This window comes from Triturus cristatus, chromosome 3_2 (genome assembly GCF_964204655.1).
Source record: "Triturus cristatus chromosome 3_2, aTriCri1.1, whole genome shotgun sequence".
Lineage (NCBI taxonomy): Eukaryota > Metazoa > Chordata > Amphibia > Caudata > Salamandridae > Triturus > Triturus cristatus.
In genome coordinates this window covers 209,897,067-209,969,155 of record NC_140584.1, presented here as the reverse complement: position 1 = coordinate 209,969,155, position 72,089 = coordinate 209,897,067, and positions in this window count along the sequence as shown.

Below are 72,089 nucleotides of genomic sequence, written 5' to 3'. Positions count from 1 at the left end.
TATCTGTCATTACCATTGGTAAAAGTTGTTGCGTGTCCGTCTCTCTCCCGGTGGATTGTACCACCGCTGAGTTTTCTTCACTCTGCCTCGTTGGGGTTGATCTTGTTGGCCCCTGGCTAAAAAAGTATTTTGATTTAAGCCTCCACGTCTGGTGGTACTAGTTCCCTCGCCTGGGTCCGAGTTGTCGGATGAATCAGCTGACGTATCTGAAAAGCCTACTAGGTTGTGGCGTCTGTTGTACCGGCCCCACGGACGGTTGTTTTGATGTGTAGAGTAGGACCTATTAGTGTAGAAGTCTTTTTGCAAGTAAGGGTAAGTAGTCTCAATGTTATAGGTTTTTATGTCTTTCTTTATTTTGTTAGCTTTCTTGTTCTGTTCGATTCTATGGAAGTCTGCAACAGTTTTCTCAATCTGTTCCAACAGTTTTTTGGCATCAGAGGTTGCGTTAGAATCTTGCATTTGTTTGAGTATATCTGAGATCTCGGTCTCCAGCTCTTTCAAAGTTTCCGTGGCGATATCTATTCCGAGTACTAGCCAGTGGCGGGAACATGTGGTTCCGATGTAGCTAAAGTTGGAAATATATTTTGGGTTGTCGGTAAAGATCCCAGGGATATTACGTACTTGCAGACCTAGAGGGATGACTTCTGCTTTGAGGTAATCTGTGAGCATGAGGATCATTAATTGTAAACGAACCTGCTTCTTTCTGAGTTTCTCCAATTGATCTGGGACTGAGGAGTTGGAAGGGGTGGGTATTTCGGGGGCATCTGAAAGTAACGATGGGCCTGAGCAAAGTTGTTTAATGTAATCATCTGTATACAACGGTGCAAAAGCTGACATGCTGTGGTGTAAGGAAGGGGACTCAAAACAAAAATGAAAGGTTAAATTGAAAGACACTCATAAAAACTAGGATGGCCGAACCAAGAAATTGGTGGGGAGGGAATTAAACCCTTGCAATCCAGCGATTGCGCTAAGTGTAGAGAAAAGAACAAGGGGACCCGTTCTGGTAGCCTAGGGACCTTGGGTAATAACTTATTTTGAAGAACAAAGGTCCTTGGCATAGGGGGAAATAGTATAAATATTACAACATAGACTACAATGAGCACTATGGAAGGTCTTCCAATGTCCAGCCGGACAGAGGAATATTTATTCAATTAAGATAACAGGATGGACAAAATACAAGGAACAACAGAGATGGCAAACGGCACAGTCCTGTACCGAGCGTTGAAGAGAAGGTATAGGGAGTATAGACACAAGAAGGAAACAGCAGGCAAAAAATGGTTGAAGGAAGAGCAAAAGGCGGCTTACATTTACATAGTGATACTACGTAAGCTCAAACCAACAAACAACGCATCCATTTGATCTCCTGACTGAAACCCTGTGTACCATGGATGTCGAGTCACTGTACACCACTATCCCTCAGACTGCTGCCCTTCTAGTAATCCAAAGAATATTAGATTCACGTCCACGCCCACATGCTGTCCCCAGCAATTTCATACTACAGCTTCTTGAACTCTGCTTAACCCGCAATTTTTTCAGCTTCAACAACACCTTCTATCAGCAAATCAAAGGCACATCAATGGGGGCAATTTTTGCCCCAAATCTGGCAGTACTCTTCATGGACCAACTAGAGACTAATGTCATTCTGACTGCCTCCAATCCGTTCTTCCCAGGCATCGTGTTTTGGCGTAGATACATCGACGACATCTTCATCATTTGGAGACAACACGTCGATGTTCTACGCCAATTTCTACATTGGCTGAACAACAACTGCTCTGGTTTATGTTTTACCACCACCACTGACACCGCCTCCATAGCATTTTTAGACCTTACAATTTTTCATGACAATGGTGAACTACTCACACGCCTCTTCCGCAAACCCACAGAACGCAACACCCTTTTGAATTACACCAGCAATCACCCTAGGGCTCTAAGGGACTCATTGCCGTACTCTCAATTTTTGAGAATAAGGAGAAATTGCTCCTGTAGGGTTGACTATTTCAGAGAATCAGCTGTTTTGGCTTCCAAACTAAAAGACAGAGGCTACCCAAAAAGAATCGTAAAAAATGCTTCCAAAAGAGCCTGGTATTGTCCCCGGGGGGTGCTTTTGACCCCTAAACCTAAAAAAGAACTGCAGAGAATTGCCTGTGTGACTACTTTCTCTCTGGTATCCAACAAATTGAGAAAAGCGATTCTGCACCACTGGCCTATTCTAAATGCAGGGAATCTCACTATCGATAAACCACTATTCGCCTTCAAAAAAAGCAAAAATCTGAAGGACCACCTGGTCAGGGCTGCACTACCTGTCGCTCCCAATACTACTCTCCTTGCCAGTTGGGGTCTGTCCCCCATCATTGGTCATTCAAAATGCGGCTCTTGTAATGTCTGTGTGTTCACCATTGAGGGAAAAAGTTTCACATTTGATAACATTACAGTGCATTGTCAAGCTTTCACCAATTGTAATTCCTGCAATGTTATCTACCTTATCCAATGTCCCTGTTCGAAAATATACATTGGACAGACCACCCAAAGAATCAAGACCAGAATCTGTCAGCACAGAAGCCGTATCCGATGCAAGACACAGAACGCCCCCCTGGTCGAACATTTCACTGAGGCCAATCACAATGAAGATGACTTGCGCTGGACTGTACTCAAATCACTGAAGTTGCCTCCAAGAGGTGGCAATATGGCTCAACTTTTAAACAGAGAGGAACTAAAGACAATCATTCTGTTTGATTCCATCAACACCGGACTCAATAGGACAGAAGACTGGACATCCTTACTGTAATCAAGTGCAATTTTGAATTACCAGCCTTCCACACCCCAGTCACTCTAAGATAGCTTGACTATCGTTGTCGGAACTCCTTGCCTAAACCTAAAATGTAAATTTATGCAAACCATGTTCTGCTGTCTCCCCTTTTTCCCCCCCCCTCAACCCTACTGCATCCCACCGTTGACAATTGCAATATTTAACCGCAAGTTAAACTGTGACTATCATTTATGTGTTCCCTCGCTCCATGGCTTGTCTTCAAATATTTCAAGTGGTTAACTGTCAGTGACAATTCGCTATTTCAAAAAGCATGCTCACATAGCCCCTCACTACCTCTCCCTTTAATTACCGTTACTTGATATCATTTTCCTTCCCATTCCATCATGGCCCCCGGTTTTTGTCTCGATCCCTATCATAGTCCTCCTTCGATTTCGCCTACCCCTCTGGCCCGCCTCAAAACACCGACTGTCCCGCTTGTCCTTTGCCATCACGCCGTACGGAAAGGCAGATTCTTGCTTCCTCCGGCCGCCAGCTACTCAACGAGAGGTAAGCCCAGCTTCACACGCCATCAGCCGGAGCGCAAATTGTGTGCTCCTCCCTGAATTAAATCTAATTTCATTTTCTCACAGCTCCGGTCCCGCGCTTTCTTGCAGCCCCTTCCGCTGCACATACTCTCTAACTCAGGCCCATGAACATCCGTTCCGGCCTCTTGCGCCCCTTCTTGTATCCACAAGGTAAGCCCTTTCTTATGACGGCACCGGCAAATATTAGCCGAACAATTTTTGGGCTCTCGCCAACACTTTTCTTGCCTCCACCAGCTCCAGCCCTCCTCAATGCTTGTTCCATCCTAGCAAACGCCTTCGTCGTCCACTGTCTCTAAAACGACCACCTGTGGACCACGCTCGAGGTAAACACCTTCCAGGTGTCACTACCCTACGAACCACCCCCTTACCAGGCTCACCCCTTCTCCACTCCTTCATTCCAGCCTCCAGACCCCCCCGAGGGTTGTTCGCGCCTTGCCCACGAGCTCCTGGCAACTAATGAGCTGCTCCTGGCACCCACCGAGCTGTTCCAGGCACCCTCCGAGCTGCTTCCCAGGTTAGCACACGGATCCTTCTCCGTTAGCACCGACTTGCTCCCAACAGCACTGCACCACCCCCTTTCATTCCACCATCAGTGTTGTCACCCCTGGTTCTCTCGGTATGACACACATCATTTTCTGGCCGCACCTTCTTTCCTCATCAGCTCACGCATCGCTAACATCCCTTCTCACTGATTCCAAAGGGCACTCTTCACATCTCTTGTTGCCCCCTCACCGTCATTGACCTCTTCGGTCTTGTCTTCACTATGTGCGTCTCTGCACCCAGCAACGTTGCCATTCCCATCCGCATGTGTACCATCACATTCACGCGTTTTCACATAGCGAATTGTTCCACACCATTCAAACGGTTTTTTGAATAGATATGCTTAAAGTTAGGTGGACTTGCTTTACTGTTTATTTATTATTTTTTGTTGTTTCTTTGTTTCCTGTCTTACTACCCTACAGGCTCCTTGACACTATTTATCAGGCAACAGTTCATTTTCTAGTCCTGATGATGATCCCATAGTATTGAGAGCTAGGGATCGAAACGTCGACCTTTGTAGCAAACACCACAATTTAACCATTGTGATAAAATGAGTGCGTTGTTTGTTGGTTTGAGCTTACGTAGTATCACTATGTAAATGTAAGCCGCCTTTTGCTCTTCCTTCAACCATTTTTTGCCTGCTGTTTCCTTCTTGTGTCTATACTCCCTATACCTTCTCTTCAACGCTCGGTACAGGACTGTGCCGTTTGCCATCTCTGTTGTTCCTTGTATTTTGTCCATCCTGTTATCTTAATTGAATAAATATTCCTCTGTCCGGCTGGACATTGGAAGACCTTCCATAGTGCTCATTGTAGTCTATGTTGTAATATTTATACTATTTCCCCCTATGCCAAGGACCTTTGTTCTTCAAAATAAGAAAATAAAACAAAGGCCTACACTTTACATACATGGTTAGGCCTCAAACTAAACATACTACAATTACTAATTCAATTATTCGTCTCATTCTTATAAGAGAACTACCTTCTTCATTCTTCTAACACGACTTAATGTCTCTTAATGCATGACATTACTACAAGCTAAACATTACACATACACAAATTCATTCCTTAATAACTGGTGGCCTTTTCTCTTCTCTCGAGGCCTGTTCACATTTCTACTTTTCTATTTCAACGAATATATTTCTATTACTCTTTAAACATTCTTATTTTATATGCGGGTGCTGACTAACATTGAATATGGTGCACCCCTACAAATTTCGCATCAGCAACGCTCTATCAGAACCTTGAGGGACCCTGCTTTTGTGAAGTACGGTTTGGATGAGAAAGGGGGGTATGGATGATATTTGTTCTGTTTCGAAGGTGGTATATGATTTAGTCGAGAGCAGTCCCCTCTAAGCCAGCTTGGTTGAGTCTTTGTATTAGAGTGCCACGGTCAACCAGGTCAAAGGCAGCTGAGAGGTCTAAAAGAAGTACTGCAGTTACCCTGTCCATGTCAACTGTGTTCTTAAGGTCATCCCAGATAGCAAAAAGGGTATATTCTGTACCTTTTCCTAGACGGAATCCTGTTTGGAAGTCTGAAAGTATGGAATTATCTTCAATGAATTGTGACATCTCGGTGAATGCTGCTCTTTCTATCAATTTTCCCAGGAAATTTCCATTTGTAATCGGTCTGTAGTTGTCGGGGTTAAGTGTGTCCAGGTTTGTTTTCTTCATGTAATGGGTAAATGTATGACTTTTTTTGATCTTCTGGAAATATTTCAGTGATTAAGGAGTTGTTAATGATACTTATTACTGGTGTGGTAGCAGAGGTAGTTAAAAGAATTTTCTTGAAGATTTGTGGTGGATATGGGTCAGAAGGGCTGCCGGCAGGTCTGCTTACCTTGACCAGGTCCATAAATTCATTGTGTGTTATTTGTTGGCAGGAATGCAGAGGCTGGGTTAGCCTACTCTTGGAGGTTTATTGGGAAAAGGGTTGGTGCTGGTGGTCTTTCTTTGTTTTAAATAGGAGTCCAAAATGTCTGCGTTGGTTGTGTAATGATTTGCTAGTTTGTCTGTGAATTCTTCTGTACTGGGATTAAGTCCTTCTAGGCAATTTGGTTCACGAAATTCAGTGAAAATGTTAATAGAATTCTTTATTTGCACATTTAGAATTTTAAATTCTGTCTGAATAGTATTTTGTCTTAGCTTTTTTGATTGTTGACTTGTATAATCTGTGAAGTTTCTGTAGGTGAAGTTTGTCTTAATTGGTGTTTGTTTTGAGCCAGGTGCATTGCAGCTTTCTAATTTGCTCTTTTGTCTCTTTTAGCTATCTATTTCTCCAATGTGCCTGTGTGTTTTGTTCTGTTGTGCTGTTCTTAGTGGTATTAGGATATCAAAAGCTTCCTGTAGCCACGCATATAGTTTTTGAACAGAATGTATTATGTCTGAAGCAATACTGGATGTACGTTTTGTTTCTAAGTGTTCAAAATTGAGTTTGTTCCACTGTCGATAGGTGTATGCATGTAAGGTGTTTTTAGGTGCATTGCTTTGTTTTGTTTTAAGTTGGAAAGCAAGCAAATGGTGGTCTGACCATGTGACTTGAGTAATTGTTTGTAAGGTAACCAGTTCTGGATTTGCAAAAATGACATCTAGGATGCGTCCAGTGATGTGTGTGGGTTTGTGCATGATCTGATGTAGGTTAATTGCGTCTAGGCCAGTGATGATTGTTTTTGGAAGGGGCTTATTGGGTTTGTCAAACCAAATGTTTAAGTCACCAAGAATGCATAGGTTGGAGTGTAGTGTTATAAGGATTAAAACTGTGTCTAGAAGTGTGTCTGGGAATTGTGCATTGCTAGGTGGAGGTCTGTAAAGAGTAGGAAGTTACAGGAGGAAGATGGTGTAGCGTTGCATCTGGTGTAGAGAGCCTCACAACCTTGTATGGAGACATCGTCAGCTTTAGTGATATTTAATGTATGCTTGAATACTACAGCTAGGCCACCTGCTCTTTTGCCTATATGATTTTGTGTGATAGTTGTTAGCCTAGAGGAATGGCTTCATGCAACACTGGAGCCATGTCATCTCCCAACCATGATTCAGTTATGAAGAGTAAGTCGGGTTGTGTGTCAGTGAGAAGGTCAAAAATGTGATGCTTGTATTTAGAGAGGTATCTGGCATTTATTACTAGGCAGTTTAGAGATTGTGTTTTGGTGATGGAGTGATTTTGTGAAGTAGAAGAGGGAACAGTGTTTTGTGAACTTGTAGCAGGCGTGTCCTTAGTGCTGGTATTAGCTGTATGAGGATAGCAATAGTGTAGCTTTTCTGTATAGTATTCCTCGTCCAGCAAGCTAAGAAGGCATTTTGATAGGTCCGCTTGTGTAGGTGGTGGAGATGGTGGTTGAGAGTGAGGTTTTTTTAGCTGTGTTCTTTTTGTAGATTAGCCTTATGCAGTAAATTTGGAGATGCTAAGTTGTGAAGAGTGGCATATTGCTTAATTTGTTTGTGTTCGTTTAGTGTGGAAAATGTATGAGTTAGGGGTGGTGGTGCAGCATGTGGGTTATGTTGTAAGGTTCTAAATTGTCCAATGGGTAAGAGGCAGTTAAAAGAGACTTGCTGTGTTGCTGTATATGTGTTATGTGTGGGGGAAGAGTAGAGAGGATGCTTGGCAGTACCGTTTTTTAGGTTGTGTATTATTTGTGTAGGGAGGAGGGTGGGATGGGGGTATATGTTTCTAGCTTGTGACAGAAAGTATTATGAGGTACTGTATGCAAGAGATTTGGTTATGCTGGTGTGTGTGCTATTTTTTGTTTTTTGTGGAGTACTGAGAGGTGATGATGTATTTGTTTTCTGAGAATGATGTGTATGCCAAGTATTCTTGGTGAGTGGAAGCTGCAAGGTAAAGCGTGCGGTGATGTGTTTTAGAAAATAGTGCATGTGGTGTGTGAAAGGGGATGAACAAAAGATGTGGATTGGTTAGTGGTATAGGATAGAGTAGTGTTTTGTGTGTGAGTGAAGATGCAAATGTGTGTTAGTTGGGGTAGAAGGGTGTATAGGTGTGGTTTGTAGAATTTGTAGTGGGTGCTGAGACATTGAAATGTGCATATGGTTTGTTTTTTTAGTAAATGAGTAGAGTACATTTGCTGTCAGTGTGTTAATGTGGTTGTGGAAGTGGATGGGTTAAGGTGGGTGCTGGCAAATGCGAAAGTGGGCAGCATTTTGCCCCTAGGCCTCACCTGTCCTAAACAGGCCCAAACAGGTAACTACCCTAGTCCTCTCCGCCCTTAGCCTCGATGCCCGGGCTAAGACGCCCTGAACCCTGACCTTAAATAGCCCTAGTGATCAGATGACCCCTTCAGCCAATGAGAACCCTAGCCCTAACCCTAACCAATCACACCACTAGCCCAAAGCCTTAGGACCAATAGGAGACCAGGCCCCTACAGCCAATCACATCCCTAGTCCTAACAGCCAATCAAAAACAAAACCCTAAGCCCTAGTTCCGATAGAAACCCTAGCCCTAGGAACCAATCAAAAACACTAGACATATCCGCCGATCATGATACTAACCCTATGCCCCACGTCCAAAAGAATCACTAATGCAGGGACCAATCAGAACCCTAGACCTATCAGACAATCAGAACACTAACCCTAAGCCCAATAGAAACACCAAATACAGCAGCCAATCAGAGCACAGGTGTAAAGTCCAATAGGAAACTTATATAAGGAGCGTGTGACCTCAACCACAGGCTGATGGCCAGGGGGCAGGGAGTGGTGCTCCTGAAGTCAGAATCTCCTTGGATGCGGACAGGCTCAATCCACACTTTTTATGTACTGTTTTAGCCAGCAGGTAAGGCCCAAATCTAAATCTAAAACCAATGAAAATACTGCATTTCGTGCACTCAAACAAATCACTTTTTGTAGCCAAGCATGAGTACTGCATATACTCTCCAAACACAGTTTAAACCATAAAGCAGATTAACAAGTCTCCTAAACAGACTCTGCTTAGCCTCTGAGGCTGTAGTTTGCCTTTTTTCACTTTTAAAGATAGAAAGGGGGGGGGGGGGGGAGGCGGCACTGGGGGTTGCCCCTGCTGGCCGAAGCATAGTGCATGGAAATCTAGGAGAGAAATTCAACAGTCACAGGTAGAAAAACAGCAGTTTTAGAAGTACAAATTGCACAGAAACAAAGAGTTTAATTTAAGCAGTCACGGTTAGAAAAAACGCAGCAGGTATAACGTATCAAGAATACACAGTACAAGTCTAGGTTCTTGCCACCATTTCTTTTGTTTGCTCACTGGGCTGTTTAGAGTACAGAGAGGCTAGGGCTACAAGATGGAGGTGACTGTCTTGGGGTTCCCTATAAAGACCTATAAGGGCTGCAGGTGTGGGAGGAGGAGACCTCAGAGTTGCTTGGGAGCTTGATGGCCAATCAGGTAAGCACAGGTTGATGACCAGTGGGCAGGGAGAGCTACTCCTAAAGTCAGAATCTCCTTGGATACAGACAGACTTGATCCACATTGTTCAGGTCCTGTTTTAGCCAGCAGGTGAGGCCCAAATCTAAATCTATAACCACTAAAAATACTGCTTTTCATGCACATTAACAAATCACTTTTTCTATCCAAAAGTGAGTGCTACATACACTTTCCAAACACAGTTTAAACAATAAAGCAAATCAAGCAGTCTCTTAAACATACTCTCCTTAGCCTCTGGGGGTGTAGTTTGCCTTTTTACAACTTCTAAAGACACAATGAGAGTGGGGCTGGGGGGTTGCTCCTGCTGGCTTAAGCATTGTGCAGGGAAAACTAGAAGAAAAATTCAACAGTCTAAGGTAGAAAAACCAGAAGTTTAAAATGTACAGATTGCACAGAAATAAAGAGTTCAATGTAAGCAGTAAGGGAATGAAAAAACAGCAGTTTTAAAGTATCAAGAATGCACAGTAAAAGTCTTTGTTCTTACCACCTTTCTGTTGTTTGCTCACTGGGCTGGTTATGGTGTAGAGAATGGAATTCCACAGCAGAATCTGCCCAGAGCCAGCATTTCCTCACGAACTTGCAGGCTTTCCCAATACCAAATAACTCTAACTCAGAGATGTTAACTAGTCTAGAAAAAAGGGCCACTGAGACTTGTAGGACCCAACCTAAAACACAGACCGCCGTGAATCTAAAGGAGAGGAAAGACCCACTGAGGTAGAGGAGGAGAGAATACACTGGACTAGATAAACTAACATAGTCGCAAAGTTTCCATCAGAAGACTTTTGTTGATTGTTCAAAAAACGATAAACATTTGAATGTATTTTATCTTTATTTTGTTCATTGGATGGCTATTTAATGCTCAATTAATGCCATCAGTTGCTATAAAGATTTACGGATTTGTAGCTGTCATCTTAACATATATTGCCCGCTTTTCTCATACTTCCTAATCTGAAGAAGAAAACATTCCAGGTGTGCTTTTTCTCAGAAAATGCTCCTAGAATTTGGAACTTACTCCCTTCCAGCTTCATACTGGACCTCAAATCTCTACTGCTCAACAACTACATCAACATGCACACAAGCTGATCTTCATTTCCTAAAGATCCACATCGACAAGATCTGTTGAGGTGGTCACCTGACTTGTTTAGTTTTTAATCTCTCTTCAATGGGAAACATCCATTACAACGCAGTCATTACATCGCACTGCTTTTACAACGCAGCTGTTACAACGTAATTGCCTTTACATCGCATGCCATTACAACGCATGCCATTACAACGCATGTCACTACAACGCATGCCATTACAACGCATACCATTACAATGCATGTCATTACAACGCATTATAAGGTAAGTAATAGAGATTTTTTAGTTTTAGGGTGGGTATGGGTCTTGGGGTGGATGCAAATAGTAATTTTTACCCCTATACTATCCAACACTTTCCCTACTGTTGCACTCACTGGAGTGGGAAGAGTAGTTGTTACCCCCACACTATCCAACACTTACCCTACTGTTGCCCTAAAAGTATTATGCGTTGTAATGGTATGCGTTGTAATAGTATGCATTGTAATGGAATGCATTGTAATGGTAGTTTTAAAAAATGCGTTGTAATGGCATGCGTTGTAAAATCATTGGAAGTAATGGTAGTTGCGATGTAAAAACCGCGTTGTAAATTCATGCGTTGTAACTGTTTGCGTTGTAACATTATATATTCCTCTCCAACACCATCACCTTAATGCTGTATTGTTAAATAGTTCTGTGACTATCTTAGACTACCTCATTGCTGTATCGTTCTATACTTTTTTTCTCTGACTGTCTTGACCCACACAAATACTTCAAGTAAACGTACTCACATAACATGTAAAGCGCTCTGATACCTTTGGGCCTAGTTAGCGCTATATAAAACTCAAAAACTTATAAATAAATAATTATATTCATAATGATATTTGTTGAGATTGTTAGTATGATTGCTGGTTGTGTTGTATAATTATACTATTTTAAAAATTACTCATCTTTTGAATATTAATATTATTATTGCTTTGTTGTTATTATTATTAACATTTCATTATTGTTAATATTTTGATTGATGTGCGATCAACTACTTATTGTTGCGGAATATGTTAAAATGCACTGTTATATTGGTATGCTTATATTTTATATTTTATATACTATGTCACTAGAATAGGCACAAGTACACAGGGACTCAGAATGGAGCAAGCTTCTGTTTTTTTAAAAGGAAAACTTTGGAAAAACAGTACAGCAGTGACCGGAGTTGGTGTAACTTCTCAAATAGCAGTGTATTATTTTAGTCCGAAAATCCTTTAAAGAATTCCATATGAGTATAGTACCTCTATGGATGCTGTACTTGTGCTTTAATCAAGAAATTATGCTTTTTTGCATGTTGCTTTCAGTAACAATGCTTTTTTCCTATTGTTAGCATCCTGGATGCTTCGCCATAGCCTGCAATATTTAAAATAAGAATTCGCAAAGCTATTAGGTTTGACTTTTATGTGATAATACAAGCAAATGCAGGAATGCTGTTTGTATGAATGTACAACACCAAAGCCAGACCTATTGGCTTTGCCAGGTCCTGTTTTCTAACAAATGGAAAACAAATCTCTTTCACACACCTGGCGGCATCACTTGTTCATTTATACACACACACACACATACACACACACACATACACACACATGTGCACCGCTAACTGGTTGAAACTGGGCTTCTTTGCAGATGTACCCCCACTTTTTGCCCCATCTTAGACTGCTCGATGCTGGTTTTTGGCTCTGATAGTGCAATGGGACCTGCTAATCATGCCCCAAATGTGATGTGAATTGGTGCACCCAATTGGCATGGTACTTTTCCATCTTATAAGCCCCTAATATAGAGTACCAGTGGTATCCAGGGCAAGGGTGGTAAAGGGGTCACCAGGGCTGCAACACAATATTGTGCCACCCGGGGATACCCAAGTAAATATGTGTCTGCAGGTCTTGCTGCCCTGTACGAGTAGCCTGTCTGCTCGAGAGTGACTCCGCACACACCATATACTGTAGAACCAAACCACTGCCTTAATGTAAATAAGTCACTCTTAAGGTAGTCCCCCGAAGCCTAGGAGCCACATTCATTTTAATGGGACCAGTTTGACAACTTAAAGTGCAACTATTTTTTAATGCTTTAAAAATCCACAACTCCAATTGTATATACGATATAAAGTTCATTTTGGTGTCTATATTTATGTAAAAATACACTCTATTTTTATAAATTAGTGTCAGATTTCTTTCGAGTCGTCTCAATTACTTATGCACCATAATGGTACTGCAAAATGCTTAACATATGTTCCACCAGTAATGCCTTACTGCTCTTTGCCACACTACCAGGACAGAGCTAAGGATTATTGTTGTTGAATCCAAGGATCAGCTCTGTGTATTGTGAGAATATTGCATGGTAAGGCCTCCCAGCCGTACCACATAATATTCCACCTTGCAAAACTCACTCACTCACACACACACACAAACATTCACACACAGAACACTGACTCTCAAGCACAAAATGCTCTTACACACACAAACACATGAATATGTTGTGGTGGTGGTACTAGTAGTAGTAGTGCTGATGTGGTGGTGGTAAATATAATATAAATGATGATAATGGTGCTTGTGCTGGTGGTAATTGTGGTGTGATAGTGCCAGTGGCGACTTGGTCATGGTGCTGGTGGAATTGGTAGTATTTTGGGTGATATTGATAGTAGTAACAGTGGTGGTAATTGTGTTGGTAACAGTGATGTTGACTTGGATAATGTTTGTGGTGGTGGCAATGGTGATGAACGGTAGTGATGGTAATGTTGATGGGAATGTTGATTGTAATGCTGGGGGTGGTGGCAATGGTGTTGGTGCTAATTGTGGTCATAATAGGGGTGTTTATGGTAATGTGGTTGATGGTGGTAGTGCTATTGGTGGCAATGATGTTGTTGAGGGTGGTAATGCTGATAAGGGTAGTGATGATGATGGCAGTAATTGTGGTACCATTAATGACAATAGTGGTGATGTACTGTTGGTGATGGGGCTAGTGGTAATAGTAATTGTGGTGGTGGTAATGATGGTGGTGGTAATGGTGTAGGTAGTAGTTTTGAGATACTGCATTGTCAAGATCTCTAAAAACACTGTATCATCAGTTCATAAATACTTTCGTGCAAGAAGGTTGTGGGGTATTCTGCACACCAAATTAGTGACCTGTAAGCATATGAATAGGAATTGGTGTGTGCAGATGTGAACAACCAGAAGTCAAGACCACCATGGGTACCGGGAACAAGAAGGGAGTTTTAGAGCTGGATCTTGGATTACTGAGCCCGAGAGTAGTGGTGACAAGGAGGATGGGGCAAAGCAGCCATGAGCAATGGTCAGATTGAGGATGGGACTGGGCAAGAGCCCTGATCCCATGTGACTTCAGGATGGGCGTTTTGATGTCAGGCTGTCCTGATACCTAAAAACGAATAAACACATTGGACAGCCATAATAAAGTCATGTCCCACACTCAAATCTAATTAAAAGCATTTAGCCCGCAACACTGTAAAAAAATATATATATATATTCTTTCCACCTGCATTGAACATATGGGGTAAAGAATTGAGCATGTAATGAATAGATATACTTTTCTTATGTAAAATAGTACCTCAAGAATTCAGATGGGACTGCTTCCCAAGATGCAGAATAATACATCCATTGGCCAATACCATTATGGCAAGATACTCTTCTGTACATAGCTAAAGTGTGATTGACAATGTCTCAAACCAATGGACAAAAGGGGTCACACATTGAAGCCAATGGCTAAAGGAAGTTGACCCAAAGTCTGCTCTCTGAAAATTAGAAACAGTGACTCTTGCAGAAAGCTGTGCTCTCAAATCAGACCTAAAAATGCTATTGTAGTGCATGTATCTGCGCAGGCCCCACCCCACCCCACAGTGTGCCTCGTTGCGCTACCAAGGAGTAGACCGTGGGGAAGGAATGGGTTTACGGCATGACAACAGGTGTACTATCATGTTATTCTCCCCATTGTTCTTACATGTCTGTGTTGTGCTTCAAGGGATGGAACGGTGCCATCAAAATATGCCTTCCAAAACTTCTTTCTTGTGGTTGAGGTGATATTGTTGCCCCTGCACCCCTCTCCAAAAAGCAAGCTGCTCCATGAATCGAGGCTAGCTCTGTCAGTTAGTGAATGTGCTCCAGATAGCACAGCTCAGAAAGACAAAGCGGCAACCACAGGGGCATATTTTCAAGGACGGCGTTAACATTATCGCCGGTTTAGCGCCAGAAAACTGCCGCTAAACCGGCGATAATGGGCTTGATAATATACCCTGGAGAATTCCCATAGAACCCATGTTCACACCAGAACATGGGCTTCTATGGGAATTCCATAGAGCATATTATCAAGCCCATTATCACCGGTTTAGCATCAGTTTTTAACGCCGTCCTTAATAATATGCCCCACAGTTTTTTTTAAACCGTGCCCTCAGTAGGGAGTGTAGGCTCATAATAGTGTCTCATCTTATCATTTTTGTTGTCTGCAGCAAAATACTTTTGACACAATATTTTGACATCGCTAAGTTCCAAAATAAGAAACAAAAAATTGTGCTGAGTCACAGGCACAACATTGTGGTATGACCTAACATTTACATCAAAACTATATTAATGTACTTCGGAGTAGATTTACAAGCCCCTTGCGCCACTTTTGTGTCACTTTTAACATGGGAAAAGTGATGCAAAAGTGGCGCAAGGGGCTTGTAAATAAGCCCCTCCGAATCACAGCTTCTAATGCGCTGCATTAGCAATTACTTCTTTAAGTCAATTCAGTGGATAACAGTAGAACAGAACCAAAAACAAAACTTTTACAAACACAAACTGCACAGTGATCAGCACGGGGACTTAGAGGATACCACACATATTATCAAGCCAGGCGATAAAATTATCGCCGCTTTAGCGGCAGAAAACTGCGGCTAAAACAGCGATAATGGGCTTGATAATATGCTCTATGGAATCCCAATTGAAGCCCATGTTAGATGTGAAGGACATCTAACCTGAGCTTCAATTGGAATTCCATAGAGCATATTATCAAGCCCATTATCACCGTTTTAGAGGCAATTTTCTGCTGCTAAAGCGGCGATAATTTTATCGCCTGGCTTTGTAATATGCCCCAGAGCACCTAGAGACGAATGCGGTAAATACATTCCCAATGTGTTCTTATTAATTTCACTTTCTATTAAATCCTTTAATGGGAGTTCAGATTAACTGTAATGCATTTTTTTCAGAAGGGAGTATACCTCTAATAGCCGCTAGATGTCAGAGCTAACATTGATGGCAAAGTAATGGAGCATGCCCTCCAAGACAGGCCAGTGGGGGTTTGTGTGGGTGATGTTTGAGGGGCGCACTCTGTGTGTGCACGTTTACAAGTACTGAAACCCGTTTAGAATCCTACATTGAATGAATTCCCCAGTCAGATGCGTTGAAGCAATAGGGACAGGTTAGGTTAATTAGTAAAACCATTTTCTTTCAGTCTATTACATCTATGTTGATGCATAAGCAAGGTGACTTTTGTTTTTTTCCAAAGGTATCCATTTAATGATAAGCAACCACTTACAGCAAACATTTAACAACTGAAAACAAATGAAAAAAACACCGATATATGCTCTTTCATTCTGCATATTAATTGTTTCCATTTGTCAGCCATGAATCTTACAGGGAATTATGTTGACCTCTGTCTGCTGGTGGAGTTTGAAAAAGGGTGACACAAATATATTCCTGGAAGAAAAAACAAGAACAGTGTGGTAGAACTGAAAACTGCAAGCTTTCTTCACAAAGATCTGAAATATCAACAGTAGCTAAGGTCAAATACCTTCTGCTAACAACAGTGGAGATGATTCTCTTTGGAATTATTCTTAGAAATGAGATTATAATACAAACATTAGCATAACATTCTTCGGTATTTAATTCCAACATGGAGTCACTCATACCCACGAGTTGCAGGTTAAGCCTAGCATTGCATTTCTAAATCATCTCATCAAAGATTACACTCTGAAAGTCTAATGCATGTATACATGGTAAATTAATGCAAATGATACTGTTTTTTTGTCAGACTAAAATAACAACAGATCACTGTTTCACCACAATTGGTGTAGTTCAGATCCTCATTTAAATCAGTGCACTAACTCAGGTGCAAGAAGTCTCCAGTGCACATACCATTTGTTCCATGGTCAGGCCAGATTGTTTACCAGGCTTATTTATGAGATGTAGGAAACTGGAATTTTGTTGTAGTTGTCACGCCACTTTTTGCCCCATGTACCACTACTAGATGCTGGTTTTCGACTCTGACAGTGCACTAAGGCCTGATAACTAGACCTCAGTGCCAGTGCTCTTTCCCCTAGTGGTCATATAGGGGGTGTAGTTACCCCAATGGATCAGTGCCTCATTGGCTACAAACCTTCACTCCCCTTAAGACCCTTAAATTCAGTATTTAGGTGTCCCCCTGACACCAGGCACTCAGATTTGTCTGACTGAAGAAAGTAGAGTACAAAGAAGAGCAGTAGAGGTGTAAACTGCAGACTGCTGGTGAACTTTTGGTGTCAAATCCTGCCTGCCTACCTGCTCCTGTCCTGACAATCATGACAGCCTAACTCGTCCTGCAGCTGTACATCCTATCAGAAGCCTCAGAGGGCTTTTCAGAAAAAGGGGGGAAAGGTCGGGAGCACCTGTGGAGTCAGATTAGGGGATCTGATCCATCAGGAGCAAGAGTCCTCACACACCCGAGAGGCCCCAGGAGGACGATCCCCAAGCAGGGATCCACCCACTAGACACCAGGGAGGGGGGAGTGGCCCCTTGAGCAAGGGCCTTTGCTCCCCCCAAATAAATTTGCCCTAAATTAGTCTTTTTGCCCCCCCGGCGCATATATTATTAGGGTGGAGGCTGCCCATAAAGGGCATGTCCATACTCCAACCCCGCAAAATGTACAGCCTTTCTGCCTCCATGGGGGGGCCGATGGGGCAGTAGCCCCCAAACTGCCCCCGGGGGGTAAAAATCCCACTATATGCCAGGAATTTTTTATTGCCAATATATATTAGGGTGGGGGCTGCCCAAAACAGGCATGCCCATGCCCCCACCCCCGGCCGCAAAAATAACAGTCTTTCTCCCAATCCACCCCTCCCCCCGGGGGGCAAAAAACCCACTAGATGCCAGGGATTTTTTGGGGCATATCTGAATTAGGGTGGGTGCTGCCCAAAATGGGACCAAAAAATCCCTGGCCTCTACTGGTATTTTTGCACCCTCGGGGGGTAGATTGGGGCTAATGCCCCCATCTGCCCCCCAGAGGGGGCAGGAAGGCTGTCATTTTTGTGGGGGAGGGGGTGGGGGCATGGGCATGCTCGTTTTGGGCAGCCCAACCCTAATTAAAATTTGCCCAAAAAAATCCCTGGCATCTAGTAGGCTTTCTGCCCCTCCTGTGGGGCAGATGGGGGCATTAGCCCCCAATCTGCACTCCCGTGGGAGGCAAAAAGCCCACTAGTCGCCATGGATTTTTTTGGGGCAAATTTGAATCAGGGTTGGGCTGCCCAAAACGAGCATGCCCATGCCCCCACCCCCTCCCCCACAAAAATGACAGCCTTCCTGCCCCCTCTGGGGGGCAGATGGGGGCATTAGCCCCAATCTACCCCCCGAGGGTGCAAAAATACCAGTAGAGGCCAGGGATTTTTTGGTCAAATTTTAATTAGGGTGGGGGCATTGGCATGCCAGTTTGGGTAGCCCCCACCCTCATTAAAATTTTATCAAAAAACGCCCTGTTGTCTAGTGGACTTTCTGCCCCCCTGGGGGGCAGATGGGGGCATTAGCACCCAATCTGCACCAACAGGGGGGGCAAAAAGCCCACTAGACACCAGAGATTTTTTTGGGGCAAATTTTAATTAGGGTGGGGATGCCCAAAACGGGCATGCCCATGCCCCACCCCATTCCCCACAATAATTACACCCTTCCTGACCCCCGGGGGGCAGATGAGTCAGTAGCCCCAATCTGCCCCCCAGGAGGGCAAAAAGGCCACTAGACGCCAACGATTACGCAGGCTTTTTTTATGCGTTGGGGTGGGGGCTGCCCAGAATGGGCATACAAATGCCCCCACCCCCAAAAAATATAGCCACAGTGTTTATGCCCCCTTGGGGGCATATCGGGACAACCCCACCACCCGATATCCCCCCCCAGGGCAGCAGATAGCCAACTAGGCACGGATTTGTTTTTAGCAATATGCCTACCTGTGGATTTTGGGCCCCAGCGCAGCAGGCACATAGGAAAACCTAGCAAACCTGTACATTTCTGAAAACTAGACACCCAGGGGAATCCAGGATGGGGTGACTTGACCACAAAATTCCACCCACCCCGCATTCTCCAAAGTCTTCCTAGAAAAATGGTACCTCACTTGCGTGGGTAGACCTATTGGCCATGACAGGAAATGTCCCAAAACCTATTGAGGCGACATCAAAATATCATATCACAAAACAACCTGGTTTTGCAAGGGGGGTCCCATGAGTTTTTGACCCCGGGCTCGGCGGCCATCTAGGGAATCCTACCAAACCCACACATTTATGAAAACTAGACACCCGGGGGAGTCCAGCAAGGTATGGCTTGCATGGGTCCCCTATCGTTTTCCTACACAGAGTCCCCTGCAAACCTCAAATTTAGCTGAAAAAATCACTTTTTTCTCAAATTTCTGTGTGGGAAAGTTCTGGAATCTGCGTGGATCCACACATTTCCTCCCACCCAGAATTCCCCCAGGTCTCCTGATAAAAATGGTACCTCACTCATGTGGGTAGGCAAAGTGGCTGAAACAGGAAATGGCCCAAATCGTATTATGGATACTTCAAAATTACCTATAACAAAACTACTTGGTTTTGAGGGGGGGACCTGATGTTTTGGCCCCAGGATTGCCGTGATCTAGGGAAACCTACCAAACCCACATGTTTCTGAAAACTAGACACCCTGGGGAGTCCAATGAAGTATGGCTTACGTGGATCCCCCAACATTTCCCTACCCAGCATCCCCTGCAAACCTCAAATTTTGCTGAAAAAACATATTTTCCACATATTTTTGCGTGGAATCACCGTGCTGGCACAAATGTCCTACCACCCAGCATTCTCCTTGTTCTCCCAAGTAAAATTATACCTCACTTGTGTGGGTGTCCAAAGCAGAACTGGTTGAAAACTTATTTTTAAAACAATGTAGCGCTTAGAATTATCTGTGCTATACTCTAAATCCCTATGTTTTGGGCTCTTCCTAGTCACAGGCCTTTGGCCCACCAACACAAGTGAGATATAATTTTACTCAGGAGAACAAGGGGAACGCTGGGTGGTAGGACATTCGTGCCGGCACAGTGATCCCACGCAAAAATGTATGGAAAGAGTGATTTTTTTCAGCTAAATTTGTGGTTTGCAGGGGATTCTGGGTATGAAAACGTTGGGGGACCCACGCAAGCCATACATCGCTGGACCCCCCCCCGGTGTCTAGTTTTCAGAAATGTTTGGGTTTTGTAGTTTCCCAAGATGGCCACCGATCCCGGGGACAAAAACCCAGGTGACCCTCCTTGCAAAACCAGGTTGTTTTGTGGATCCACGTAGATTCCAGAACTTTCCCACACAGAATTTTGAGAAAAAAGGGATTTTTTCAGCTAAATTTGAGGTTTGCAGGGCATTCTGGTTCGGAAAACATTAGGGAACCCACGCGAGCCATACCTCGCTGGACTCCCCCGGGTGTCTAGTTTTCAGAAATATGTGGGTTTGGTAGGTTTCCCTTGATGGCCGCCGAGCCCAGGGCCAAAAACTCATGGGACACCCCTTGCAAAACCAGGTTGTTTTGTGATAGGTAATTTTGATGTCGCCTCAATAGGTTTTGGGCCCTTGCCTGTCGAGGGTACTTGACCCACCCATGCGAGTGAGGTACCATTTGTATTGGGAGACCTGGGGGAATGCTGGGTGAGAGGAAATTTGTGGATCCACGTAGATTCCAGAACTTTCCCACACAGAAATTTGAGAAAAAAAGTGATTTTTTCAGCTAAATTTGAGGTTTGCAGGGGTTTCTGGGTAGGACAACGTTAGGGGACCCATGCAAGCCATACCTTGCTGGACTCCACTGGGTGTCTTGTTTTCAGAAATGTGTGGGTTTGGGAGATGTCCCCAGATTGCCGCTGAGCCCGGGGACAAAAACTCATGGGACCCTCCCCTGCACAACCAGGTTGGTTTACGATGTCGCCTCAAATAGGTTTTGGGCTCTTGCCTGTCACGGGTCCTTGACCCACCCACGCAAGTGAGGTACCATTTTTCTTTTAAGACTTTGGGGAACGCGGGGTGAGTGGAAATTTGTGGATCCACGCAGATTCCACAACTTTTCACCACAGAAATGTGAGGAAAATGTGTTTTTTTAGTTTTGAGGTTTGCAAGGGATTCTGGGTAACAGAACATGGTGAGAGGCAGTTAAGTCATCCCATCCTGGATTCCCCTGGGTGTCTAGTTTTCAAAAATATATAGGTTTGCTAGGTTTCCGTAGGTGCCGGCAGAGCTAGGGTTAAAAAACTACAGCTAGGCACTTTGCCAAAAAAGGGTCCTTTTTCACTGTGAAATTGTATTGTGTCCATGTTGCATTTTGCACCATTTCCTGTCAAGGGCACTAGGCCTACCCACACAAGTGAGGCACCGTTTTTCTCGGAAGACTTTGGGGAACACGGGGTGGGTGGAAATGTGTGGATCCACGCAGATTCCAGAACTTTCCACCACAGAAATGTGAGGAAAATGTGGGTTTTTTGACAATTGTTTAGGTTTGCAAGGGATTCTGGGTAACAGAACCTGGTGAAAGGCAGTTAAGTCACCCCATCCAGTATTCCCCTGAGTGTCTAGTTTTTAAAAATGTATGGGTTTTCTAGGTTTTCTTAGGTGCCGGCAGAGCTAGGGTTAAAAAACTACAGCTAGGCACTTTGCCAAAAAGGGTCATTTTTCACTGTGAAATTGTGGTGTGTCCACGTTGCGTTTTGCGCCGTTTCCTATTGTGGGCACTAGGCCTACCCACACATGTGAGGTACCATTTTCTTGGAAGGCTTTGGGGAATGTGGCGTGGGTGGAAATTTGTGGATCCACGCAGATTCCAGAACTTTCCACCACAGAAATGTGAGGAAAATGTGTTTTTTTGGGACAATTATTTAGGTTTGCAAGGGATTCAGGGTAGCAGAACCTGGTGAGAGGCAGTCAAGTCACCCCATCCTGGATTCCCCTGGGTGTCTAGTTTTCAAAAATGTATAGGTTTGCTAAGTTTCCCTAGGTGCCGGCAGAGCTAGGGTTAAAAAACTACAGCTAGGTACTTTGCCATAAAAGGGTCATCTTTCACTGTGAAATTGTGGTGTGTTCACGTTGCGTTTTGCGCCATTTCCTGTTGCCGCCACTAGGCCTACCCACACAAGTGAGGTACAATTTTTCTTGGAAGACTTTGGGGAACGTGGGGTGTGTCGAAATTTGTGGATCCACGCTGATTCCAGAACTTTCCACTACAGAAATGTGAGGAAAATGTGTTTTTTTTACAATGTTTTAAGGTTTGCAAGGGAGTCTGGATAACAGAACCTGGTGTGAGCCAGTCAAGTCACCCCATACTGGATTCCCCTGGGTGTCTAGTTTTAAAAAATGTATAGGTTTGCAAGGTTTCCGTAGGTGCCCGCAGAGCTAGGGTTACGAAACTACAGCTAGGTACTTTGCCAAAAAAAGGGTCATTTTTCGCTGTGAAATTGTGGTGTGTCCATCATTTCACGGGCACTAGGCCTACCCACACAAGTGAGGTACCATTTTTCTTGGTAGACTTTGGGGAACGCGGGGTGTTTGGAAATTTGTGGATCCACGCAGATTCCAGAACTTTCCACCACAGAAATGTGAGGAAAATGTGTTTTTTGACAATGTTTTAGGTTTGCGAGGGATTCTGGGTAACAGAACCTGGTGAAAGGCAGTCAAGTCACCCCCATCCTGGATTCCCCTGGGTGTCTAGTTTTCAAAAATGTATATGTTTGCTAGGTTTTCCTAGGCAGAGCTAAGGTTAAAAAACTACAGCTAGGCACTTTGCAAAAAAATTGTAATTTTTCATTGTGATAATGTGGTGTGTTCACGTTGCGTTGTGAGCTGTTTCCTGTTGTGGGCGCTATGCCTACCCACACAAGCGAGGTAACACTTTCATCAGAAGATTAAGGGTAAATCAAATTTGTAAAGCAACTGTTATTACCTATTGACTTTTGATGCATTTCTGCATTCCAAATGAAAGACAATGTATAAAAAAGAAGTAATTTTGAAAAATGATTGATAATTCTCGTGCTAGTATGAGTATTCCCAATTATGAAAATGCGCAAAAATATACTGTTTCTAAACTCTATATTTTGTTCCCATTTCAGAAATACGTAGGTCTCTGTCATACCGATTTTTTCATTTGTATATGTTACAGTCAAAGTGTGAAATCCCGCATTCTATAGAATGCCTAGGTAATGTATAGACTGCCTGAAAATGCCTGAAAATCAAACGTCAAAGTATGAAATGATTGATATTTTACATTGCCTAGGATTGTATACTTTGCCGGATTGTCTGCCGGCAAAGTATATAATACGCCTAATCCCGCCATTGTATTCCCGCCTGGCAATGTGTGAAATCCCGCATTATATAGAATGGCTAGGTAATGTATAGAATACCTGAAAATCGAACGTCAAAGTATGAAATGATTGATATTTTATACATTGCCTAGGCATTGTATACAATAGACCTAATCCCAGAGCGAGCACAAGTTATCAGCAAGCGAGGGGCAGAGACAGCATAAGTTATCAGCAAGCGAGGGGCAGACACAGCACAAGTTGCCAGCAAGCGAGGGGCAGAGACAGCACAAGTAACCAGGCAAAGAGCAGGTGGCAGCCGTGCGGTGGTGTGGGGAGCGACCTGCCTGCAAGCAGGGTCAGAGGTCGTGTATAGCATCCGGCTAAGGTTACACAGACGCTCTGCCATCATCCTTTCCCATGGTTCTTGTATCACCATGTCGGAAGGGAGTGTAGTGCCAAGACAGGAATCACGTCATGCTTACATGGTTCTGCGATGAATTATCTCAAGTAAGAGCCAATGCTGCTAAAAACTGTGTTTTCCTAACCAAAACCGGTTACCAAAAGTTTGTGGACGATGTGAAAAAGGCTAAGACGACCATTAAGAAGGAACCACGGGACTATTGGCTGGGGAAACACTATGACGTAATGATGGTCGAGAATACGACTAAGTTGATCTATCCTGTTAAAGAAGGTACGAGTGCTATTCAGTTTTATGTCGCGGACTCCGAATTATTTGACGTACTCCATAAGGCCCATTTGACTATTGGTCATGGAGGACGGGACAGGATGTTGAAAGAACTTTCACCCAAGTATTAGGGGTGGGCGGAATTTGCGGAATTAACCTTCGCAAATTATCGCGAGAATGTTTAAAATTATCGCAAACAAGCAGAAATATCGCGAAGATGCGGAAGTTTTTTTCCGGCATGTTCGCGCGATTTTCTGCATGGTTGCGGGTCGCCAACTTACCCATGTGGCTGCTTGCGGGCGCGGCCATCTTGTTTTGAGTTGTTCTCGCGGTGCATGATCGCGAGAAGAAAGACGTGATCGCGCGACGCATGACGTCACTGCGGGCGCGAACTGTCGCGAGACAGCGCAAATGGCTAAAAACAATACAACATCTCATGGAGAACGCGACCGGATCAAGAAAACTTGTCGGCGAACGCAGGGATTCAGGTAAGGCGATCGCGCGCGCGCGAGAATGTATCATTTTACAGCGCGAGCAAGAAACAAATTATCGCCAAGCTGCGGAAACCGGAATTTTTGACATTTTCGCGCTCTCCGCGGAACGCAAAAATGTCAAAATATCGCAATTTCCGCGAACGGAACGAAATTTTTGCCCAGGCCTACCAAGTATAAGAACATTACCCGTCATGATATGGAGCTGTACATTCACCTTTGTGAGCCTTGCCAGAAGAAGCAAAAAGGTGTTAAAAAAGGTGTTGTGGTCAAGCCAATGGTTTTTTCTGAATTCAACTCCCGTTGTCAGGTCGATCTCATCGATTTTCAGTCCCATCCTGACAGAGAGTACAAGTTTATAATGGTGTACCAAGATCATCTCACTAAGTTTGTAGTTCTCAGGGCTCTGAAATCAAAGAGAGCGGAAGAAGTAGCCTACAAGCTCGTCGACATATTTACGTTGCTTGGTGCTCCAACGATTCTACAGTCCGATAACGGCAGGGAATTTGAAAACAATGTGTTAAGCAGCCTAAAGGAGTATTGGCCCACCTTGAAGATCATCCATGGTAAGCCGCGCCACTCACAAAGTCAGGGGAGCGTCGAAATAGCTAATCAGGACATTGAAAATATGCTGTGTGCTTGGATGCAAGATGAAAAAACTAGCTGCTGGAGTGAGGGATTGCGGTTCGTCCAACTTATGAAGAACAGCGCTTTTCATTCTGGGATTAAGAGGTCACCATACGAAGCTCTGTTGGGCTGCAAAGCTTGAGTAGGTCTCTCGACGTCGTCCCTGCCTGACGACGTTTTACATGACGTAGAGACTGAGAAAGAGCTCAAAAAAATAATAGAGAGCGTACAAACAACACAACAGCAGGAAGAAAGACGAGATGAATCAATGCAAGAGGCACAGCTCCCTGCAGAAGACATAGCTGAGAATGCAATCCATGATGGAGGAAACCAAAACAGTGATGAAGCCATGGTTATCAAAGAGCCTTCCATTTTTGTGGTTACCGAAAATCCTTCTTCTTCCGCTATCTGTTGCGTCTGCTTAAAAGAAACCAGCGGTGCTCATACATGTCGAAAGTGTGGCCGAAATGTTCATGCCATCTGTGGACATTCTCCTAAAGATGATGACGGCGACGAAGTAGAAGGTTATGGGGTTAGCATTTATGTTTGCTTCAATATTGAGAAAGCTATCCAAAGTAAAATGGAATCGAAATCGAACCTTGAGATTCAGGCCAAAAAAATGAAAAGGGATTCTGACAAAAATATTCCTCCTGTGCCTTTGGGTGCCATTGTACGAGTTCCGATTCCCGACGTCGACAAAGGGCGGGGTGACTCACGCAATCTCTTGGCAGTTGTTATGAATGTGACGGAAAATGGCTTTTACCGACTTGGTACTGCACAAGGAATCTTGAAGCAAATCTACGCCAGATCACAATTCACCATATGTCTAAAGAACTTAATGAGAATTGAAGACATTCCTGACCACGAAATACCTCTTCGATCTGCAGCTACTTCTCAGTCCACAGGAAGCGGCCAAGGATTCATCAGGTGTATGTGCAAGACGAAATGCCAAAATATGAGGTGACTGTGTGTGAAAAAGAAAATTAAGTGCAATTCAAAATGTCACTCTAGCCTTCCCTGCTGCAACAAGTAGGTCATGCTAGTTCTGCTTTGTGTTTCACCGGTAACAATATTCTGTTCGCATTCTTCTTTAAGTCGTGAAATGTATGTACAAAAACCTGCAGACTGCAAGGAAACTACCTCAGCCCTTCGCTTATCACCGCCGCAGACCTTCCGGTTCACTCCCGGTCCACCACGGGTCCCAATCCCGATTGAGTGGAGGGAGTCTACTTCCGGTTAAGGTTGGCGGTCTAGTTTCCTCTTCTCCCCACCACATAAAAGACAATGCAGAGCGGAGCGCGCAGCGGACGCGTTAAGGTAGTCGCATTGTGATACATGTACTAGTGTAACTCTGCCTGGCGCTAGCTGATGGCGCTCGCTTCTCCACGCTTGTTTTTATCTCACTGATTGTCACTTTGATATGTGTGCACCAATTTCGTTTTAGCAGCAAAAACTTAAAATACTTACAAAAACCTGCAGATTGCAAGGAAACTACCTCAGCCCTTCGCTTATCACCGCCGCAGCCCTTCCGGTTCGCTCCCCGGTCCACCACGGGTGCCAATCCCGATTGAGTGGAGGGAGTCTACTTCCGGTTAAGGTTGGCAGTCTAGTTTCCTCTTCTCCCCACCACATAAAAGACAATGCAGAGCGGAGCGCGCAGCGGGCGCTCTGGTGACGCGCCGAATGCGTGCCAAAGGCAAGCCCGTCTGCGCCCGTCTGTGCCAGACCGGGCGCAGGGCACAGGATCCCTGGCCCGCTCCCCCCAGCCCCCTCACTTTACTCCAGGGCAAAACTGCTTCACATCAGGGATACCTCTAACGTAACCTGTACCTATCCTATCTCCCTTGAAACACTCAAAGGAAACTGCCCTCACTGTTCATACAAACTTCCCCCCATGCTAAACAGCTCGCCACCCACAAGGAAGCAGCTTAGCATGGCTCTGTTGAACTGCAGATCTCTGCCAAAACATGCTGTAGAAATCTCCATTCTGTTACATGATACAGGAATAGATGTTCTGTTCCTTACAGAGACCTGGCTGTCACCTAACTCAGACCCTGATGTGGTTCAAGCGCTCCCCCCGGGCTACCTGATCCAACGCTTAGACAGAGCTGGCAGCAAGGGCGGAGGGATCGCTATTGTCTACAAAGACCAATTAGTCTGCCGCATTCTAGATAGCCCCCTGTCAGATTGCGAAAACGCCTGTTTCTCTATTCAATTCACCCCCTCAATTACTTTTTCTGGCATCCTTCTATATCGCCCACCAGGAGTACATGGACAATTCTGCTGCTCATTACGCACATCTGTTCTAAACCTTGCAAGCACATCACCCTACTTCAATCTTCTCGGGGACTTTAATCTACACTTTGACGAGCCCTCAGACAAAGTGTCGGCTGACCTTACCCAGGATCTTGCAGCCTACCAGATGCATCTTAAGAACCACCTCGCCACCCATTCGAAGGGCCACCTTCTCGACCCTATTTTCTCAAACATTGCAGAATTAGAAGGAATGGATCCCATCCCCCTCCCCTGGTCAGACCACTTCTTAATCCCTTTTTCATGGCACCTTTCCTCCACGCACACCCACCTACTGTCATCTCGCACCTTGGCTCGCCACTGGCCCAAGCTTAGCATTGAGGATTGGACCCGTGAACTGAAACGGACCTTACCTACCCACGACCCCGATCCCGCAACTGCCAATAGAAAGCTCTGCGCGTGGATCGAAAACTCACTAAATGCAGTACTTCCTCGTAAAAGCAGTCTACAAAAAGTCGGAACCAAAAAATTCCCCTGGTTCACCCCCGACCTCCGCAAACTGAAACAGCAATGTAAAAAATTGGAATGAGCTTGGAAGAAAGACTTCTCAAGTGAGAAAAAATTCAATCATCCTGTAACTCCCCCAAAGAAATATTTTGGATCGTAAAAAACATACTCCCGATCCCCCTCCTGCCGCCGACCCTACCGGCCGTCACTGTGAAGATCTGGCAGGCTTCTTTAACACTAAAATTAAAAACATCCTCAACCTTCTCCCACCTATTAAAACTGATCAAATCCCCGAACTCCCTGAATTGGAACCTCAGAACAATACCAGTCACCTCGAAGCATATGCCCCTCTCTCTGAGGAACTCCTTCCCCACATCTTAGATTCAATAAAAAGCGGCTCCCCAAGCGACACTGCCCCTTTTAATATTTTAAAACTAGCAATGCCCACAATTATCACTCCCATCACCAATCTAGTTAATGCCTCTCTAGCCTCAGGCATAGTCCCTCGGGACTGGAAAAACGCCATGGTGAGGGCACTTCTAAAGAAATCCCACCTGGATCCGACGGAATTGGGCAATTATCGCCCCATTTCCCTGCTCCCCGGCATCAGCAAGGTCGCAGAAAAAAACATCAACAAAGCACTCTCCGCACACCTTGAGACCTTCAATCTGCTCCACTCCTCCCAGACCAGCTTTCGCCCTGGCCAGGGCACTGAAACTGCACTAATAGCGGTGGTGTAGGAGTCACGAAAGATTCTTGATGCATGAGGATCCTCAGCTATCATCCTCCTAGACCTAAGTGCAGCCTTTGACACGGTGAACCACTGTATTTTGATACACTGGCTCAAAAATGTGGGAGTGACAGGCAAAGCCCTGTCTTGGTTGGAATCATTCCTGGAAGAAAGATTCTTCCAGGTATTTGAAGGTAACATCCGGTCCCAACCAGTACCTCTCCAATGCGGGGTACCTCAGGGCTCCTCCTTGAGCCCCACTCTTTTTAATGTGTACAAGTCCCCACTAGCACAGATAGTTGCCCCTTTTGAAATCCAACTGGTCACCTATGCAGATGATACCCAGCTCATTGTGGCCCTGAACCAGGAAGAGCAGTCCTCGACAAACCTCTGCTCATGTCTTAAAGAAGTCACCAGCTGGATGAGCTCCTCCCACCTCAAACTTAATGGTGATAAATCCGAGCTCATGCTGCTGGGCAATCAAACAAGCTTCAACCCCAATAATTTGTGGCCACCGTGTATGGGGCCCGCACCATTGCCCAAACAGGAAATAAAAAGCTTGGGCATATGGCTCGACCACGATCTCACCTTCAGAACTCAGGCAAGAAAAACGTCCGCCACCTGCTATGGTATGCTTCATACCATACGGAAAGTACTCCCGCTTCTGCCTGTCCACTCCAGGAAGCTTTTGGTTCAAGCGCTCGTCCTATCCAGGTTGGACTATGGCAATGCCCTTTATTTGGGCGCGCCTAGCTCAGTCATCTCCAAACTACAGGTTGTCCAAAACTCGGCAGCCAGGTTACTCACAGGCACTAATAACCGCTACTGAGCCAAGCCTGCCCTGAAGACACTCCACTGGCTCCCGATACAGGAGAGAATACACTTCAAGGCCCTCTGTATCGCACACAAAAACCTTCATAACAAAGGCCCGCCCATCATCAAAAACCTTCTCAAACCTTACAAAGCCACCCGAAGTCTCCGCTCAGACCAACTTCATCTAGCGGAAGTTCCCAGAGTCAGAAGGGCTCGATCAGGAGGTCGCCTTTTTTGCTACAACGCCTCGAAACTCTGGAACACCCTTCCTCTTCCCATTCGTAGGGAAGCTAATCTTCTGTCATTCCGCAAACAACTGAAGACCTGGCTGTTTCCATAACTCTGCCTCCTCCTCGACGCCTTTCCACAGTGCTGGGATGCCTCCGGGTAGCCATGCGCTATATAAGAATATTTTTCATTTCATTTCATTCAGATCAAAGTGCCAAAATAGAAGGTGTTTTTGTGCTGCAACAAGTAGGTCATGCCAGTTCTGCTTTGTGTTTTAAGGGTAAGATAATTCTGTTCGCATTCTGTAGGTCATGCCAGTTCTGCTTTGTGTTTCACCGGTAACAATATTCTGTTCGCATTCTTCTTTAAGTCGTGAAATGTATGTACAAGATAAAAGATCCAAAATATAAGGTGTTTTTGTGCTGCAACAAGTAGGTCATACCAGTTCTGCTTTGTGTTTTACCGGTAACAATATTCTGTTTGCATTCTTCTTTAAGTCGTGAAATGTATGTACAAGATCCAAGTGCCAAAATATAAGGTGTTTTTGTGTGAAGAATAAAAGTGAGTACAATTCCACGTGTTACTCTGGCCTTTCTTAGTGTAATAAGTACTTCAATCTCAGTTCTGCTTTCATTGTTTTCCGGTAAGAATATCCTGTGCTTTATTTCGTAGTTTTGTTCTTTCAGCTTCAAATGCGTATTAATTAATAAAGGCTTCTCATCTTGTGCCCTTTTAACACTTTGCGTAAATGGTACTGGTCAGTCTGTATAATGCCTAGGAATCTCATCTTGTGCCCTTTTAACACTTTGCGTAAATGGTACTGGTCGTTCTGTATAATCCCTAGGAATTATATAGAATGCCTAGGAAAAGTATGTAACATTTTCACCAAAAACTTATATTTCCTAGTTTGCCTCTAAACCATCAGGCATTCTATACATTACCTAGGCATTCTATACAATACCTGGATTTCACACTTTGCCGAATGCCTCGGAATCTCATCTTGTGGCCTTTTAACACTTTGCGTAAATGGTACTGGTCATTCTGTATAATGCCTAGGAATTGTATAGAATGCCTAGGAAAAGTATGTAACATTTTCACAACAAACTTATATTTCATAGTTTGCCGAAAACCATCAGGCATTCTATACATTACCCAGGCATTTTATACAATACCGGGATTTCACACTTTGACTGTAACATATACATTTCCCCAGAATAATTGCTTTATACCCTATACTTAATAAAAAACCATTGCAAGTCGCTGCTCAGTTTTTGGCCCTGGGTTCTTCTGGTTCTTGGTGAACCTACAAGTCCTATATATCCCCACAAACAGTATGGTCCAGCAGATGTAACGGTATATTGCTTTCAAAGAGCTGAAATAATTAGAAGAAGTTACAGGTGAAAACGTTGATACAAAAGGCTCTTTTTTCCAACTAATTTTCAATTTTTCCTATATTTAACTGTTATTTTCTATAAAGAAACCTTGAAGGACCTACACAAGTGACCCCTTGCTGAATTCAGAATTTTGTCTAAATTTCCAAAATGTATAGCTTTCCAGGATCCATTATTGTTTTCATACCCATTTCTACCATTAACTGGAAGGAGGTTGAAAGCACAAAAACTAGCAAAAATAGGCAATGTCCAAGAAAAATGCCTAAACTGTGTAAAAATGTTTGGTTTTCTGACAAAAGTCTGCTTGTCCCTTAAATCTGGGAAGATGGTGATTTCATCACCCAAACCCCTTTTTTGATACCATTTGCAGGGAAAAAAACAGAAGCTTTCATCTGTAGCCCTTTTTTGCATTTTTCCCCAAAAAACAAAATTTTGCTGTATATTGGCTAATTTCAGGGTCGCCTCCAGGGGAACCCACAAACCCTGGGTACCTTTAGAATTCCCATGATGTTGGGGAAAAAGGACACAAATTTGGCATGGATACCTTATGTGGTCACACAGTTACAGGGGCCAAAGCGCGAACTACCCCAAATAGCCAAAAAAAGGCTTAGCACAGGGGGGGTGAAGGCCTAGCAGCGAAGGGGTTAATGAAAGGCCTAGTTCAGTGAAAAAGCAAGTTGTACCTGCAGACTATTGCCCCAGAAGAGGTGAAATCTTGAGAAGCTGTCTAACCGCAGGACGAGTACCACCTGAAAGTTTTGAACAATAAGATCAAAGTGATACAGCTGTGAAGAGATCAAAAAGAGCAAAGGCGCCAAGTCCAAGGTATGCATCTCCTGAATGGACTTATTTGGCTGCCAATGAGAATTCTACAAGTATTGTGATAAAAACACCTGTCCACCTGAACCTCCTTCAAACAAATTCTGTTGTTGTAGATGTACCAATCGATGGACTGAGAGTTTTCTTGAATATACCCATCAACAAAGCTGATATGAGAGTTTTCCCGAAAAGATTTCGAGCTTTGCAATAATGTTTTGGTGCCACGACTTTGTTGAATTGCTCAAACCATTGCTGCTCTTTTAAAGATTTTTTAAGTTAAACTGTCTTAGTTTTGAGTAGCCATGTGATTTGACACTGGAATCTCTTCCAAATGCAAATATGAATTTACGGTGATTCTTTCTAATATTGCCTTGATGTTAATTACAATGCTGCTTTTATTAAACGTGCCACATTACGTTTCTTTGAAAGATACTAAACTTGCTATCCCTTCCGGAACTACATAAAGAAATTATTCTGATTCTATTGACTTGAATGACAACTCTTTACACAGCAATACTTTGGGAATACATTTTATCTCAAATGTTTATATTATTCTGGTTAGTAAATATGTAAATACTATGGATGTTGGTAATTGCTACACTTGTGGCTGGGGAGGTAACTTACCATATCTTTTCTTTAACATATGGAATTTCTTGCAATATGTTAGCCAGCTTATTTTATGGTACAGATCAATTGCAATATTATTACTCTAATCAAGCTCAGATCTTTTCTAAACTTCCAGCGCTTAAACATTTAATTTGCATCTCAAAGCTTCAGCAATTGAGACTATGGGTTACATATTTAGACCAACTCAATTTTAGGGCATGGCTTATGCACTTAGAAATAACCTAATATGTAAATTAGTGAGAGATGATTTTTTAAAATAAATTTAGTGCATAGTTGGCCACATAATGTAACAAATATTATTAATGCATTGCCTAAATTAATTCCTTGCAGCTTACCGCAAGAAGAAAATAAATTCATAGAGGGAATGGTTTCATTAGTTTTAGATTGGCAATAAAAAAGCAAACTTTGCACATACACAAAGAAATCAAATACTAATGCTGTTTTTATAAGACTTCACGAATGCGAACAAACATTTGAAATGTCTGAAAATTGGGGAAGATATTTGGAAGGTGTAGATCCTATTTTCCCTGGGGTGTATTATATTTGTGGGAAGAGTGCTTCTTACAAATTGCAGAACAGATTGTATGTAATTTGTAATTTGGGAATAGTTTTTCCAAAAATGTATCATGTTAAGCAAATTAAAGAAGAATTAGTGGATACAAATGAGAGAATGAAAAGAGGTGCAAGTGATATAGTAGGTGATACATTTGGAGTTCTAATACCTTACATAGGAATAGCACTAAACTTTGAGAAAACTAGAAAGCTGTCTACTAATATTGATAAACTTGCCACCAGTACATCTGGGTTTTTTTCTGTTATAGATGAAGAAATGATATTGTTAAGATCGATGGTGATTCAAAATCAACTTGCCCTTAATATCCTTCTCATAAAGGAGGGCGAAGTCTACTGATTGTTAAAAGTCAAACATTGTTGCACTTGCGTACCAGACAGGAGTAAGTACTTAGGAGGTTACATTAAAAGCAATACTGACTTAAACAAGGACTTGAAAGACTTAAAAGCAGATGGTGCCTGGGAAACCATAGGTAAGGGATTGTCAACTGTTAGAAACTGGTTAGGAAACTTAGGGACTGGATTAGTGATTTCCATTATGAGACCTTTAGTGTCAATATCTTTGTTCATAATGCTGCCGATATTGTCAATCAAATTTTGCTGATATAGGAGGAGTGAAAATCATGGTGTGAAAAGAACAAGAACCGATCTCGAAATGGAGGATGAAAAATGAACATTTTACAATGAAATAAAAGCTTTGGAAGAGAGTAGTAGGAAAAAGTTAACAAAACACCCATAATCTGTGATGAGATCTGAAGCGGTAGATAAGGTGATGGCTTAATTCGCCATCAGAGGGGAGTCTGATGACATAAGAGTCTAAAATTCATAACTCACGACACATTTACTGATTAAAGACACGAAAAGCTGAAAGTGCACTTTTGCACACTTTAGACTCGTTGACACATGTAACCAAGACAAGTGTAGTGGAAGCACTGTAAAAGTGTACTCTAAAATGTGAGATGAAGAAAACATACATAAACAGTAACACTAATACATATAAACGAGCTGCACTAATGAGAATTTCTTATGAACGTGTTGGTTATTAAAGTTTACTGTTAAAATGGTGCTGTTAATAAAGTGGCCTATTGTTTCTAATGCTGTCCGTTAGAATGCACCATTTAGAAAAGTTGGTGCAAAAACGTGAAGAAACTAGGGGGCATATTCGCAAGAACGGTGATAACTACCGCAAGAGTAGCATAACGCACTTTCAATATCACAGCCCATCGCGGAAAAATAACCCCGTGTCAACGTGGAATTCACATCAAGGCGGTAGCATGCGATAGACACCAGTTAACGCGTCAAATATCAGCTTAAAAATCGATGCCACGCTGCAAAAATGTGAAACATGAACGCGAAAAATCATGCGATGAGGACAATCGCGGTACACAAATCAATGAAGACCAACCATAAGCCTGCAAATTCCACATGTCTGGTGGGAAAATGCAACATAAAAGCAAGAAAAAAAAGCCCAAAAACAATTCAAACTGCGTAGCAACATGGACGCACCCGGACAGAGTGTAGAGGACAAGCCGGACACCACAAGCCCCACACCACAAGCCCCACGGAGGACCAGCCAGAAACCCCGCGCTCGTGGAAGGGCAAGGACAAGAGGAGGAGGAAGACGGGGTTCAGTCCGCAGGCAGCCCGGATTCTCGTAACAGAGGTGACCGAACACCATCAACAACTGTTCGTCACCTCCACTGCGGCACTGGCAAATCAAACCGAAATATGGCAGGCCATCCTAACCAACGTCAATGCATTTGGAGTGTCCAGTAGGTCCCTGGAGGAGGTCAAGAGGCGCTGGCATGATCTGAAAAGGCAGACCAAACATAAGCTCGCCAACAGAAGGGAGGCAGTAAAGGCGACTTGAGGTGGGCCTCCTGCGACACAGGAGGAGCTGGATGAGCTAGGGCAAATGGTGGCAACAGTCAGCAGTGAGGAGACAGTGGCAGGATTGGGGGGCCTGAACACAGCACGATACGACTAGACCCAACAGCATCAGGGTGAGCAACGACCAGGGACAGGGGGAGATGGGCACAATGGTACACATGCACAAGTATGCGTAGCACACTGCACACCCACAATGACCATGTAACATGTCCCTGATTGCCTTGGCACACTGCAGCACACATAGAAATGCCAAGTAGGCCCCCATCCACAATGTGCATAGAGGAGTCCCCCTATCACCAATATCACCACTGACCCATGCACATGTGCCGAATCCAGCAAAGCAGCTGCTCAGTGTCCCACACTGACTATGCAAGTACCACTGCATGTCCAATAGCATGGCAGCAGCCCCAAAAAATGACATGGCCCACGAATCGACATGGAGGTAGCCCAGTGCGGATCACATCCATAAAGGAGCAGGTCACACTCTGACATGTCCTCGTGCACCCACAACCCATGCCATTCAAAACACACAGCAGACGAACAATGCACCAGGCCACAAAATCTGTCCAAGAGCACATATGACCCAAGTCAAAAGCAAATCAGGCCCTGAAAAGCACACAACTCAAAGGCACTCCGCCTCAAAGTCAGAAGGCCACACAAAATCAGAGCTGCAGGGGCAACTCCCCCAAAATGCAGCACATACACATAGAAATCACAGGACATCAGCAACAACGGAAATGTGGTACAATGTGCAACACCAACACCACAGGACAGGGCTCACAACAGGTTCTGCTCGTGCATAATAACTGTCCACTCACATCTGGCATTGCCTGACATAATGTGATGATAATGAACGAGTACTACCACACATCCATCATGTATTCGGAAAACACACTGACTGCCATCAAATAGCCAGCTCCCCCAAAACAGTCACAATGTACATTGGCATGCAGTCTGAATGTAAACATCTGCAAATCTACAACATACATGTGTAACTCTGTTAACCTGCATCTCCCCTTCACATTGCAGAGGGACAAATAACACCTCCTGCAGAGCACATCACACTTCCCATCGTTGATGATGAAGAGGACAACCTGCACATTTGTCAAGACACCCTCCAATGCATAATGGACAGCCTCTGCACCCCATCCTCAGGAGCAGGGCAGGCCAGCTGCCTCGAGGTGACCCCATCACCTGCACAGACCACAGGAAAAACACACACCACGGCTGTCTCCCAGGATCCCCCGACCAATACATGGAGCACATACAATGTGTGTGGTCTTCCCAGCAGGAGTTGGCTGAACAGTTGTGGGTGGGTTTCGAGCTCATGGTAGCCAAACTCGATGCCATACGTGAGTGTCTGAGTCCCATCATGGACCACATACAGTCCCTATCGGACACTCCCTGTCCGCACCATGCTCCGCCACAGACCTTGGCTGACCTCGCTGGTGCCATGAATCGTACACAAGAACTGTGTGGGCAGACAGGCACCAGCCATGACAGCACAGAGTTGGGACAGATGCGGAGGTCAATGGAGACCATGGAGCGGATGCAGGCTGGAAGGATGTCTGACACAGATGGACACCAGCGAGTAGTAGCTGGGGACTTCAATGCCCTGCAGTGTTTCATCTTGCCATTGCTGCCACTGAGCCGTTCCCAGATGACTGCAGTGGGAACATCAACACACACAGCTCCGACCCCTGATGTGTCCGTGGCACACAGTGATGCTGCCCCATCACCTTCGCAGTCTGATGTGTCAGTGGCACACAGTGATGCAGCCATCACCCCCCACACACACCGGACACACCGGACACAGAACCTGTATCAGGAGAGTAAGAAGGGCATGTGAACTACTGTGTGGGGAAGGAGGTAGTAGCACCCATGACCACCGTATGGCCTGCCCCTGCCTGGTTATGACCTATGCATCATGGCTTGGGAAACACCTCATAGTGACCCCCGGAACACTCTGCGACTTTCCCTCGGACCTCGACACGGATTGCCATTTGTTCACCGCTGGCCAATTACACAGCTATCCTGCTGCGGACTGCACTCCCCCTCTTCCAAATCACTTTTTAGTCCCCAAAGGACTCTGGTTGGCTCACCACTGGGCTTCCATGTAATGTGGGCTTGGATGGCCATGTACAGCTCCAGTGCCGTCAATCACCTGTATGTGAATAAAACATTCTAAATCACACAGATGTGTCATCACTATGTTGACTCACGTATGGAGGTATGGCTGGATCTAGGTACAATGATTGCACATGAAGGTACACCCTGGTAACTTACATCTATGCGCATGTGTATCCCTGAGACACATGGCCAATTGGATGACTGTGAAGGTGAGTACTAGCTGTGTCCCCATTGCACATCAACAACAATCTCACAACCCCCAACGTAGGCACCCGTCCATGTATTGAATAGGGCTGTGTGTGACACCAGAAGTTCATGTTGCATACCTACTCACAAGCATCTGTGTGGACACATTCTGTTGTGATATATGAAATTGCTCCACATGGTCAGGGGTTGGACACCATACCAGTAGCGGTCCGTGGAGGGAGTTCGGTGGGGCAGTGAGGCGGGGCGGGGGAGTGGCAGCGTGTGGAAATGTAAACACCGGAATATGGATGAATGGAGGTAAGTACACATTTAAATAAATAAAACGAATTTCGTTGCGCGCTGCATTGCATTTTTCTTGGTATTAACACACCTTATCGCCTGTTTTCTGTTTTTATCGCAGTTCTGTCTGGTCGTTGAGAATGTTGTGGAGTGATGTGATGTTGTCGCGGATTTTGGCACGGGAACGCCCACTTTGCATCTCATTAGCGATAGTTGCACGGATCCTCTGTGGCGATGTTTTTTGTGGCTGCTATCGCGGGCTGTGGGCTGTTTACACAGGCTTGTGAATGGGGAGGTATTTTTATCACGACTTTGGCTGCAATAAAGTGACGTTGGTTCGGCGATAGTTCTTTGTGAATATGCCCCTAGGTACGATCTTGAAATTTCGCATAATACTAGAGATTCTATGGTTTATGAAAAGTGAAAAAAAATTGTGAAGTGGATTTAGGAAATTAAACTCTCATGAATGTTGAGAAAAATGGTGGTAGTAGGGTATTTCTAACATTAGCTATTTCCATGTAATAATGTTTGGTGAAAGTTATACATATTCCCTATTTGAATTGATTTCATTACATTATTCTATATTTTAGTTTAGGTTTTATTTCATTTAAAATGTGTAATGCCAACTTAAAAGCTCTTTTAAAAATGCTTTTTGTCCAATGCGGACCTTTCTCCTGACATAATACAATTGTCCATTTATAATTAGTGAAATGTTCCTTTTTTTGTTCGGAACATGTATATTTTCAACATTCCTAAGTGTTTCTTCAACACTCACTGTGAAATATTCCTCTGGGAACAGGATTTCAGCTGTTGATAAAGATGGTTACTTTGTATTTTCTTTTCACAAATGTTAGGCCTATGTGGACTCCTGAATCTTTTATTTTTCATGACTAGCATGGGAAGAGATCTTATTGTTGAGAGTGTCTTAGGTGACATGTGAATCTGAACATATGGCAGTCTGTTGATGGTAGTTTGATGCTGAATCACTGGAACATTGTTAGGGACTTTATAAAAGAAGAAACCCCAAAGGAGGGGCAATGCCATACTTTTTCTTTCCCCTTATGAGAGGACACCATGTGGTTCACTGACACAATATTGAAACAAAAAATCTTGAGATACAGAAATATTATGTCAAAAATATCGATCACAAAAATATTGTTTTTGGCTACTTATAATGGTAAGGACAAAAATATTGAGAAAATATATAATTTTATACTATGGAAAAAATATACATTAAGATTTTTTTTTAAATATATATATATATATATATATATATATGTAAAAACTGTAAATATTAAATATTGTAACATGACATTAATATAAAAAAATTAAGTATGTATAAGTAATATTTATGCATCTATATAAATACAAACGTATTTAAACAAACAAACATATATCTGAATGTGTATATATTTTATAACAAAACCATTAAAAAATAATATTTATAATCTATATTTTAATTTTCTAATGTTTTTTAAATATATACATATATGTGTATATCTAAATATACATAAATAAATATTATTTTTTTACATACACATATAAAATACAAATAAACTGCAAAAAATGTTAAATACTTCTAATTTAATTACACATGAAACAGTAAGCAGTATGTAAAAATATGTTTAACTAAAATATGTAAAAATGTATATTAATTTATATATAAAACATAAAATTAAATACATAAACACATACTAACGATAAATGTGTAAACAATAGTAAATAAAACTATTCAACCCCAAGATTAATAAATGTACTATCCCCAGTCCAGTGTGTGCAACAGTAGTTAAAGCATAAGGCTTAGGAGGGGCAAATGTTACTATTCCCACTGCAATGTGTGCAACAGTAGGGAAAGCATAGGAATCAGGAGGGTAAAATATACTATTCAAACTCCACTGTGTACAACAGTAAAGAAAGCGGTGGACTCAGAAGGAGTAATTTTTCCTATTCCCACTCCTGTGTGTGTAACAGTAGGAAATGCGTTAAACTCAGGAGGGGTTAAATTTACTATTCCCACTCCAGTAGGTGCAACAGTAGGGAAAATGTTTGACTAAGGAGGGGTAAAATGTACTATCCCCACTCCAGTGTGTGCAACAGTAGGGAAAGCGTTGTACTTAGGAGTAGTTACATTTACTAATCCCACACCAGTTGGTACAGCAGTGGGGAAAACGTTGGACTCAGGAGGAGTTTATTTTTCTATTCCCACTCCAGTCTGTACAACAGTAGAGAAAGTGTTGGGCTCAGGAAGGGTAAAATTTACTATTCTAACTAAAGTAGGTACAGAAGTAGGGAAAGTGTTGAACTCAAGAGAGGTTACATTTACTATTTCCACATCAGTAGATGCAACATTGGGATAAGCGTTGGGCTCATGAGGAGCAACATTTGCTATTCCCATTCCACTGCATACAACAGTAGGCAAAGAGTTGGACTCAGGAAGGTTAAAATGTACTATTCCCACTCCAGTCGGTGAAACAGTAGGGAAGGCGTCAGACTCGGAAGGGGTCAAATTTACTATTCTCACTCCATTCATGGGTACAATACAGAGAGAATACTTCACTTCAAACAAACAAATAACATATTTTAACAACTCTTATTTAATACTCAAAAATATAAAATTCTAAATATTAAATTAAATGTCTTAATTTTAACAAATGTTTTAAAAAATAACATGAATATTTAACATTGTAAGATTTATTATCAATTAACACAATATTATTATAATGAAAAAACACACTATATTCCAACAAACATAACAGCCATGAATTAAAATGTAAAAATGCAATAGAAATAAACACAGTTTAGCACAATAAACATATTAAATAATATTTTTTTTGAATAAATGAAACATTATTTTTGTTTATGAATACTCAAATAACTTCCCCTCCAGTCCTCTAAAAACTAAGCATCACACCTAAAATAAAACTTACCAAATATGATAAGTTCACAATTAACATAATCGTCAATTAAATAATCAATAATTAAGTAATAATTACTTTTCAAAAAAATATTTCTTAATTAACTTCCCACCTTGTAACCCTAAAAACTCAACATTCCGCACCTTATATACAATAAAAAAATCTTAATTACACAATTTACATAATTAATGATGAATTAACTAATTAATCATTTAAATTAAGTATTAATTATAATTCATTTACTGCCCACCCTGCACCTCAATAAACCCCACAACATAACTTAAAAATACATTAATTACATAACTATCATAATTAGCTGTAGAACTGCTGTTGCCGAAGAGCCTCTGCATCAGCGTTGAAGGGTTCCAATCTGTGCAGTGATGGCGATGCTTCGGTTTTCTAGAAACAAACTACAGAACCTACTTCTAAGGCCCAGAACTTGGTGGAGGGACCTCAGGCAAGGGTAGGACCCACAGAAGGCAGAGTCCAGCAGCACCAGGAGAATTGCAGGAAGTCTTTTGTATTCCTGAGACTTCAGAAAACAGGAGGCAAGCGAGTAAACCCTTGAAGATCACTTGGAGGGACAGAAAAGTCCAGCTCTCCTTCAACAGAGTCAGGGAGCAGCAGGCAGCAGAAAAGCAGTCCTTACAGAAAAGCAGTCCAATTGAGTCCTTTAAGGAGAACAGCAATCTTTCTGACAGAGGTTCAGTTCAAGATCCAGAGTGTCCAATTTCAGGGGTTCAGAGACCCAGTACTTGTACCCATAAGTGTCTTTGATTTATGTGGTGACTTCAAAGCAACTCTCTGAAGTTTGCAAGGATCCCTTTCAATCCAGTCCTGGCTACCAGGCTACCTGTGGGGGGGAATCAGTGTTGTGTGTGTGGATAGGACACTACCTATTGAATTGTAAGTTTCAGCCCCTTCAGTTCCTCCCTGCCCAGGAAGACCCATCAAAATGCAAATGAATGCAGATGAGTGCACAGAATGTCGATGAGCCTCGCCTCCCTGTGTTTGCGGCTGTGTAGAGGGAATGCACAAAGTGTAGCTGTCACTCAATCCAGATGTGTATTGGAGGCAAGCTGTCAGACACAAGACCAGTAAGTGGAGAGATATGTCCACTTTCTAAAAGTGGCATTTCTTAAGCAGTATGTTTAAATCCAACTTCACCAGTAAGGAGGATGTATCATTAGCATTCCAAACATATACACCATGAAAAAGCTGCTCCTCTCTGAACAGGAATTACAGTTTTAAAGTGTATTAAGGAATTTCCAATGCTGGTCTATGAAAGGGGTAGGTCTCACAGTAGTGAAACGCGAAATAGGTTGTTTGTCACTACCAGGACATGCAAAACATAAAAGTACATGTCCTACCTTTTACTTACATAGCACCCTGCCTTTAGGGTGACTAAGGGCACTTCCCTATGGGTGACCTATATGTAATAATAGGAGGGGGTTTAGGTTTGTCAAATAGTTTTTAAATGCCAAGTCGAAGTGGCACTAAACTGCACACACAGGCACTGCAGTGGCAGACCTGAAACAGGTATGAAAGGCTACTTCTGTCCACTTTGAAGAAGTACTGGCCCTGGTCATATGATATACCACTTTACTGGGAACTATGCCAATCACGTATACACTAATGCCATCATGTTTAGGGGATAAGCACATGCACTTATGCACTTGTTAGCAGTGGTAGAGTCCCTAACGCCAACAAAAGGAATCAGCAAAATGTGAAGGCAAAAGGCAAAATGTCCAAGGGAAGACCTTCCCTAGGTATGCACGGTCTAACATATCTCAAACGCTAAGTGCGTATGTCTGTGTGTGCATCTAGTGTGTTTGTGGAGGTGTATATGCATTTGTGTAGAAATGTGCCTAATTCTCCCCTGGACAAATAATAGCATTCTTCATGTAACCTCCACCCAGCCAACCCACTCCCTGCAACACAGTACATAAATTGACACTTTTATTTTTATGTTGCAACGTCTAAAAACTATCTGTAAAGAGAACAGGTCACATTTTTCCCATGAACAACATGCCACACAACTGACCACTTAACTGACTAAGAAATATTTCCCAGTCTCTAAAACTCACAGCAACTGAGCTATATACAATTGAAAAATTATACAACTGGAAAACCCTATTCATATTTTCCTTTTCATAACGTAAATTCTGACCAAGTAAATTTCCCCTGGATGTGTTCTGAAGTGCAGAAAAAACTCAATGCTTGTGTGGCATTAGTGGACTCACTGTTGCCTTGGAATTCATCAACCTACAGTCCATTCAAAACAGTTCTACTTTTAGCCCATAGAAATTGGAGATTAATTGACACTAGAAACGTGTACTTCATTTATAGTGACATTAATCATCAATGTTAAATGCCAAAAACAGCAAAGAAGATGAGTAGTTTCACAAAAGTAACAGATACAGACGTATACATTTAGAACATTGTGACCTGTAATCTTTTGCTTCTTGGGACTTAATGGGTGAACATTGGGCATTCCATCTCATTACAGGAGCAGCAAAGAAAGAAGTGTGTGTTCTGGGTCAAAAAGGTGGACATAGCAACCACTGACCAAGTATCTATCATGGATTAATAGTGCATATTGGACTTTTAAAAAGTACATCTTTAAATAACTTAAACATTCCCTGTTGCAAAAATCTACTGCCAGTTGCAAGGCTTGTCATGATTATATGATTCTCAAAATCAGGAGAGAATGACAGAAAAATCACTCTTCTCGATGAAGTACAATCAAATTGCAGTCTAATTCCCTAATTGCCACATGTGAACAACCACTTGGGTATGTTTGGTCTTGACTCGAGACCAAGGCTCTGGACTGCATGTATCACCAAAGGTTTTTATTTCGATTTTTTGTAGGTAATTGTGCTGAAATATGAATCATTTCACCCCCATTTTCTCAAAACGGATTTAAGCCATGTGAGAGAATTCTCATGAAGTAGGGACCAAAGCACACAACAGATAAGTATTTGAAGTATAAGGAGACTGTGATAAGTAAACAGGCATCAGTCAATAGGTCAAGTTTCTTTTGATCTGTTTATTCATCCAAAATCTTCAGAACATAGAAAATAGCATTTTTTTCAAGACGCAGCCAACACGCGTTTCGTCCATGGGACTTTTACAAGGCTGCATGACTTTTTCGAACTGTCTATGCAGTACGGAGTGATTTACCCTAGGTGGTTGGGTGTTTTGACCATGTGAGCACCACATTTATGGACTGCCTTGTTTCTTTGGAACTACTCACCATATGTTCGGACTTTATTCAACCAAACTTTTATCCATGATGGATAGTGTGGACACCAAAGCATAACCACCACTTTTGTTCTATATGATGTGAGAAAATTCTATTCTCCTGGGGAAACACTATATGAAAGGAATGGAATATTCCATGAGAAATACTTTAAAACCACTTACACATTGGCATTCATTCCTTTATTTCCTACTGTCTCCAGCTCTCTGTTCCTCACTTACCTCCATCTCACTCTTATTCTACAGTTATCATATTCTGCCTCATTTCTCTCTGCCATTCCTTAAGTCATCACGACCTCCTTTTCCCACTCTGTCCATCACTTCGTGAAACATGTAGCTGTGCGATGGTCAGGTTTTCCATGTAAAGGAACATGGTAAACATAACACAATACTGAAGAGCGTGGCTGAGGGCCTTAAAGAGCTACCTTGAAAATCCAATGTTATTGTCATTGGTGCATATCTCCTATTTTTTACAACAAACAAATGATGGACGGAATGCTGACAATGCATACATTCTCCCCCAGTCAAGAGATCTGGGTTAAATCCATCATTCTTTTGCCCACTACACCACCCCAGTTTAGACATGGCCATATGCAAATCAGTCTTGACCCTGTGCCTCATGGGAACAGTCCAGCCCGAACTGCCAAGCCATGTCTTCCCTGGACCAGAATCAAGCATCCTAGGACCAGTTTCTGGCTATCAGCCGTCATCAGCCAGGATAGCTTGACTCCAGTGGCATAGTGAGCACGGGTCCCACGTCTGGGAATACCCATCCCACTTAGGGCGAAAAGCGTTACAACAAACAAATGATGGACGGAATGCTGACAATGCATACATTCTCCCCCAGTCAAGAGATCTGGGTTAAATCCATCGTTCTTTTGCCCACTACACCACCCCAGTTTAGACATGGCCATATGCAAATCAGTCTTGACCCTGTGCCTCATGGGAACAGTCCAGCCCGAACTGCCAAGCCATGTCTTCCCTGGACCGGAATCAAGCATCCTAGGACCGGTTTCTGGCTATCAGCCGTCATCAGCCAGGATAGCTTGACTCCAGTGGCGTAGTGAGCACAGGCCCAGTTCGGGCTGGACTGTTCCCATGAGGCACAGGGTCAAGACTGATTTGCATATGGCCATGTCTGAACTGGGGTGGCGTAGTGGGCAAAAGAACGATGGATTTAACCCAGATCTCTTGACTGGGGGAGAATGTCTGCATTGTCAGCATTCCGTCCATCATTTGTTTGTTGTAACGCTTTTCGCCCTAAGTGGGATGGGTATTCCCAGACGTGGGACCCGTGCTCACTACGCCACTGGAGTCAAGCTATCCTGGCTGATACCCAGAAACCGGTCCTAGGATGCTTGATTCCGGTCCAAGGAAGACATGGCTTGGCAGTTCGGGCTGGACTGTTCCCATGAGGCACAGGGTCAAGACTGATTTGCATATGGCCATGTCTGAACTGGGGTGGCGTAGTGGGCAAAAGAACGATGGATTTAACCCAGATCTCTTGACTGGGGGAGAATGTCTGCATTGTCAGCATTCTGTCCATCATTTGTTTGTTGTAACGCTTATCTCCTATTTTTTGGCATGTTATTATTATTATTATATTTGGCTCTCACTGAGATTCTACGTCTGGTGATTCACTACTATGACATAGCTTCAGTTGTTAACAAAAGCTGTTACCCACTCTAGATACATCAGAAAGACATTACAAGCCGCTCTGGCAGGGCTCTCACTGAGTCAGTCAGTGCAATGCTGGCAGAGCAGAGAGTACAACAGAATGGGAGAAAAGGGAGAAGGAAGGACAGAGGGGGTTGGAAAATAGGAAGGAGAGGCCATGTTATTTATGGCTTCCCATTACTCCTCTGGCCCTGCATTTGAAAGCAGGGACAAAGAATATTGCAAGCCATTCATAACATAAAATTATAGATGGGATAAAAAGTAAATTACAGGGGGAAAGGACCAAATCATGTAATGACTGCCCCATTAATCTTCTGCCACTGCATAGCAGTTGAAAGCAGGAGCACATGATTTTAGGGGCATAAATGAAAGATGAGTAAAAAACGATTTACTGAGGTTACTGAGTGACATCATAGACATCATAGCCTCCAATTTTGAAAAAAAACACGTTCATGAAATTCATAACTTTTAATTGGAAACCCCTTGAACCACTTTCATTTATTAACCCAGTGTAATTTGGACTGTGCAAGCAGCACAGACAAATTGGGGGGACTTAATGAATACTGTTTGTACGAGAATCACTGTGAAAGTACCTTGTTGAATTAGAGGTGAATAGACTCTGATCCCTGTAAGATGTTGCTGTTCTCCCTTCTTGAGCAGATTTGGAAAAGGCGACAGTAGTGCAGGCAACACAGTTGTTGACCTAGGTGTGAAGAGAATGCCGAGGCTGAAGGGCAAGGACGTCATACGTGCCCTCATGACATGTGCGGCACGCCTTCGGCCAGTCCTGGCTTGTTGGGCAATGCCAACTTGCATTCTGGAACTGATGTCAATTTTTCACACAGTAAGGGGCAGATTTACAAGCCCCTTGCAACACTTTTACGCCGCCGTTGCGTCATTTATGTGACGCAGCGGCGGTGTAAACCATGCGCCACGTTGCGACTTATTTACAACGTGACGCTTCTAGGTAGATGCGTCACGTTGTAAAGCACTGCACCACATGAAACCTGCGTCAGGTTTCATGTGGGCGTTCCGTCGCAGTGTGGGCGTTCCGACGGAGGAAAGCCTCGGAAAAGTGGCGTAGATTTCACACAGTCACTTTTCCGACGCCGCTGCGTCAAAACCTTGCGCCTGCTTGAAGCAGGCGTAAGGCGTGATGCACCATGTTGGAGATAGGCCCGGTTGGAACAGTGCTGGAGTTGCGTCGTGCCCGTGACATGTCTTTCGCACTGCGCCAACCTTACGCCGGCAGATACTTCACGCATCTGCCTTCCTGTGTGCCACAGCGCGCCACATTGCAAATGCAGCACATCCATGGTGGCGCAGGGGTAGTTTTGCGTGACGCATCTTTCTTGGCGCATCCCTGCTAATTTGCAGGGATGCACCAGAAGTTGTAAATCTGCCGCTAAGTATCCAGCCGCCAAGTTTTCAGGTTTCATATGTGTGACATTCACAGTTTGTGAAAGGACATAAGGACGTTTTAAGAAACCTTAAAGGACTGAGAAGCTAACAACATAATATATGAAAAATAACATGCACAGAGAGGTGGTTGACAAGTATAAAAGAACTCTGCAGAGGGTGCATATTACAAGCACTTTTTGCGACATTCCTGGCCTTTTAATCCCCCATTGAGTTTCATTCTGGTACACACAGTTTTACTTTTGGGATGTTAAAAGCATAACAATTATTTAAAGTGATGTGTACTGAAAAGCTAGGACTGGCAGAAAATCTGGCTATTGTCAGGAGCCCGCTTCAAATAGCTGAAGCAGAATGTGTAGCTATTCTATCCTTGAGTGACTCCTCGCTCTCCTTGGCTTTCATCTGATGTGGTATCATTAAAGCTCCAAGCAGGGCGCTGGGACTATGAAATCACTGCCTGTATGTGTCCTAATTATCCCACCATGAGTCTACAACTCACATTTGAAACAACTTTATCATTTAAAAAACATAATCAGACTTCTAGCCAGCCACTTTGAATCATTCTAGGTAAGTGTAATAAATGTTTCATTACCGGACCTTCATCTCAGACTGCACTCCTTCATATATGTTTTTTCAGTCTGTGCTTTAGAGTTGGTCTTAACTCTTTCGAAACGTGTGCATATAATATTTTTTGAATGGTGCAGTTTTGCCGCCGCTGTAATTTAGTCTTTCCTTTGTATATTGTACTGCTGCTGGATTGAGAAGAAAGTGTTTGTTAGCAGACAATGCAGAAATAGATTTAGGCCCTCTTTATGAATGGACTGGTATTTTGATACAATAATTAGCGCATGGATAAAATCCTAACTATGCCATATTCCGAGTTCGGGGTGGGAATAACGTGGATTTTAGTGCTTATTGTGCCAAAATATACATGCTGCATTGAAAACCGGGACTTTTCGCATTTTACCTACCAAAAGTTAATGAATGGTACGTTCTTTATTGCACATGGTAATTGCTGGGTGCAATAAACGTTGTACCCCTTATAATTGTGATTCCTGGGCAAACAAAAGTTTGTGAATGAACTTCAAGTTAATGGACCGCTTGTATGAGGACTTTAGTGTCTTTAAGCTTCTCTGGCATTTCATGTAGCAAATGATTTACACAGGCACTGCCTGCATATTAGAGTTAAACACATCGTTCCTGATTCTGACTCTCACTGAGGTAAATATAGACAGGCAGCATTCCCGCTCGCTTCCTAAAATAGATTGGCCCTCCATCTTTCCTATTGTGTCCTGTTGCTGCCCAACCGAACCCACCCCTACACACATCTGTAGCTCGTCATCTCCACCCTATCTTATCAGCCCTAATGGTTATATTACCTACCTCTTTCCCTCAGTCACTTTCCTGCTGCCCCTCCTCTGCCCTTCCATTTTCGTCCCAAGCGAGACAGATTGGTTTTTGCCAATGCTTGTTTGTACTGCACATGAATGTCTTTTAACTAGATCCACACTACACACATTTATACACACATTCTTTATCACACATACAAACATGAACAACCTGTTTATTGTTCCGTGGGCACTATTCATGACCAGTGCTACTGAGACTGGGTATTAACCATGTGCACAACCGTTAATAACAAAGCATATAATGAAAAAAGAACAAGAAGCTATACTTATTCAACACCCACATACTCTGCTCCCACTGCATGGGGATATCCATACAAATAAGTAAACAGAGGAGAGACACCCTCAATATTTCACTAACCACACAAAATAAGTGAAAAATCTTGGGAATTTCTGTGGCAGTGTCTCCAACATGGCCTATTGTAGCATTTAAGGGCCCGATTACGGGTTTGGCGGTTTTACCACCATACCGATGCATCTGAGGTCCCAAAAAGACCGCTGAGCCGGCAGTCTTCCGTCTGCCGTATTACGATACATTAACCCTGAACCGCCAACCGCTGCCATTGGAGTGGTTCCCCCCTGGGCCGTGGCAGGCTGCAATGTTGGCGATTTGTATTCTGACGGCATCAGAGCCGAAGTTTCCCGCTGACCAGATTACAATAACTTAGTTGCACTGGCGGTCTCCTAGTGGCAGCTCCCCAATTACGGTAGGCCGCTGCGGTACTCTGTCAGCAAAATACCACAAGAGTGCCCATTGAATGGATTCAAAACTGCACAGCTGTTATCCATTGGCCAAGTGGACACACCTGCAAATCACACTATCAAACACACCACATCCCAGACAATGATTCCATGATTCCTTGCTTCTACACAGCAGCACAGCAACTCAGAGAAGCCATTTGTGTCATATAAGGCTTCCTTTTTTTCGCTATCCCATTTAACACTCTACTTATATCCCTGTGTTTTTTGTTAGTCACTGTCACTAACGTGAATTTCTAGTTATGTCATATCAAAAAATCCACGTTTACTAGAGACTGAGTTGTCAGTCATGGTGGATAAAATCATAAGAGTCGAGCCACAGTTGTTAGCAGCCCAAGTCCAACATACTCCTCTCAGTTGGAAAATTGAAATGTGGACCAGGCTAGTCAACAAAGTGAATGTTGTAGGTACCAAACTGCACACAAAGGAGGAAATTAGGAATATAGTGGCATGACATGGGGACGAAGGTCTGTAACCTGGCTTCCAAGCATCACCTGGAGGCCCAGAAGACTGGTGGGGGTCTTCCCAGCTCCCAATTACAACTCTTTCTCTGGGAGGAGATGTTCTATGCCATCCTGTGGGTTAGACAGGAATAACTGAGGTGAAGTCTAATAAGTTACACCTCACTAACTGTCACAACACTTCAATGTCCTGTTTGCTCTCATCTTTTGTTATTGTGTTCTTTATCTACTTTCCTAACATGCAATACTTAAAGTATTAGAGATGTTTGATTGTCAGTTTCAATTATTTTATATAAGATCACATATAAGATCACATTTATCAATCTCCATTATAAGCCACATGTTGCAATGCTGTCTGTAAGTGTGTAACTATGAAATCATCATCCCATGACCCATGATTTGTGTCAATATGTAAATGTATGATCCAAACCAACTGTATTTTGGCAACAGGTATGTTACACTAACCAGTTGTCAAATGTTGGCAAGTCGAGATTGAAATGACTACAACTACCTTGAGGCACTGGTTCTCTAACTCAAAACTAGATGCAATAGTGAGCTTGCCCATTTTAATTTCTGTCAAATGTTACAGCTGATTTCCACTTCTCATGGACTTCACCATTTGTCGCGTGTTGGCAAGCAGAGTTTGAAATTACTACAACTACTACGAAGCCCTGTTTCTCTAACTCAAAACTAGATGCAATAGTGAGTTTGCCATTTTCATTTGTCTGACATGTAATAACTGGTTTCCACTTGTTATGGACTGAGCAATCTACATACAATGCTCTACTCAGAGACATTTCTGCCTACTTAGCTTGATGTACTGGTCTCCTCAAATGAAACTATTGATGGCATGAGTGGCATCATTCCAAGTTTGTACCTCAAATAATTGTGTAGCATTAAGGTAAATTAGCTGATTAGAAGTGGCAGGTAAACCCATTGTCTCTGTACTGCTCACTTGATGACTAATTCTAAATATACAACCAAGTTGTATTGTACACAACCAGGGCTTTGAGTGGTCAAATACATGTTACTTCTCCACTATGTTGACTTAAATGTTTGGGAAATGTTTGTTCATTCCTAAATCCAAAATGCAACATATCAGCACATCTAATGAGCAGCTCAATTCTAGTAAATATATTGAATGTCTGCAAATGTCTTGATAATAATTTCTTTTCCAATGAAATATATCACAACAGTACTCTCTAGCTATTTTGTTTTTCCTGAGCCTGTACTTACTGTGACACAAAACATTTGGATGTAGATACCACAATACCACCAGTAACAATGTTCTGTATTTCTCAACAGGCTGATCTGGCACAGCCCCTGGGAAGAGCCGAACAGACTCCCACTCCAACCCCGGATGAAGCCCTCAGTGATGAAAACACTCCTAGGGATGTGGACGTGGATGACATTCCTAGCACATCTGGTCAGCCTGGGCAGATGGCAACAGTTAGTCTCACTGTGCGCACACCAGCACCTCCCACCCAGCTGCAACACCTCAGCCAACCCAAGTCCCCCAACCTGTGTACCTAGCATAGTCAGTAACATCTTGTCCCCCCCAGTCCTGGATCCTGAGGTGACAATCACCAACCCAGTCACTGAGGAACCAGGAACCAGTGGGAAGGTGCAGCCTGGCCCGAAGGCACAGGCCTGTGGGGGTAGGGGTTGTGGGATGGTAACTGTGGTCCCACTGAGTGAGGCCACTGGGACCACGCTCACACAGGCTACTTTCAACCAAGTCTTGGGAGCCTCTCGCAAGTTCCAAGACATGATGGGCTAGGTAATAATGGACATCTGGGAGATGAAACAGCTATAGAGGGACATACACCAGGAGCTAACCACTCACAACACCAACATGGGTCAGCTCATTTGAGTGCTGCAAGAAATTAACACCATCCTCTGCAGGGCTTTTCCACCACCATCTACCTCTTTCTGTGGTTCAAATACATTTAGCCCATCTACATCTGCAGTAGTCACAGGAAGGAAGGCTTTGTCAGAGGAAGACCCATCAGCAGGCACCTCTCTCTCAGCAGCTGCAGATCCCTCCCTTCCCTTCAGGGGGAGCGTCCACCTCCACCCAGAAATCCAGGAGGTGAGGATGGCAAGACGTCCACCCACTCCAGTAAGGAACATCATACTTAATTTCCTCGGGGGGCGTGGCTTAACACGCGATGCGGACGGACGTGCCCGGGTAGAGCTCCCGACTGAGCTCCCCTACCCCGGGTCGATTCTCCGACACAAATCATCCGAAACTGCCGGCGGACCTGTCTTGAGCCCCGGTGCACGTTCCGGCTGCCTCCGGTGAAGATCGGCGGTAAGACTCCGCACCGACCCCAGACGCGAGGTTGAGGCCGACTTGGCAGCGACGCCGCTGGAGACCCCGGCGACGCAAGTCCGCGGCTTCCGGCGGCCTACTAGGCCCTGAGCTGCGGCCTCCAGGGGGAAAGTTGCGGCAATACGCAGCAGCCCGCGACCCTAACGGAGCGGCCCCCCACAAGGCTGGGGCTGAACTCGGAGCGATCTGGGAACCCCCCCCCCGCCCCCGGAGATACAATCGGGGGCGGTGGCATGCTGAAGGCGGCCCTGGGGAACCACGTGGGAGGAGAATCGGACGCCTGGCCTGCATGAGAGTTACCTGCCTGGGGTCCCGAGGTCGGCGGAGCAGCGCCTGGGTGAAGACAGTGCCTATCCGCTCCCACACTGCCGATAATGTCCCCCAGACGCCACTAGGGCTGACTCGCCTCCTGAAGGAGAGGACTACTCCCGCAGACATTGTAACCTAGGGGCGCATGAGGGGAAACTGTGACTCCCCTCCCGCTCCGAAACGGCTTACCATGAGCCCCCTTCCTGGAGAACACTGTGACCTGGGGACGGACTTACACCGGACAGGGGCAACACCACTGATGGATATGGCTACCATTATCACCGCTACCCGCCGGCGCCATGGGATCTGACGACGTGACTGGCTGAACCCCATAGACCTTTGTAGCGCAGAACCTGCGCCTCCAGACACCGCGGGGGGTAAACAAATCCACAGAGAGGGCAAGAGACGCTGATGTGACTGCACAGCCTGGCGGGGAACACCTGGCGTCCGCCCGACCGACATCAAGCCCCTCACTACCTGGCACCTCTAGAGCCACGACAACCAGGGCACACTACATGAGACCCGGTGGCCCACAGCTGCAGAACCTAGAAACGCACTGGGATACGCGTGTGGGACACCCCTCTCCCTGGAGGCGACCTACGGCCCACAACGACAGCCTCGACGTCACAGGGGTGATTCACCACGCGGGACGGACCCCCACCCCCCCGAGACAGGAGGGAATACCTCGCAAGCACCACCAACCCCATGTCTGGAGGGGTGAGAACACACATCGGATCAGGGAACGCGTCAACAAAAGGAAAGCAAGCAAAAGCGACGCCCAAGATGGATGCTGAACAAGTGGCGTCGAAGCTGGACAGCGTCCTAGCAGCCATGGAAAGGATGGAAGAATCCCTCCAACAGACACGCACCTCCCTGGAGACCAGAATAGATGGCATGGCAATAGACCTAACCCACCTCAGGGCCGACCACAAGAAGCTACAAGATCGCACCAAGGCGCTGGAAGACACAATGGCAGCCGTTGAACCAAAGGCGACACAGACAGACAAACAAGTACAAGACCTCCTAACCAGAGTGGAATTTTTGGAAGGCCGAGCCGAGGACGCGGAGGGTTGGGCGCGAAGAAACAACATCCCCCTAGTGGGCATTCCGGAGAAATGGGAAGGGATGGATCCGGCTCGCCGTGTGGAGGACTGGCTAAGAGAACTGCTGCCAGAAGACGTGCTCTCCCCCTACTTCGTGGTGGAGAGAGCCCACCGAGTGCCCACTAGACCGCTCCCCCCTGGCTCTAACCCCAGACCGTTCGTCCTTCGTGTCCTCAACTACAGGGATCGCGATGCCATACTGCGCGAAGCCAGGAAACTAGGGGAAATCAACATAGACAACGCCCCGGTGATGTTCTTTCCGGACTATACTGTGCAAGTACAGAGACAGAGGCACTCCTTCCTGGCAGTGAAGAGACGACTGCGCAATGCAGACCTCAAGTACTCGCTACTTTTCCCTGCCAAACTGAGAGTGGTAGCACGAGACAAGACACACTTCTTTGCGAGCCCTGAGGAAGTGGAGGCCTGGCTAGATGGAGGAATGCCCGAGGCGCCGAGAAGAGTGCTGGGAACTACCACCACAGAGCGGACCCGAGGACCAAGAAGACGACGCCGCCGCAAGTCGCCCACGCCTCCACTGGCCAGAGATGCGACGATTCACTCCCCATCGGTGGACCTAATTCAGCACGAACAGCGAGCTGCCCTACGCAAAGTAGCAGAAATCAGTAATTCCCCGACGCAATCACTTTATCCGGGCGCTAGCCCTGCCGTGTCCTTGACGGACGATGAGGCGATCTATGGTATCCCGGATACCCATCGCTCTGGGGACCCCCCGGACGTCACGCCGCAAACAGTGGATCTCTTTGGCTGACTAGAACCAGGCTGCGGCCCGCCCCCTGAAGCACGGTACAGACCTACCTACGCTCCTGGCTAGTTACCTCACCCCCCATTGGGAGAATCATGGATCTACCTGCGTCCAGACCATCTCCGCTCCAAGAACTCGAGGAAGGAGCCGGACACTGTGACTACATTTTCTGTTTGTAGACACGAGACTCAGTCACCCACAGCACAGACACGAACACCTGACCTATGATGATACCCCAACGATCTGATGTCACAAGAGACGCTCGGAGAGGAGTATGTCCCCCAGATACCCTTGCCCACGCCTGGTTGACACCCGGGTAAGCCACTGACGTGGCACTGAGCGGCAGACACTGAGCATCCGCCAGACAGCAGCGGCCTCCACACCTCACCCGGGAGGGACGCCGAGCTCTCAAAAGACTACACCGTTTTGTTTACTGTTAAAATATAAACCACAAGATACCCCCTAAGATTGTATAGTTTACGAGCTCACTCGAGCGTTTGGACGGCGACATGTTGTACAGCCGACCTTTTGGCATTTTTGACTTTGTTGCCATGTTGAGGCTATATGTTTTCCCTTTCTTCCCTATCCCCATGTACTGCTGGAGATCATGGCACTGCGCACAAGGCACCAACAATAACTTTGCGGTGGGGGCGAAGCGCTGGACTTGGGGGAACACTGTGCTGGGCGTTCCACCTTGGGAGGCAGCGGGGGACGCTCACACACATGACTGTTATGGCTAGTGTACAAATATGCACCTGGAACGTCAGGGGAATGCACACACCGGCTAGACGCTACCACATTTACTCATATTTAAAGCGACATAAAATCAGCATAGCGCTACTCCAAGAAACACACTTAAACAGGGGTGAGGCACGGGCGCTGCACCGCAGATGGCGAGGGCAACTGTATGCCACGGACTATTCCTCATACGCTCGCGGAGCACTGATATGGATCCGCCCTGGGACCCCTTGGGAGGTCACAGATGTTGCAATAGAGCGGGAGGGCAGATTTGCCGCTGCACAAGGTAGGCTAGATGGACAGCAAATTGCACTAGTGTCCCTATATTCCCCCAACGTCGATCAGGGCGGCTTCCTGGCGCGTCTTTCAGCGACTATGGCGCCTTGGCATGCAACCTTGTGGATACTGGGGGGCGACTATAATTTCACACTGGATACAACACTGGATCGCTCCTCCCCACCCCCAGCTAACGCCTCCACACGGGGAGCCACGAAAGCACTGCTGGAGTGGGCCACACAGTGGGACCTGCAAGATGTTTGGAGAATACGCAACCCGGGGACGCGGGTATATTCCTACTACTCAGGCGCACATGGCTTGCACGTCCGCCTGGACAGGTTCATGGCGTCTACTGGCCTTCTACCCCACGTAATAGATACACATTACATGGGCCGCACGCACTCAGACCACAACCCACATGTTTTGTCCATATCCTGGGAACAACCGCACCCCCCTGTGCCCACATGGCGCCTGCAACCTGCATTGCTACTGGACGCGACTTTCCGCGACTCCCTACTCATGCGTGCTGCACAGTACTTTGAAGACAATGCAGGCACGGCGTCCTCCCCTCAGGTGGAATGGGACGCCTTCAAGGTGGTGCACCGAGGGCACTGTTTGAGAACACAGGGCCACATGAGACACCAACTGGAGAGTGACCTAACTAGGTTGGAGTCTGACTTGCTCGCCAGGGAGGAGGGGGCTATAGAAGGTGATGAGGACCCGTTACACGACGCCCACACAGAACATGCGCACTTATTAGAGCGACTCCGAAACGTCAACTATGCTGCACACTCAGCGAGAACACACCACCTAAGCGACAGACCCGGCAAACTTTTAGCCTGGCTGATTTCCCGAGAAGCCCGTTCAGCCCCAGTGGCAGCCATACGGACAGACGGAGGGGAACTAGTATACACACAACGTTGCATACACGACGCCTTCATCGCCCACTATGAGGCATTGTATCGCTCCCGCCTCCCAGTCCCCCACCCTGATATTGCTGGCTACCTCTCCCCCCTGCAAATGCCACAACTTACTATCGCACAGCAGGATGAACTGGGAGCCTCACTCGCACCGGACGAGCTCCGAGAAGCAATATTTAACCTATCTAATGGCAAATCCCCAGGCCCGGACGGGCTGCCAGCTGAGCTTTACAAGGCTGGCTCGGATATTCTCGTCCCAGAACTTCTGAAAATGTACAGCGCGGTGGAGGAAGACGCCACTTTACCCCCAACGTTAAACGAGGCCACTCTGGTCTCTATCCTCAAACCTGACAAAGATAGCACACGGATGGGCTCTTATCGCCCCCTGGCGCTGCTAAACACGGATTACAAGATACTGGCCTCCGCATTAGCCCGGAGGCTGGCCCCCCAAGTGCCCCACCTGGTACACCAAAATGGCTTTGTCCCTACACGCCACACTTCTCACAATATCCAACGCCTCTTTCGGGTGCAGGAGTACGCTACTCAGCAATGGCCCAGAGCGGGATGCCTGATATTGGACCTGGAGAAGGCCTTTGACTCGGTCGTGTGGCCGTACCTGAGAGCAGTTACGGAGAAGTACCAACTAGGGGGAGGGTACGAAGCCATGGTCGACCTGCTTTATGACAGACCGACAGTCCGAGTCCGCACGGGCCAGCTCCTTTCAGATGCCATCCGGGTCCGCAGAGGCACTAGACAAGGCTGCCCACTGTCGCCATTGTTGTTTTCCCTGGCCATGGAACCCCTGGCCGCGACTCTCAGTGCACATGGACCGGAATGGGGAATCCCATTAGCGGACGGCTTGCATGCGGTGTCACTGTACGCGGGCAACCTATTACTATACGTCAGAGATATAACTGACATCCCCGCCTCCCTTACTGACATTTTCCGCACCTTTGAGGACGTGTCGGGCCTGAGAGTCAATTGGTCCAAATCAGGGGCCTACCCCTTTAGCCCGGACACGCCTGAATGTGACATCCGTCTGGGCGGGGACAAGCTGCAGTGGTACCCCACTACCTTTCGCTACTTGAGGATACGAATATACAGACATCTTGGAGGGGAACATCCTCCGAACAATAGCTTCCATCCGAGCGCAGATCGGCTTCTGGAACACCCTACCCCTCAATGTGCCTAGCCGCATTGCGCTGACTAAGATGATTGTGCTGCCTAGACTACTCTACTATTTTGCAAACATACCCACGTATGTTCCCACCAAGCTATTCCGCGATCTAGAGGTGCTGCTGCGCAGTCTCATCTGGAATAAGGGGAGACCACGAGTGGCGCTGACCAAACTATACATGCCCACAGACTCGGGAGGCTTGGCAGTCCCTAACATGGAGCTATACTACCTCTCGGCGCAGATGCAATGGGTGGCGGGATGGCTGAGCGGCAAGCACCTCGAGGATACCGCCTCGAACACAGCTGCCTGGACACGAACGCATATTAACACGCTGTTCCATCCGATCACCCGCACTCAATGCCCCTCCCAGATATACCTGGCGGTAGCGCGCAGGTGTTTCCTGCGGTGCCTTCGTCTCACACGAGCAACTGCCCATATGCCCCGATCTTACCACTTTTAGGCACACCTGGCCCGACGGGACCGCTTACTGAAGCCCACTTGACTAGCTGGGAGCGTGCAGGGGTGGACACGCTGAGTGACCTATACGCAGATGGTGAATTGCTCACCTTCACAAACCTGACTGATAGCACAGCTCTCCCGACGGGGCAGTTCCTACTGCACGCGTCCCTCTTGTGCACGCTTACCACTTCCTGGGGCGACATCACAGAAGAACTCTCGATGCACTGCTTTATACAATACCTGCACGTCATGGGCAATGGCTCGCACATCATACACTGGCTAGCGCAAGCTCTACAGGCACACTCGCAACCATCCACACTACCGCTGAGAGAACAATGGGCGACAGACAGGGGAAGAGATTGGACAGATAACGAATGGGCATTGATCCTGGCTGGCCCGACCAACATCCCACGTAATCCCCGCTTCAAAATTATACAATACTACATATTGCACCGTGCATACCTCACGCCCGGCAAGATAAATAGATACTTCTCACTAACGGACGCAGCTTGCCAGCGCTGCTCGCTACCGGGAGCAGACCTCCTACACATGCTGTGGCACTGCCCTGATATACGGGCATATTGGGACGAAATATTGACACTACTCGTGCGCGACACTGACGAGCAACTGCCACACACATGGGAGACATGCATATTAGGATTGTATAAGCGCACAAACAACAACAAAGTGCAGGCATGCTTCTGGGACATGGGACTCATAACGGCCAAGCGCTTGCTCACTAGACACTGGAAAGCCTCCTTCATCAACTGGGCACAAGCAGAGAGCACGGTGCTCCTTCGGGAGGAAACCGCTGGACTCCGGAAATTCCCCATCGCCCAGCTTTGGGATGACCTCCTTAAAACATTTCAGATGGCCTGCCAGGAACAAGGGATAACCTGAGACTATAGATCTAACCGATCTCTTGATGTCAGTCAGAGACGGCTCTAATGCTGCAGCGGAGCTAACTCCCTCCCCCCCACTCGCCTCTGGTGGCCTCTGCTCCCGCCCTAACTGAGACCGACACCAGAGATACATCACCATGCGGATATAACACACCAAACGAACGCTGCTGCCGCGATCTGACGCTACTCACACATCAACTAGCTGGGAACACAAACGAGAAGGCATAACCACCTCGCCCCACTCTGCCCTTCTCCCCCCAACGTAGCAGAGCACCCTGCGCACCAAGAAAATAAGTGCGGGCATCGACGCTTTGGATTCACAACCTGACTGGGGGTTCCTCCCCCCCCTCCCGTCCGCTGCTTCCCGCGCACAGTGCACAGCCCCGCCGTGCCCCACTGGACGGCTGCTGACCCTTCGCTGCAGCACCTGAAGATCTCCCCCCACTCCCCTTGACCCCACCTGAATTTACAACCCTAACCTCTACTCCCCCTACTGCCATGCAAGCGTAGGGAACAGTTTGTTTACTGGTCAAGTTCCCTGGCCGGACTCCTATCTTAACTCAGATAACAGATGATGGGCGCATCGTCTGGACTCCCCGAAGCGATACCCTATTAAACACACACCGCTCTCTGGCAGCAGAGATGCGATGGCATACGCGCCCTACAAGGGATGGGTACATCCAGTGCTCTCAGTGAGACCTTGACAAGGGCACATTGAGTTGAATGCTGGACATAAGCCCGATAACCAGCGGCTTCAGGGGTGTAGCGATGGGGGGACAGATGTGCGCCACGCAGCCCGCACATGGACCCTAACTATAAAGCTGTAGACTAGACTCGCCGAACTTAAGCGTTAGCTTCTATGCTTCAGTGAGCTATACCGCAACACTACTGCCACGCTCCGGCAAGCATTGCGAACACGACGCTGACACTGCGCCGCCCGGGGACCCCCACGCTAATGATTAACCACGGCGATTTGCGCAACTCTCAATAAGGGCTTGGGTGACGACCGCAATGGCCACAATGCTAGCTGGAATACTGCGTTATCTCTGTTACCGACACTAAAAAAAAAAAAAAAAAGGAAAAACATAGACCTGTCATTTATTAAGATAATTACCTAATGACTGTAACAATACCACCATGTACAACGCCGCCGGACCCCCGGGTTACCGGCTGAATGGCTGTGTCATATTATCTGGAAACATCTGCTTAATGTCTAATCGATTAGCCACCATGGATGGTGAATGTATACTGTATGATGACACAGCTGTGAACAATAAAGGTCTTCCAAAAACAAAAAACAAAAAAAAACAAAAATCATACTTAATTTCCTCGAGGTTGAGCAACACATTAACTTTGTGGACTATTTCTGGACACGTTTTCCTTTCTGATGGGAGTAGTATTTTGAACTTTGGACTTCAAACAATTTGGCATCCACAACTATGGTTTCATCCACTATGACTGACTTATTCGCTTTTGTTTTTCCCTGTTTGGTTTTGCACAATGTTTTTTTTCTCCTTGTTCACTTCAGTAAATACATAAGTCACACACTCATTGCTTGCTGTAGTATCTCTCACATCTAGCATTGTATATATGTACTGCCATGTGAACTTCACAATGCCCAAACTAGCTACTTGTGTAAGCATGGATGTGTTGCATGTATACAGTGTTTAGCTGAGGATCACAACCATGTTACACCAACACATAAATATGAGTGTCTGCTATAATAACATCTTTATTCCATTTTTCCAATAATAGTCTGTCGTGATACATAGCAGAAACATAGCACATCATGCATGACTCAAACATTCTTTGTCAGTGATCATATTTTCAGGTGTAGTCCTTAACAATATAGGAGGGGATACATCAGACAAGTTCCTATTGAATAGACAAAATAACATTGATCCATGTCATTATCTGGAGCCATTTCCTCTAGCTTACAAAAGGAATACCACATCATATAAACTAATGAACAGACACATGGCACTACAACAGTTTCTGATTACAGGGTCACTCCAATCCAGTGTTGCACCATCTGGTGGAATGTCACAAAGCAATGTCAGTGAAGTACCATAATTACTTTGACCTACAATGACGAGACAAATCAACAGCTACATACAGTTTCTATATAATGAGGATTTAGCCAATGTAAAGGAAACTAGCATAATTTGGGCCCACAAGAACATTTTGTTGGAGCACATGATGCCACACCTATTGTATTAGAACCACCACATGACAAGGGACAAGTCCAATGGATTCCTCATTGCCTCCATCCTATCGCTGTCTTGGTATAGGATTTGTACACCCAAGGTCTGTGACAGTCATTCCCAGGAACAACCCATGTTCACTTCGTATATCCAAACAGCATCATATACCAGCTTATGTCACAAGTCTGAAATGTCCAAATGAAGATGACATGGTGAAGGTACCTAAAAAGAAACCAAAACAATAAGATAAGCTTTGAAACCATACATAGGACACAATTCACATAGTCAACTTCTGTAGTACACAGTCCCTGACAAAAATCTAGGCTAAACTTAGCAACAACAACAAAGTGAGCATATGTCAAAACCTTCCTCCACAAACACCTTCCACCAGACTTTGCCAAAGCTTTAGCTTCCTAATAACTTCTGTAAACATACTCCTCATATCATCACAGCAAGAGTTGCTTTAATATTCAAAATAATGACATCTCACAACATACTTACACTCATGAGAAGAAGTTGTAACTGAGAGATTTGACGCATGTTAGCTAATTCCTCTTCAACACTTTCATCTTCATTTGGCATTTCAGGATCTTCACCTGGTGGCACTTTATGGTCTCCATTTTCTGCAATATAAGTGATGTTCCATCACAGGGCAATGTTGTAGAGCATACAGCAGGCCACAGTGATTTGACAAACATTCCCGGGTGAGTAGAGGAATGCTCCCCCAGTCTTGTCCAGACATTTGAATCCGGCCTTCAGGAGCCCAAAAGCCAACTTCACTGGCCACCGTGTTCTTTCATGGGCCTCATTGAAGCGGACTTTCCCTGGCGTAGTAGGATTCCCTCAGCAGTGCCAACAACCTTGGACGGCTGGGATACACTGAGTCTACTAGATGGATAACAGACATGGCTGCAACAATAAGTTACACACTTTCTGATCATACTACCTGACGTCATCCACACAAAGTTATGACAGATCATTCCTACCAACAAGCTAGGCCCTCTCCGGTCGTAGTGATGACATCAGCTAGGGTATGGTGCTGTTCTGCAGTATGAAGGAAGCATGGGTTGATCCTGGGAATCGGGCACAGACGTTTGAGATGTACAAATCTGGTAAGCAGGCAACTTTGACGTTGATAGAATGGAAGTGCCTCCTTTTCCGATAAATGTGTACCCTGGCTTGCGGTGGCACTAAAGTAATGTGGGTGCCATCAATGGCTCCAACCACATGTGGGATGCGACCAAATCCATATTAATCCCCCTTCACGTTGGCTAGATCCTCACGTCTGAGGAACTGGATGTAGCTGTCAATGTGTTTCATTTTTACTGAAAGCACGTCTTGTAGTACACCACTGAAGATTGGTTGTGACATTCATTAGTCAGCTCAAGCAGCAACAGGACGTCCCCGACTGCTCGGCTTCAGGCACCCATTTAATGCCTTATCGCCTCCTCTAAGAAATTGTAACTGCCCAGGCGGATCTAAGCACTGCCCAGCTGCCCAACATAACATTTGATTGTTTCACAATTAACTCATTTGGCTTTTAATTAACATTGCCTACGTGAAGCCCCTGACTCCTACCTTGGAGCATTTCACTTGGAACTACCCAAACAATATTGGGCTTTTTATTATAAATACAACTACCTCACTATTGTCCTGAAGATGAACCCCAATAATTGGGTTTGAAACGCCATTGACCACCCCACAACGTGAACTCCACATAATATGTATAAATCATCAATGGAGTTCTATTGTATTGTTGTCAATGTGATGTCTTTTTAAAATCCACTATCACTATTGCACACCACGCTTTCTTTTATTATGTGAGCACCCTTATTTGTTTTTCTCAAATAAAACTCTGTCATCTCTTGACCTACATGACCCTTGACTGACTCTGTCTCTTGCTCCCTTTTTGAATTAATTTCATTTATAAAAAAAACAGTGCCCTTCTCTGGGTCACCCCTTTTGTTTTTGGACCTTTTAGGCTACACTAGAACCATTGTTCTTTAAATATACCACCAGATATAGCCACAGTGTAGTAGAAGGAACCTGTGGCCATAATATGCAGTACTGCCATAAGTCTTAGTGTTTTGAGGAAGGAGATCAGACTCCAACTGATGACATAAATCCTGTATTATTAGTCTATATAAACAAAAATTCTTGATGACAAGCCTTTCTTCCATGGCCTCAATGCCTGGAAATGGGTGGTACACTGGAGGCTGCCATCTCGTCCCTCTCCCAGGGTACCTATGCGAGGAGTGGAAACTATTTTGAACACTGGTCACAGTGTCCAGAGTAACATGTACATTGAGTAAGCCAAAAGTAATGTGAGAAAACATAACTGGTTCAGAAAGCCTAATATATAATTCACTTAGCAACCAACATCCACCTATAATCGCCATTGTGATCTTAACGTATGTCTGTAACAGAAATGTACACATCATATAGGCAAAAATGTATCATGAGCACCTTAATATTGTAAACTTTGAATTGTACTCCTGAAATACCATCACCTTCGGTATACAGTGCACTGCGGTAATATAGCATTTATGCACAGTAGTGCACTACATTGATGTTTGTGTAAAGCAAATTATAAAGCCATGGAGTAATACATCATGTAAACATGTTACAACACATATGTAGTGGTGGTGACACATTTAACAGTCACCAATACTGTAGTTCCAACCACAAAAATGGCAGATGCCTGACCTCGTATATAGTAGGCCTGGGCGTAGTTCGCGAAGTAGCACTTCGCGAAGCTACGCAAAGTGAAGTTCGCACTACGCGAGCTACGCGTAGCACTTCGCGAACTGCGTAGTACCTTGTTCGCACTGTGCCAGATGTCGTTTTCAATGATTGCACAGTGCGGACAAGCAAACGGCACTGTGCAATGATTGAAAATGGCATCTTGCACAGTGCGAGCTGTAGTTTTCTGCTGCTCGAGTAGATTTTTACTCGAGCTTCAGCTTTCTCAACGCGAACTGGTAGTTTCTCATCGCGAGCGGTCGCGAGCATACGCGACCACTCGCAATGAGAAACCTGACCTCCTCGCGTTGGGAATCTCGCCGGGAGGTTTATTTTCCATGCTCGCGATCGCCAACTTGAAGTTGCTGATCGCGAACAAGGAAAAAGTCTCGCCGGGATGTCATTTTGCTTGCTCGCGGTTGCCAACTTGACGTTGAGGACCGCGAGCAAGCAAAAAATGACCGCAGCACTATGCAACACTACGCTACGCGTGTTCGCACTGTGCTACGTGCAGTTCGCGTAGTGCGAAGTAGCGCGAACTTCGCAAACTACGCGAGCGTAGCGTAGTGCTTCGCCCAGGCTTAGTATATAGGACATTCTGAACCTTCCACCGCTGGCAGAAGTCGGCCATGCGGTGGGCAGTTTCACCCATGGCGCACACAGCCATAGGCTAACGTTGGTGATTGTGATGGTCAGGGCCCAATGGCGGTGTCCACAATATAGCACGGGATTGGCCCTGCTTCTGGCCTCTGAGACACTACGCAAAGTGGCTAACGAAGGGAAAACTGGGGTTCTCATCCTGCTGGATCTGAGCGCACCATTCGATACTGTGTCACACATGGTGCTATTAGATCGTCTGTGGACACTGGGCATTAAAGGCAGAGCTTTTGACTGGATTGCAGAATTTTTAGACGAGCTCTTTCCAGGTAACACAGAAGCCTTATACCTCGGACATTATCCCTTTAATACAAGGAGTGCCTCTGGGACTGGGACTTAGCCTGACTCTTTTTAACTTATATATGCACCCATTGGCAGATCTGACTGAGGGACATGGGGTGAGAATGGTGTCACATGCGGATGACACTAAGCTTGTGATCACACTATCCAATGATGACAACAGGGCCGCAGCCAATTTTAAATTGTGTCGCGCTGACCTAGCAACCTGGATGCAGGCTAGCTGCTTGAAGCTCAATGCTGACAAAACCAAGGTACTGATGGTGGGGAAACAGCCCTCTATCTGGTCCTCGGCATGGTGACAGGCGGCTATGGGACCCCCGGCCCCTAAACCTAAAGTGAAAAACGTAGGCGTCCTATTCAACACCCAGCTATCATTTGATAGTCAGATCAGGACAATAGTGGGCACCTGTTTCTGAGTGTTGCGACTATTAAAGAAGTTTTTGAGGCTTATACCAACTTCAGTACAAAAAACTGTTCTGCAGGCACTGCTGGTGTTGTGACTTGATTACTGCAATGTGCTGCATTTGGGGACCTCTAGTGGCAGACTGGCACTGCTTCAAAGTGTACAAAACACTGCTTCCCGGATGCTAATAAGAGTATCTAAATGGACTTCCATTAGGGTAGGTTTGGCTCATCTCCATTGACTTCCAGTCAGACACAGAATATAGTTCAAAGCCCTGAGTTTCACGTACAGGATTATGCCCCGGAGGGCTCCCAACTACCTCTTTCCCCTGATCCAGTCATGCACTCCCGATAGAGCACTTAGATCGGGAGAGGCATTGTTGGCAGTGATCCCCAGAGTACGCCAGGCATGACTGGGGGCTCATCCTTTGGTCTTCGCGCCTTCCAGCTGTGGAACTCAATACCACTCAACCTAAGACTGGAACAGTCGGAAGCAAACTCCAGCAAAAATCTGAAGACGTGGCTCTTTAGACAGAACTAGAGCCCAACTTGCCATGACTTTCCTGAACTGGACATGATGTTACTGCTCAGCGCAGGGCCACTCTGTTCGCAGTAACCAGGCGCTCTTTAAGTGCAACATTCATTCATTAATTTCTTACATAATTCATATTACTTGCTTCAACCCATCTACTTAGGTATTCCTATACATTCAGCCTTAATTTCCCCCCAACTTCCCCCAACTCCCCCCTCTCGCGCCCTCACTGCAAGTCGTCTGTGTCCTTCTATGCTGATGACTGTGTACGTGGCGTACATGTATGCCAAGGCTTGAAAATAACTCACTTGTCACCTGAAAATGCTTCTTTCAACACCTCCTCCATTTTAGCTGCAGTTGTCCACCTTTATTGGCATTCATGACAGGCTAAGCAGGTGTGTAGGCTCCTGCTTTCCCTCCAAAAGAGCAGTAGAATCTAGTCTAAGAGGTCATTCTGCTGTGTGGCCAGATCTATGGCTCATCAGATGAGCAGGCAAATTACTCACATAGATGTTTTAGTCTGTTTAACTCCATCCTTTCCATTCCCATGAGCTACAATGTGCCTCTTAGTCCCAGATTCAATTCAGATCCCTACACAGGACACTCATGTAATGAATTGTGTATCCAGTGAACTTAACATCACAATTTTGATGTGTGTTATGTGATAAGCCCTACATCCTCCTACATTCCATGCACATGTCAATCCATGTATAATTTTCATGGTACCTTTGATATATTTGCAAATCAGATCATGGTAAATGTGCAAAGAAATGTAAAGGCTTTACAGCATGAGCTGTATATGTATGCTGTAAGAAGCAGTTGAGGAGCTGGTTAGTTATGTGTACAGTCTCACATATTACTCAGCCCAGATCAGGGCTCTCCAAACCGTTGTCTGGGCACTAGCTATACCTCACAGACACCTTCAGAGTGCTACACTACCTTGAGCTCACTTATTGGATGAACACAAGATGTACTGTTATATATTGAATCAGTGGAAATGTGATGTCCTTTTCGGATCTGTATGCTCAGCCTGCAGAGAGCAAGGCCTGACAATGAGTTGTGCCCATTATGGGCCATGGGCAAGGCTGGGACAGAGTTACTGTGGCAATACAACTGATGCGACAGAGTAATCTCCCTGTAGACCAGCAGATCCTTGAATGTTCCCAAAATTAGTATTCTGATCCAATAGTAGCCCTGATTATTTTTACATGAACTACATTTGCAATGATGACTGAGGTAATATCCTGATCTGATACTTCTTTCTATTGACCCACATTGTCAATGTGTGTCATTTACTTCTGACACACCTCTTACTCCTACAGGTCTGTTGTTGCGTTTCCATAAGAAATGCTTGCATTGTAAAGGCCTATTGTATATGTGACACATTAAAGGTGCAGATAGTTGGTTACTTCAGAAGAGATTTTGATATGTGAATTACCACCTTTGTTACAGTCAACCAATCAAACAAGACATACAATGGTATATTAAATGTCATCTCTGTAACAGTGTCACATATGGCAAAAGGTGTGTCCTAAGTCTTAGAATGCAGTCTATATTATGGAACCGGCCTGTATGGACCTCATCTATCAAATCAATAGGCCTGGTTGTAAAGGGTCGGTACAGTCATGCAGAAGTAGTTTACCCTTCAGAAAGCCATATTGGTGTGTTGTGTTTCATAATAGCTTGCATCCCAGTAAAGTAGGATGGTCCTGGGCTACATGATGTTAGTGGGATGGCTTAGTCAGTGTAGGCCATGACCAAGGTTGATGATAGTCAGCAGATGACCACAAAGGTATGTATTCATGTCTTTGTAGAGCTTAGCATGTGAGAATGAAATGTGTAGTGTGTTAACTATTGATTATTGCTTGTTGTAGGTGTACACAAAAGGGTGTCATATCCTAAAACTTGCAGTTATAATCTGGGTTTTCATCTATTGTATCCATACAGGTCAACACCCATCACAAAGAGTCTATTTGGAAATCCATTGCACGGAAGGTGTGGACCCTGGGGCTCTTTCGCCGGCTCATTGTCCATTGCCCTAAGCGGAAGGAGTACCTGAGGTGCTGGACCCAGAAGATTGCGGAGGCCCAGCTGGGGCTGTCCTCCCAACGTGGTCGGGGCACACACCGGACTCTGACCCAACTAATGGCCCACATACTGGCAGTGGCCTGCCCAGACCTTGTTGGGCAGTTGAGGCCCAAAAACAGCAACAAGGGGGTGAGTCCTGGCCAGAGTCATCCATGTTACATTGTCAACTTTGTGTGTTACATGCAGGCATTTCCCCCTCATTATTGGGTGTGGCCCATGTGTGACGCACAGGAAGAGTTACTGTTTGTGTAGGTCTGGTAGTAGGTGCATGTTCCTATTGTATTTCTGATCAGGAACACAACAGAGTCCGTCCACTACCTATTTATTGTCTTTCGCAGACACGTCTCATGTTGTTTAATGTTCTGGGTGACAATTTTACCAAACAAGCCGCTTGTCTTCCTTGTGTAAGGAGTGAAGTTCCCTCTCCACTGTCTCTCATTTGATACTGGCCCTACTACATGTAACATGACATACAGTGCACTCTTTATGCAGTGACGACAACACTTCCCATTGGTAAGTTGGAATTCAACAGTGATATGAGCGTGCAGACATCACTGGTGCCACCAGCATTTGTGCCTACACTTGCCTAGTGTACATTTCTCGGTTATTAGTTAATCTGCAATAGGGTTTCAAGATGAATTCTCTGACTGGGGACATGCATGAGTAAGATGTAGAAATGTTGAGATCAAATGTGAGTCCTACAAGGCAATTCAAGTGCAATTTGTGTTTGCCATACCAATAGTGCTGTGATGGGCCATCCCATTAGGACTTTAGTGATCCCACCTCTTCATGTCATATTCACTGATACACAACAACCTTCAAAGGTGTATTGGCCTGTAGGAATGCAATATATGAATGGTGTTATCACCTGTACCAAGCAGGATTGGGGATGTTCATATGGCTATAAAAGGTCTTATGCTGTGTGCATCTGAAGTATCTAACTACTTCGGCCCACAATATATCCAGGCTACTTTTCTAAGCTGCAAGTGATACATAGCTAAACAACTTCAGTACAGCTTTCATTTGACTTTTTCGGAAGTGACTATACAATGAAGTTTCATGTCAAAAGTGTCATCAGTGTACAATGAGGATTTGCATGTGACACGATTTATACTACAGCACATATTTATGGTAGACTTGACCTTCATGACTTTATGATGTGTTGTAAGTTAAATTTGGTGAAATCTGGGCCTTGTGTGAACATTGTGGAAATGTATAATTTGTAGCCATCCTATTTGGTAACATAATTTTACTATGGTATACTCCAAGTGCCACAGTATACAAGGTGATCAAATATCCTAGTATGGACATAAGGATGTAGTGTAGACAAGTCAATCAATGCATTTGGAGCTGTCTGGGGTTATGACATAACTGGGACCAACTGTTTCCAGGTTATGTGGCATGCATGCATGTGCCACGCTAATGTTGAAGCATATATAGTGAACGATGCAGCTGGTGTAATATGTGCACTTTATAAATGTTTTCTGTTGATATGTGATGGTCAGGTGTGGAAACACAGTTGCAATAAACCAATTTTATGTCATTGAAGGACCCAAGCTTGAGTTATTCAGAGTCAGAGTCATTCTCCGGTGGACACTCCCGAGTAGCGATTGACTCCACAAGATTAGTTTCACCTTCATCCTTGTCCACCACCCCCAGTTCCACTTCCATCCTCCCTGTTTTTCCCCAAACAGTTGGCTAGGCCCACTCCTATAAGAAGGGAGCCATCTCCTTCACTCCAGGCACCTCAGCCCCTGCCCCCCTGCTGTGGTGAGTGAGGAGGCTATTCACATCTCTCTGGGTCAGACTGCACTCCTGAACCCCATCCAGAGCCAAAAGCACCCATCGGCAGTAGATGGTGACCTACCTGGAAGGCATGCACACTGCCATGTCTGTCTTACAGAGATATTTTCAGGCTCTGGCCTCCTCACTCACCTCAGCCTCCCATCCACCCCAACCTTGTGTTCCTCCCCATAGCCAGCAACAGTCAAAATACCCTGTTCCCAAACCTGCCCAATGCACATGCACACATTGCCACACATCCTCCCATGCAGACTCAAATAGCACACACACACACACACACACACACACACAAGCACACACCATACAGAAAGAAATCACACTCATCCAAATGCACAAACACCACACCCACCACTGACAACACCACAGCCACATACTCATACCACTCCCCCATCACATCTCTGCACAGCACAAAATACACCAGATACCACACAGGCATGCACACACAACAACCACATCACCACATCCTCACCCAGTGCAGACACCTTCACACCCACATGCACCACCACAACCACCATCACATCCATACAGAAACCACTGACATCAACACCCACAGGCACCACCACTTCAGCAGTCAGAACACAAACTCTCTGTACTTCTACTGCACCACCATCCACAGAGTCATCATCCACACTATACACACATAAGAAACTCACACAGAAACAATCACAGCCCCAACAGACACCTGAGAAAGAAGACACACCCATATTTGCGGCACAGACACCTAACTCACATGTACCTGCACCCGCAACAGTCCCAACTACATCAGACACTGACACTCCCTCTACCTTCAAGATCCCACTCCCCTCCAAAGCCCTTCCCAAGTTCCCCACTAAGGATCAAACCTTTCATCTGGCCCTCTGCTCTTCCAACCCACCAAATACCCTTTCCACAATGGTTCCTACCACTGCCACATCCAAACTCTTCCACCTGCAAATCCCACCCTTAGTCCAGACCCATCCATCCCTTCCAAGGGTCCTCATTCAAAACGTCATTCCACCCCTTCTGACTCCCACCCCCAAGCGTCAGTCCACCCCTTTCTCATCCAAAGCCCTGCCTTCTAAACCCAAGAATACCCCTTCCAAACCCAAACATCCCCCTCTCAAGTAACATCTTCAAAGTACCTGCCATGCCCAATGGATGCCCCTTTGTGAGGAGCTTGCCTGGCCATCTCATGAAGGGCAGGTTTAGTGGTACAGTATTGTGCTATACCACCCTATGAGAAAATGGACTGGCCATTGGTCTTCGATTTACTAGCTGAAATTGCCCTTTCAAATTAAAACATCTGCTTTGTTTATGACACATTAGTCACTTTTCAACCTATTGGATGTTCTTGGATACTTTGTGATGTATGACTACAGTTATGTTTGTTTCACCCTGATTGCTGATCCATTTGAAGTGGTTAGTATGATCTGACCTTGGAACCAGTGCTGGAGTCACACAGGACAAGGGGAAATGTTCAACGGATGGATATGTGGGATGAAATCCAATTGGAGCTAAGATAACATTGGGAGGTATTTCATGAGGTAAGTATTTCAGCTTGGCATGGCCAATGCCAACATCAATTAGCTTGCAGTTCTCCCTATGATGTAGGTTGGGTATGTGTTTGATATGTGCAAGTAAGTTATTTGTCCATTCACACATGAAGGGTGTTAAATTGTCATACCGTATTAGGAATTTTAATTGTCAAGTGCCAATTTCTGTGTGTGTACCTTATGCCTACTTTATATTAATGTGGGACAAATGCAGTTAGTGCTGTGTTTGCTTTCATGACTTGCACTGACACATTACCCACATATGCATGGCACTTGGTTATGCTTTTGGTTACCCCTGCTATACTTCAAGCCATGGGTCCAGAGCACATAGAGGTTTTGAGGCATGTGCAAAGTGGGCTATGGCACAGGTCCCCAGCCTTCCAGGGCACCCCCTGGTAGAGGAAAACCTATTCTGCATAGAGTCTTTACATTGTGCCCTCTGAATGCTTCTCACACAGATTATTTGGAATCCCATTTACCTGACATTACCTTTTAATGTGGGTGATGTGTGAGAATCCATTACAGAGATTTAGGGGAGAAAGTGTGTTTGAGTTTCATGATACATCCATTCAGATGTATCTTTTTATATCACAACGGGACCTAGCACATGAGCAATATGAGGGTGTCACAGAGATCAATAGGTGAGATCTTGATGAGGAGGTGCTGTTGTGTGACACAATTTAATGTACACATCATTATCCCTGATTAGGAGATGTAAACACATGCCTATTTTTGTGGAGTGTGCCTGTAAAGTGTCAGTGACCTGGCCGAAGAGGGCAACATAGAGCTGAAATGGGATCATACATTGAGTACAATTCCGAACAGGGGCTCATAAAACACTTTGCCAGGTCCATGGCGGAGCACCTATTTGCTGAGGACTTTATGGAAACAGGTAAAAGTTGGCTTACCGTCAGTTATGACCACAACGGCGCAGATGTTGGTTGAAAACTGCACTGTTGTGGTGCAAATTTATATATTTTTGCAGTAAGACCCTGCAGACTGACCTCCAGGGAAATGACCACTTCCTCAAGGAAATGGACAAAAAGGGAAAGGGGATGAAGGAGGAGATCTCAATTTGGGGAAGTAAGAATAGAGCCTGTGCAGAGCCGGACTGGCCATAGCAGGCACTGGGCAATCCCCCGGTGCGCCGCACGGGTGGGGGCCAGTTTTGGGCCCCTGGGGGCCGTTTGTGTTACAGGGCCGTTTTTGTAGCTATCGGCCCTGTAACCAAATCGTCTGAAAACCGGCCCTGTCAAAGAGCTTGGCGGCACCCCCTACCCCCTGCGGGGTGGGGGGGGGGCGGCCGAGCACTTTACCAGGGCCGGTTTTGGTTCACAGTCTGGCCCTGAGCCTGCATGGCATGGGTCATCTCTGACAGCCGTACAGCATCAAACTGAATGTATAGTATTCACTAAAGTGAGATGGCATCCATTCCAAATGCCTTGATTATCTTCCACAACTGCTGGACTGACGTGGAGAAGGAAACCAGGTAATAAGCTCTTCTAAAGGACACCAGGTCTTATATCTAGTTGAACAGTCTAAAGCGGCGTTACCTCATATTCCTTAGCTCTTTGTGTTGTCAATAAGACAGTGATCAGGTTGGTCTTTGTCTAATGAGTTATTATGAATACTTGCCTTTCCAGAGTGAGCCTCTGTATCTATATAGAGAAGTCTAATGTCAATGCAGACTGACTTTGCTACCAATAACGTGCTTTATTTACATCATGATGTCCTTTGGATGACAGTTTGCCGTGTGGTTGTGCCACCAAGGTCCACAAAAAT